The 58,355-nt window shown below is 37.7% G+C and overlaps 1 protein-coding gene across 1 annotated transcript; it reads right to left on the bottom strand.

Annotated features, from left to right (window-relative positions):
• Positions 1–13,797: 13,797 nt before the first annotated feature.
• LOC149793087 (proteasome subunit beta type-4-like) lies at positions 13,798–41,557 on the bottom strand. The gene is made up of 7 exons (XM_089966987.1): positions 41,413–41,557; positions 34,485–34,691; positions 31,878–32,024; positions 21,855–21,936; positions 19,626–19,742; positions 16,822–16,910; positions 13,798–14,134 (listed from the first exon to the last, which is right to left on the bottom strand). The coding sequence occupies exons 1-7, from the start codon at positions 41,529–41,531 to the stop codon at positions 14,122–14,124; spliced, it is 774 nt and encodes a 257-aa protein (XP_089823113.1). The 5' UTR covers positions 41,532–41,557; the 3' UTR covers positions 13,798–14,121.
• Positions 41,558–58,355: the final 16,798 nt, after the last annotated feature.

Raw genomic sequence — 58,355 nt, 5'->3', positions numbered from 1 at the left:
GTATCAACTTGAGGATAGGCATGACACGTCGTGCAGGGGTACGTAACGGACTAAATCGAGTCAGTTCTTGCTTGGACAAATCCAGTAAACTTTGTAACATGCCCGATCTTTCTTGGACTTTGATTTTGGGAGAAGGTACTTTGTGAGCAGCGGCCACTGCCACTAAATTGGAGGGTCCTGCCACTGGAGAAGTTTTTGGTGTGATCAACTTCTCCAAGTACTCTTCAGTTCTTGGTGACATCAACGGAGAAGTGAATGAACCTGAGTACCGGAGACGCAGTCACCGTCGTGGCAGGTCGTGGCTTGCGAGTGTAAGGTTGCGTTCTGGTCGAAGTGCCTCTCTTGCGACTAGTTTTCTTCTGTGGACTTTTCTTTTTCTGGGGGCCTTTTCTCTGTTTCCTTTTCTGGGGGCTTCTTTTCTTTTTCCGGGGTGGTGTCTGGTAAGAGGAGGGTTCCGCCACTAGAGAAGTTCTTGGAGACACGGGTCTCCTTGGGGACCTGTTCTTTTTCTTCTTCTTGGAACTTCGTTTGACTTTTTTCTTGGGGAGAACTTTGGGGGCATTAGGATCCCATCTTAAGAGAGAGCGAATGATGACCCCTCCTAGAGTACCGCTCCCTCCAGGTTTCAAAATGATTTGTTTTTTAGTTTGAGTGTCGATACGGGGATCGGCCAGTTGGGTCAAAGCGACTTTGTTTCGATCAAAAAAGCGTTTGGTTTGATGAGGAATCTGAATGATCCCTTGTAGTAATTGACGTGCTGTCACCGTGAACCATCGTAAGACTTCTTTGAGACTAGCTTCTAAGATACGAGCTCGTGTTTGTGGATTTTTTTTTCGACTGATGCCATACAAGGCACGGATTAATTTGACGGGAAGATGCGACTGAAGGGACGTCATGTTGACGTTGTGTGAGACAGACGAAAAGTGTCTGAGGTTTTTATAGATTTTTTGTGGAATGAAGTTAAGTCGAGGACGGAGACGTGTTCAGGATAGGCTGTCCGTCTTGGCACCAGTGGTGAAACAAGTGGGTACGAAATCGCAAATCATTGGGGGTCGTAGGTTTCAAATCGACGAGTAAATAGGCGTGTGGAATTTGAGTGGCATCGTCGTACGCCTGAGTCAGCCAAGGCGTTCCTAACTGTTTGGCTAAGACTTGCACTTACGATTTATCTCGAGGGCTTTTAAACAAGACCACGTAATGCGCATTGAGACTGATGGTGCGATGGGCTTTACTTTGTTGAAACAAATTTTGAGTGATGTAAACGACACTGGCATTACGATGATGCTCTTTGCGCGTGAACCACAGTTTAATTTCTTCTTCGTCTTCTCCTAACATGTCGTCTAAAATGACCAAATGGGTTTGACGGGAGTCAGAGACGATGCCGTCGTCTTCTTTAGGAATACCTTCCACAAACACGATGGAATCGCTTTGACTTTCTCGCAAGATGCTGTACGCCGATTGCCACTCTTTGTAACACCACACGATCCGCTGCTGTGGCCGATCGATCAAATGATGTTTATGTTCGATCAAACGTTTGACGAATTCGGTTTTGCCTGAACCGCTTGGTCCAGCAATGAGAATGTTAAAGGGATGGCGAAGATACAAAGCAACCCAACTGGCACGATCTAAGTGTTCGTCGATGACTTTGACAGCAGAGACAGCAGAGGTAGCCATAGTGTTAGGAATGTCACTTGTGACACGAAAACAGACAAGACAAGAGTTTATATACTTTTTCAGGACACGTTTACTGAATGTTTCAAATATGAACACGAAAGACAAAAATACATAAAAGCCAAAGGCTTAAGTACAACGATAAAAGGCACATGATAACCATCAACGTGGAATAAACACAAGTGTCTGTACAACTTGTTTTGGGTAATGTTCTGACCAGTTCTATATGGGGTAAGGTCACACAAGTGTCCTCCCGAAAGGGTCTTACAGGTATGTCCACGACAGTCCTGTCCTGGGTGACGGGTTCTTCTGGCACTGTCACTAACACAGGTTGAAAAGTAACTTTTTTCCTTGAACAACTCTCGTGCATACTGGGTCACTTCTTGGGTCCAAGCCTCAAAACCCCCTTTTTTCCAGTCACGGACATCTGTCCAATGGGGGTGTAAGTCACAAGCTACACACACATCGTCATACACGTCTTCCGTAGCTAAAGGTTGACGAATCTTTCTTTGCTGTTGAGGTCGAGAAGTATCCAGATGAAAACGCAAGGATTTGAGCAAAAGGAGTCTTTCGTGACCATTTAAGGCCATTGGGATGGTAAGTACTGTTCGTAAAGAGTCCACAAGGAATCGGCTGGTAAACGAAATCCCAGAAAACAAGTCACTAAGACACACACCACTTGTCGACCCAAATTGAATGGATTGTTCTTGTAATAATCGATGGTAATGATCCACGGGTTGAATATGGTCACTGAGTTCCTTCCACGGAATCTGTTCAATTACATGTGACATAAGCCGTGGTATGGATTCCTGATTTTATAGTCTCTTTGTTTCGGAAGCAATAAAGGTACTTTATAACTAGACATCTTCGTTCTCCAGTAGGGAATCTAAATCTTGCATACTGTAACCGAAACGTCAGAGTTTGTCTAGATGTTTCGTCTTCCGCTAAGCAGATTCCACGTAAAATATGTTGGTAATCCTTTATCTCGTCTTCCTCAATACGTTGCTCTAGGTGAATCTCGAAGTAACCAAAATTACGAACGTTTAGTTCATTCACTAACTGAAAGTGTTCAACAAGGTCTGACCACTGAAACAATTTCTGACGAATCAGTCCTCTTATACCATTCAGGTACCAGTGGTTAAAGATCTGGTGATCTGGTGACGTAACGGATGCAACTGTTCTTTACGTTTCACTTGTATTTTGACCAGCTCTCGGTAAATGTGTTCTCTCAACTCCACAGGCAAAGCACCAATGTTCTCTTGTAAAGTATCCATGAATAGGTCAGTCCGTACAATTCACAATCTTCTCCTAGAGCAAAAGTAATCCACATAGTGAGCAATTTCTGACCACTGCCATGCAGGGTAACGTCCAAGAATGTCACTGAACTCTTTTGATGTAAACGGTCTAGAGTAATACAATAGGACGACTGCACACTTGACCCAAAGAAATCTAACACACTGGTTGACTTTTTTCACTTTCCTCTTGTGAATTTCTCGGCACAAAAGTTCTACAGTCTCCCACTGAGATTTCACTCTGGCAAACCCCTGCCAAACTTCCTTGTAAATCTTCTCTTGCAGTTCTTTAGGTAATGATTCAATATCGTTTTTGAAATGAAGTTTAAATACCGGTCTCGGTGATGTCCAACATTTGATTCCTAGCCAATCTGGTTTCTTCTTCGTCAACGACATGGTAAGTTACTTCAATGTCTCGGTCCCATTAATGACAATTCGGTGACCAACGAGCATGTTCTAGGTAGGTCGAATCTTGCGGTTCCCAGTGGTGAAGTGACACACCGCAACTGAAGCACTTGACTTTATCTCCTTCGCCCAAGTAGAAAAATCCGGCTCTGGCTAATTCTTCGGGGGTCGGACCTCCCAGATACTTAGACCATTTTTCTTTGAACGATTGAAGACGATTTTCAAAGTCGCAGTATTCCGACAAACGCACAGGAAACGAATATTCGTCTTTCACAGGTTCGTTTCGATGAGGGTTGGGTGACATGGACAGGAGTTTGCTCAGAGCTGGATGACATCCGTAGGGGGGTAGACGTGAAAGTGAACATCCACCTTTAAAACGAAACCCAGTAAAGTGTCCAAGAGGACGAGCGGCATCGCTTTCGCATCCTTCAGGTTTGACACGCACAGCATCACTTTCCATGATAGGGGTAATGAGAACAAAGTTCCCATGATGCTTTACGGCATCGCTAAGGTCACAGCGAACAGCATCGTTCCCATCGCAAGGCTCACAATCGCATTCCACTTTAGAAGCCCCATACTTGAATTGTGCCTTTCTAAACTTGTTTTGTGTTTCTCTGAAAGTATTCATCTTGTTCGCTTGGTCTTGGTAGTCCCAATGAACTATCGATCTTGCCTAGGGTGCCTTTTTATATACAGACCAATACCGACGTGTCCATATGGTAAGGTGAAATGAATGGGAAGTCGTACTCGTTTCTGGTCCACGATTTGATAGACTTTTTCCAAGGGTCGACTGACGATGTGGTGAGTGGGTAAACGTACAATCTTGTTCGGTTGATAGGTGGTCACCTTAAAGTGTTCATCCTCTCCAGATCGCAAGGCTTCTTTCAATACCCCAAAGTTGACCACTCGACTGGTACGATAATTCAGAGTCAATCCTTTCACTTTACACTTCGTGTGCACTTCTCCTTGTGGGTCCCGGTATTCGTAGCCGTAATTTTTTGACCGCCACTGACGAAACTTAGAATCTTGTCGTCGGGATGCTCGTCTGACCAGGCTCCTAAACGGTCTCCTTCGATGTCAGGGTGCTGTTGACTCGGGTGATGGATGTAAATGCAACTGTCCGTGTCAAAGTACAGGACGCGTTCCCCTAACAGTTCTAAAGCTTCGTACAATTTTAAGCGAGCATGAGCTGTCACGTAAGCCGCAATGATGACATTTCCAAAAGGGTCGTCTTGTACAAAGTCCAGATCTTCTTCGTAATTGACCAAGATCAAATCCTCGCGAACGACGTCCACGTGTTTCATGAATTTGGTCTTGTCGTGAATCATCTGAAAGTAGCGGGAAGGTTCTGTCAAATACTCCGTCTTGGGTAAACACGGTCGTTGTGCCATTTTACCCCACAAGCAATTTAACATCACTTTGGCAAACGATCGCCTGCCTTCGTTTTTCTCGATGTGATCTAAAGTAATGCCTTCTTGTGCCCAGTATTTGTCTTTGAATGTCTTTCGGGAGTGTGACACCAGGAAGGATAGCCACTGGCTTCTTGTTTCAGTTTCAAAAAGGCATCCACGTCATCGGCGAGAATGCCTTTCTGTGTGGGGTCACCCTTGTGGTATTATTGTGTCTTGGGAAAGTGACAAATTTCGTACACTTCTAACAGTTGATATCCCATGTCCAGAGCTTTGAACAATTCTACGCTGACCCAGGTTCCCGTTAAAGCCCGTTCTTCCTGGGTGTGCTGACAAGGCTGATCTTGGTTGCACGTTTCGGCACAAGTACGGCACAAAGGAAACATCAGTTTGCCTTGGCAATGGTGAGGTAAGACGGGATGGTACAAGTCCTTCGGAGGCAAAACTTTGCACTTGATCAAGCCTTCGTATTGTCGAATGTTTTTCAGGTCGATGTGTTCCGTGAACAATTGCGGGTGCCCTACAGGAAAGCGACAATATTTGCACACGTAAGGATACAGCGAACACACGTCCAAGTATTTGATTTCTTCTCCTTTCTCTTCGTCGGCTTGGTATAGCAAACAGGTGGCATTGGTCCTTCCTCCGTACAAACTATCCCTCGGGTTCAGGGGGTCCATGAACTGGTAACTTTCCACGAGGCGTTTAAATTCGGGATCAGTTTTCAAACGGTGATCGTATTCGTGTTCCCACATTTCCACCACTTGGTATACTTCCTGTTCTAACTTTAGGCATCGCTGACAAGTGGCCTGGTACAAGTCTTCCGTGGTTCGTTGTAAAAACTGATTTTTAGTGCCACGGTCAGGGTAACAGACGGGACATCTGTGAAATAAGCAACCGTTAAACTCGTACACGATCTTGGGGTTTTCTAAGTCCCAGCCATCGACCGAATGCGTTCCAATGGTCTTTTCGCCCCCTCTGTTGCGGGCATGCTGAATCCATTTGTCTTCCTTTTCACAGAAGTAATGTAACCAGCGTAGGGCTTTGACTGAGTACTGACGTTTGACATAGTTGGTCGTTTGAGGACTGATGACAGCCACGGTGTTTTCAGGCATGAATCGTTGTCGGTACACTAAGGAACACGCTTTGGCAACGCCGTAAAATGTCCACGTCGGAACGACAATACTTTAACATTTCTTCCTGAAAGTCAAAAGGGTTCGAGGCATGGGTCTGGTACCAAGCGTAGAAAGCTTCTCGTTGTTCGGTACGCATGTTGTCGGGGTCGTAATAGTGAGCCTCAGGCAAATGGGGTAGAACGGTGTGTTGATTGGCTTCCGTATTGAAAAAGTGTGTAAAGTACCCTTTAGCCATTTCTGTCATTCCAAACGTTTTAGGCATTCGACTCAAAGGCATGATCAAGTAACTCATCGAATATTTAAACTGTACTTGTCCCACTTGCATGAAAATGATTTTGGCTCCGTTCAAAGTGACTTTAGACATTCGGTGCCATGTTCCGTATAGTATCTCAAAAGAAACTGTCCATCGTATCCGGAGAAATTGTGAGCCATCACCGTGGCATGACGATGACAATCTCCGTAACGTTCGATGTCCTCTTGCCTCCACGTCTTGTCGATGGGGTCCTAAGACCCATCGGGCGAAATCGGCTAGCGTGTTCGGTCCCCGAAAGATATTTTCACGCCCTCCAGGAATCTTGCTGCAGTAAGGGCAATGACTCACGATAGGGTCTTGAATGCACTTTTCCCACGCTCGATGAGCCACGCAGAAATTAGGAATGTGAATGCCGGTCTCTTGCATGCATTCGAAATCGAAAAAGATGAAATTGTCTTTCTTCTTGTGTCCATCCTCTTTCTCTGGTTGGGGTTGGTATTTTTGCACGTAGCATTGATGTTCCAAGTCCACGATGTGGTGACAAATGTGAAATTTTTTTTCCTGAACATACGTGTTCCTTGGCACTATTGGCACGTATGCCTTGTCCACACGCGGGGCACAATCTCAGCAGTTGACAAGCGCATTTCTTCTGTGAACTTTGCGCCTTCAAAAGTTGTTGGTAACAGGCAGGGCTGACAAACGTGCGCTGACAAGTTGAACAATGCACTGGTTCTTGCCCTTCGCTCAGACAGGGTGGAGAGGCCAAACATCTTGTGCATTTCGAGCCACAATGATTGTGTTGCTCTCGATTGTTATAGCCATAGTCACATTTCTCACAGTAATAACCGTATCCCAGGAATCCGGTGATTCTGGTAATGGTATAGAAATGGTCATCGTGATGATAGACATGAATGTATTTTCCATCCTTAAAGTCTTTCCCTCGAAACAACAGAGGCCCACGCATTTCTTGAGGGTGCACTTTCAAGGTGTAGCGTGGAGCTAAAATATCTTGCAATGTTTGCATCTCAGGAATGCCACAGGGTGTGTCTGTGCACAGGCCGGCTTGCTGCAACTGGAGTTCTGCTTCACTTCGTTGTTTGGCTCGGTCGGATCGTTGAATAGTTTTCCAGGTTCTTTTCCATTCTACCGTGTCGTTCTTGTTGGCATAGGTTCGTCCCACCACGATGGCACGGGCTAAACACTTCTGGTCTTGAGGGTTGTGAATTCGGACGAGACTCTTTTTGGTGCTGCGAAGGTCGTTCACCAATAAGACCTTTTTGCGGCCAGTCCCTTGAGGAGGAGAGACGTGGGTCATGTCCAGTGTGGCTTTTCTATCGGTGATGTCAAACTGGTCATTGGATTGTTGTACGTGTTTAATCTTGTCCATGACTTTGGAAGCAGTCAATTCTGCAGGGCTGCTAAACTCGATCCAAACAGGGGATTTCAAACCGTCGTGTTGTATGGAAAGTCTCAAGCGATCGTCTTCTTTGGGTTGACATTGTCGCTTGAGTGTGGTGAGCAAAGAATCCCACACCCCGGTGATGAACCCTTCTGCTTTCTCTAATGGTACTTCAGCCTTGAAATCTTTAAACTTCACCGTGTATTTGTAAGCCGTGGTTCTAAATTTTCTAGAGGAGCGCTTTTCCGTCTCTCGAATGGAATAGTACTTTTCAGGGTTGACTAAGGGTGGTGAACTTTGTTTAGAGGGTTTGGATTCTGGTTCACTCATGTCCTCTTCAAAATCACTGGCATGAATTTGTGCCAAGACTACAGCCCTGGTACGAGGCGATAGATCACGTTTCTGCCTCTTACTTTCTTCTTCTTTCTTCTCAAATGAATTGGATCGTTTCATCTTGAGTGCAAAACGTCAAATGACTAAAGTTTAAACACCATAGACTAATTTATAGTCATGGCAGACCAGCGTATATAAAAGGGTGTGTGTCTTGTCCTTTCACTATTCATTTCACTCTCAAACAGAGCACAACGATGGAAGAGACTACACAAATCGAACATTTCATCAGAGCTTTGCGAGGGGTCATTAGAAAATTCTCTTCAGACCAGCCGACGGACTACTCTCTTTCCTTGCGAGATAAAAGTCAAGATACTTGCTATATCTGTCAAAAGAAAGGGCATTGGTCTTCAGAGTGTCCAGTCCGTCAAAAAAGAAAAAAAGGGGCTAGAAAAGACAAAAGTCAAGATACCTGTTATTATTGTCAAGAAAAAGGACATTGGTCTCCAGATTGCCCAAAAAAGAAACAAGAGGAGTCAGAAGAAAAGAGGGATTCTTCAGAGGAAGAAAGCAGCCAGGTAAAGAAAAAGAAACAGGAGAAGAAAAGAAGAAGGGAAGAAAGTGAGGAGGAAAAGAATGTGACGGTGAAGAAATTTAAAAAACAGAGAGACTAAACAATGAGACAGAAGAAGTGTATGAACTTTTTAAAGTGCTCTGTTGTGAATTGTGAATTGGATTGTAAATATTTATAAAAGAATAAATTAGGTATAAAAGGTAAGTGTCTTTGGGTTTTGATTTTAAAATAAGAACGTACACTCACGCACTCATACACAGACACGTACTATCGGGGTAAAATAGTTTTTTGGTTTTTTTTTAGTTATTGGCAATTGAAAGTCTATCTCTTTTCGAGAAATGTGGGTGGCACTGAAAAGGGCCTTTTTTGGTGTAGGGGTGAGTTTAAGCAATCAACTTTAACTGCCTTAAGCCTTTGCCACGACCAAGGCCTACTTCTGGACTGCGTACTGTTGATGATGATGATGATGATTTGGTTGAAATCACTAAGGGTGGCACGGTAGGCTTAGTCACAGTGTTGGCGTGTTTATCTCGGGAAGTTCGTATTCTCTTCGGTCGTAATAAAGAAGTCTGATACATTTGTTTCAGACTCCTTAACTCCGCTAAAATGTCTAACAATACCGTGACCATTTGATTTTCACACCCTTGTTTCTTTGCTGCTTCTTGTTGTTGTTGTTTTTTTCTTACCTCTTCTTCTTGCTGTTGTTGCTGTAGGAGAAAAGCTTGTTCCGCTTCCTTTTGCTGTTGCATAAATTTCTCCAATTCTTTCTGTCTCTGTCTAAAATTCTCCACGTGCGGTAATGAAGAAGGAGACGAAGGTTCCGGAACAAATTCTTGCGAGGTAAGAAAATCCACAAAATCCCAATTCACCTCTTCTGAAAGTAAGTCCAGGTTCCCTTGGGTGGTCTCCACTGCTGGTGCACCCCAATTGATCGTTTTCTGAGTTTCCGTCATGTTGAATAACTGTCGCATAGATTGACTGCACGCAGGCGCTAGCGAATCTATATAGACCACGTGACGTCACAGACTGCTCTCTTCAGATTGGATGCGGGCTGACTGAATTTTGTAACGCGTGTTTGGTTTGGTCAACAAACTCAATCCGTTTCAATCCTACCTCTACCTATAAATAAACGCAGTTCACTGCATTGATTCACCTGTTCTCGGTGCCTCAACATGTGGACCGACGTACACTTTTCCACCCTTGTGTCAACGATGATGTTCCGGACGGACATACCCATGTATGTCCGATCCAACTGGACAGTTGTCCATAGGACAGACACCAGTCTGTGGATATGTAGGATCTACGTAGAAAGACAAGGATGCCTCAAAAGAGTCCTGATTTACGGTCCTACAGTGAGACACAGCCTAAGGACAAGAAGAAGACCAATGCGGTGCCCCTTATGTTAATGGATACATTAACATAAAACCAAAGGCCCTTTCAGGGCCACTCCAATCTCTCGAAAAGATATAGACTTTCAATTGTCTACCCCTTTTTTTATTTTTTTAAAATAGGGTCCCGACCCTGTCCCATTTTCCCTTGTCACTCAACAGTCCCAAACTCTATTCCCCATGTTCAATTCCCCTTGTCGCTCAACAGTCCCACGATTTATTCCCCATGTTAAATTCCCCTTGTCGCCAGGGTACAAACTTTTTTCTCTAATGTTAAATTTTCCATTGTCGCCAGGGTACAACCCCCCTATTTTAACATTAAAGTCCCATTGTCGCTAAAGTATCCCCATTAACTACTGGTCCATGTTATGGAATGTTGGTATTTCTCGGGGCCACATATTGTGCCGTAACGATGGGACCAAGAGAAAATCGCCTGTGCTTTGTTGTGATAACGAGCCGAGTAAAAGGTAGTATGGGAACGCCAAAATGCTACCTTCATGGTGTCCTCCAATGAGTGATTAAGGTAGGCCCATGAAGTAGCAATGGCATGAACCTCATAGGCTTTAAGTTTGATAAAGGAAGGTCTCGATCAGTAAGAGCCTGGAACATTCTTTTGATCGTGGTGACAATCCATCATGAAATAGTGGCAGCTGAAACGTCTACGGAACCTGCGGGGGGTGGGGAGGAGAGGAAAAGACGCTTTCTGTCCTTTCTGTTTCCTTTGGATGCCTTAAGATACAAACGGAGTATCCTCATGGGACATAAAATTCTACCTGCCTATTTCGCAGCACAGATTTCACAAGACGGAATTTCTATTGGTAGTGGAGCTATGGAAGGTAATGGATATTTGGCTAAAAATCCCCGTTGACAAAGGAGATGAACCGAAACATAATTCCCATTAAACCGGATACTGCCAGTGTCAATAGTTAAGGCATGAAACTCTCTTCCTCTTCAAGCAGAAGCGAGGGCAAGTACAAACAGTCTTGAAAGTGAGGTCCTGACAAGGACCCTCACTCAATGGTTCATAGAGGGGGTTTGGTTAATTACCATAAAACACAAGAAAGATTCCATCCAGGTGTAACAAAGCGCGGGACAGGTCTCTGTAGAGCGAAATACTTAATAAGATCGGCAAGATGCGAATCCGAACCAATTACCGTGTCTTGAAAGAATTTAAGTGTTTGGCAGCTCTATTGTCCTTGATAGTGGACACAGAGCATTTTTGTTCTCAAAGAAAAACAAGAAAATCAGCAACAGAACTTAAAGAGGGACATCTAGGATCAACACGTTTCCTACTGCACCAATCACAGAAGACTTTCTACCTGGCATCATAGACCTTGGATATAGAAGCTCTACAGGCCTGAATGATGCAACTTGCAACTCATCACGAATTTATTTTCTGGCAGAGATCGCTCAAGATGAGCCAAGCGTTGGGGTAAGAGGTGGCAGATTTCGTTTACTGCCTTGTCAAGAGACTATACCTCCTCTTCCTATCAAAAGGGATGAAGAAGCAGTCGTAAGAGCAGGCATCACTTGTGCTTTCTTCATGTCAAACTCTTTAGAGTCTACCAGAATGGACATAGTATCGTTGAGAACACTCTGACCTGGAAAGTGTGTAGGCATCACAAAGACCCAATGAAATGAAGAGGGTATAGGAACACTCTGTGCTTAGTCCCATACTGCAACACGGTGAGTGGCAGCTGAAGGTGTGGCATGAACTGGAGAAAGGTGAGAATGTCTGTCAGTCCTGGAAGAGGTGATGAGGTGATGGCAGGAAATGAGTCAATAACATCACCTCTGTTATAAAGGCAAAATCCAAAAGCCCAAGACCCCTGGGGTGAACGGCCTCACATCCCATTGGGATTCATCGGGATAATAGGAAAGGGGGCATACTAATCCAGTCCGCTAGCTACTCTGAGCCTGCTGGTTAGACTCCCAATGTTCATAATGAGGTGGTAGTGGAGAATGGGGGAAATTCAGTCCGAACCCTATCCCCATATTGTTAGGCCGCAGTGTGATCATCAGTGGATACAGTTTAGTTAACTGATTTATCACTAAAGAAGGTGTGATGTTGATCCCTCCCAGTGGGAGTGTGCAACACACTACCTCTGACAGAGTGGTGGGTGGTGGCGGGGCATCTCATTGATGGGAGGCAGTGACATGCTACATGAGCAGTGCATCTTCACCTACAAGGGAGGCAGCATCATGGCCACAAGATGAGTGGTGCATCTCTTCCTCTGTGAGAGGCTGTGACATGCTGCTACATGGTTGCTACATCTCCTTAACACTTGGAGGTAGCAGCAAGCCGGGAGGGGTGTTCTGGTCAGAAGACCCCTATTTTCAGTAAAAGAGAAGCTGGACAATTCTGATGAAGGAGAAAGAAGTTTCTTCCTTCTCTGATAAGTGCAACTGGAGTCTGCAAAATTCCAGCATTCTGCTGCAATTTTTTGTGTGTGTACATTTAAAACATATAATAATCTGTACAAGTGTCCCCAAAAGACTTCTTGTGGCCACACTTTTCCACAGACTATGTTTACGTGATTCCTATATACAGTAAATAAATTACATTATAATGTCAGGTAAAACTCACCTTCTTTGTATCTACTGCATATGGAGTGGACCCTTGTGTTCTCTTTAGAGAAAGTAAATAGTTATAAATTTACCAGTATCTTTCCATTAAGAAAAGAGAGTTCTCAGTGTTTTAGGCAACTTTAATTGAATAAAGGAAGTATACATATATACAATAGCAATGTGAAAAATTCAGTCAAATATCCAGTAGAAACACTGTATATGACATAGTTTCTGCAGTGTCAGTCTAGAGTCAAGAACACATAGCATCTAGTTAGCACACTTCCGTTATTTCTTGCATACAATGACATATTAGTACCTTGATATAAAATGATTCAGATAGTAAATCTATCCGACCCCTGCAGGTGTACATGAAGTAGCCCAAAGTCCCTAAAAAAACGAAAACCAGAGGAAAAAGGTTACCACATAAAAATTTGGAAAACAACAAATGGATAATGTAACGTGATTAGAGATAAATTATTGCAGAGGCCAGGCTGCAATTGCAGTTAAAAAACATATCTACAGGCATACTGTCTCTGGTGAATTTGCCACACATCTGATCACATCAACATCCTTGAAATAGATTAGCTATCTCTGCTTGTCAGCATACCAAGGAAAAGGCAAGTTGTATGCAGAACTGTATCATACTGACAATTCTTCACTCTAAGGGAGGATGAATGTACATCAAATGGATGGTGCATTTTTTCGGCATGAAAAATGCTAAACAAATAGCCATGGGTAAATTATTGCTGTTACTCAAAGGTAGCGCACAGCATATTTAAAGATCAACAACACTACTGCTTATGACAGTGTGTGTGTGTGTTGATGGATAGATGGATGAATGTAAAGGTTTAATGGCACATAACACAATCCTGGCAACACAGTACCAAGTATGCTTGGGTATCCTGAAAATGGACTATACAAAAAAAAAATATGTAAGTAAAGAACAATATCCTTAAAGTACAATTTTTTTAAAATGCAAACCACTATCATTTACAACGTACAAGACCTTCTCAACTGGAACTTCATTTTATGACATGCTGGTGTGGAACATTTTTATATGACACATTTAAGGGGAACATCTTTATGTGACACACTGAAGTGGAACATTGCTATATGACACATTTGTGTAGAACATTATTATGACACATTTGAGTGGAACATCATTATATGACACACTGGGGTGGAACATCTTTAGATGACACACTGGGGTGGAACAACTTTATACGAGACATTGGAGTGGTACAACATTATATGACACTGGAGTGGAACATCATTATATGACACATCTGAGGGGACAAGGATTGCCTCCATTAGTTAAGTCATACACCATGTAGTTATCTTGTAATGGGGAGATTACAGTTTATCAACTCATATAAAAGTGTGATGTCATTTTATTTCATAGGTACAATACAAAAGAATGACAAGCTGCTTCCATGCTAGTGAACTTAACGCACTAAGAAAATAACTTACATACAAGTAAAATTCACTTTTCTTGTGATGAATTATAAATGTCCTTGTTCACTCATTTTTACTGAATATTTCAAGTTATGGCCACAGATAGCATCATGAATCTTTTGAAAGGGAAAAAAGCATGCATGTGATATTTTAAGTCCTTAATCTTTAAGATATATATATAAACTTGATAACTCCACTTCTTCAATCATATGTTGATGAAAACTATATAAAAAAAAGACTGCCATCACTCATATCCCCTGAAATTAAAAAATAATTAAATTAAGTTGAGAGTAAATTTCACCAATATAAAAATAACAATATATACAAACTAGGCATTTATCACTGTAACAAAACTAAATATTCTTGGGCTATATAGTGCTAAATAAGTTTAGGGATTCATAAAAATGTATATAAAAAAAACAGACAAGTAGAAATAAAACTGTTAATACCTTCAAAACAAAAGCAAACATATTTATAAACTAAACAAACATTTGTTTTAAAAGTCCAAAGCATTCTCAAATGGAACTTCATCGCAGGCAGTAAGATTTCTTTCAGATTTTGTCATTTTATTGTTTGTTTAAGAATGGTACAATATTTGATGGAAGATCAAATGAAAGGCCTTCATGTCACATGCTTTCTACAAAAATACCCGATTCTGCTGATATTTTTTAAAAAGTTTTGTTTTAGAAATTGTTTGACAGTTTTTATTTTTATTTTTAGTATTAATGACACTATCTGATGGTCAAATTCAACTTTGTATTTTGAAAGGAAGTCATTTCAACTAGCATTTCTTGAGAATTTAATAACAGCAACCATATCTGATGAGGAACTGGCATTACATTTTTGAAATTGAAAAGCCTTTCTGTCAAAGTGAATTCTTTCAAAATTGGTAAAATTCTTATTAGCAGGTTTTGATAATAAGTTTGATTGTAAGATATTTAAATGTTTGTCAAGTTTTAGTATTTTGACCTTAACCAATGGTGGATTGGCATCATCGGTATAATCTAGAACACTTTCACGCCAGGCTGCATTGAGTTAAATTTGTTCAAATTCTGTTTAAAGACTTTTGAGAAGTTGTTTGAAGGTTTTCTTTTTGTAGAAACACCAGCCAGATTCGAAGGAACATCGTCATCATTTGTGTAAAACAGAAAGGTTTTCAAGCTATGATGCTTTCCATAAATTTGGTTCAAATTGGTTGTTTTTTTTGGTTTTTTTTCATAGGTATGGGTAGGTAACAAACAATGGTTGATACAATCCAGACACCAGGCCTTGCCATAAATAAACTCTCTTGTATTTACATCCTGGTGGGCTAACAAGGAATTCATGTAACTCTTCTTTTCATAGATGAAACCAGATCAACTTCAATGGCTTGTTATTGCTAATGCCCTCATAGTTTTTTCTTACACACCGTCTAGTTCGAAACAGCCTTGAGGAACATTTATCCCCCCCCAGCCCAAGAGTCTTTAAGGACTGTGTGAACCTTGTTCCAGAGCACCAGAAAAGTGACAAGGTCATAACCCAAGATCTGTTATTATGTGATTTCCTGCTATGACTGCATGTATGAAGTTGGATTTGTTTAAAAAGAATATTAGGAAATGTTACTGTAATTAAAATTTGTTTAAATTTGACCTCTGATGAAAGAAAGCCACAAATTATATGACTACTGCAAATGCCTGTAATCTGGACAACTAATATTCAAAGCATAGGGATAATAACAACTCCACTGCCTGACCTTACACACACAGAGTAGTCCCATCATCCTAATCCTGCCTTTTCTTTGAAAAACATACAGATAATAACTATTGAGGAAAACTAGCTCATGGGGGTGGGAGGGATGTAAAAGGTACCAGCAACTATAACATTTCACAATGTTTCAAAGGTAACAGTGTCAAAACAGAGCAATATGGATGCTGATGTTTTGTTGAAAATGTAATATGTTGACCAATTTGGAAGAGTCAATTATCTGTGGAGACATCTGAGAACTTCAACAAAGCTCTCATGCACAGCTGCAAAATTTTCCATCACCACAGCACTGCGATCCTAGGATTGGGTACTACTTTTGAAAGGATACAGACCCAGGATTAGGTACAAGTTTGTAAGGACACAGATCCCCGGACTGGGTGCTACTTTGTATAAATACAGATTCCAGGATTGGGTATGACTTGGTACGGATATAGATCCTAGGATTGGGTATGACTTTGTATGAATACAGATCCCAGGACTGGGTGTGACTTTGAATGGATACAGATCCCAGGACTGGGTATGGCTTTGTATGGATACAGATACCAGGAATGGGTATGACTTTGTATGACTACAGATCCTAGGATTGGGTATGACTTTGTATTGATACAGATCCCAGAATTGAGTACTACATTGTATGGATAAAGATCCCAGGATTGGGTATGACTTTGTATGACTACAGATCCTAGGATTGGGTATGACTTTATATTGATACAGATCCCAGAATTGAGTACTACATTATATGGATAAAGATCCCAGGATTAGGTACTGCTTTGTATGGATACAGATCAAAGGCTCAGATACAACTTTTGTATGGATACAGACCCCATGATTAGATACTACTTTGTATGGATACAGATCACAGGACTGTGTGCTATTTTGTATAGATATGTATCTTGGATTAGGTACTATTTTGTATGGAGAAAGATCCCAAGATTGAGTGCTACTTTTTCATGGATACAGACCCCAGGATTGAGTGCTACATTTTCATGGATACAGACCCCAGGATTGGGTGCTACTCTGCATGGATACAGATCCCAAGACTAAGTGCTACTTTTTCATGGATACAGACACCAGGATTGGGTGCTACACTGCATGGATACAGACCCCAGGATTGGGTGCTACGCTGCATGGATACAATCCCCAGGATGGGGTGCTACTCTGCATGGATACAGGTACAGCATTAAACATGAGCGAAACTTACTTGACAAAATCTGATATTTCCCAGTTGGTTTCAGATACTATGGAAGACTTTATTTCAACTCCATCCTTTGTCACAATGGCTAGATCATACTGAAAAGATAGTTATCAATTAATTATCTTATATTGCTCTAAAAGCAAAATCAAAAGAGAACAATTTAAAACTGATAAAATACGAATGTAACCTGAAATATGCTTAGCTCAGGATGAGAGTACAAAAAATGTTACTCAAACTACAAGCTTGATATGTATTATGAGAAACAAATTTTTGGAGAAAAATATACTTCTTCAATACTACTTACAAAATCAGTGCCTTTGAAGTACAACCACTACCTAACAATTCCAACTCTCACAAGATATATTGCAGAAAATATAAAACTTAAATCTTGTAAGCCCATATTGGTGGGAGTTAGAACAGAGTGATCTCCTCTTCTATACAGGGATCTGCACCATCTATACTTCAGCTACTACTTGTGTGGAAATGTATGTTCAGTCAGAAAGATGTAACTGCAGAGAGGCTGAGATGGAGTGTCAATATTACAATCAGGTAAGTATTAGTGAAGGAAAAAGTTTTATTCAAAAAATTTGTTTCTTCTTCAAATACCTTACCTGATCATAATACCTTAGCAGAATCAGTAAGCAGTGAAGAGAGTTACATTCACTTATGTTGGAGAAGGTCCCATCACCAGACCAATATGTGAAGCAGCTTCCAACTTAAGAGAAATATACAGAATGGAGTAGTGACTCCATATGACCCCATGACAAAGAGTCCAACAATGGCAGGTTTCAGCACAAATGACTGACTGCCCATGAACAGAAATGTATTCTTAGCAATGAAAGCTGGGGCTGTCATGAGTGAAACTGAACCATCACAACGGAATAATATATAGTTCGGATTGACTAACAAGGAATGTATTTCACTGATCAATCGGATGTAGCTAGAGTGACTTGAAAGGAGGTGTTAAAAGCAAGATGAGCCACTGATTAAAGGGTGCCTTATTCAACCATGTCAGATTCCATTACCCTCAAAATGAGGACTTGTTTGATACGACTCAGACATGCAGTTGAATAGATCTGTCTGGGTTGTTTGAGATGGTGAGGAAAGACCCCAATTTTTCCATGAATTTCACTGCAAGGTAACACATCATTTATACATGGTTTTACTAACTGTGGGAACAATCAGGATAAAACAGCACTTTACTTTGCCTTTTGCATGATCATTCAGACCAGAAGTGTTGCAGGATAAGTGTATGCATCCATACCTTTCAAATATAAGGAGATAGCGTTCAGTGCCCAGGCCTTCAGATCTGGGACTAGAGAGACAAAGGTTGGGAGTTTTACATTCCACCTTGCTACAAATAATCCATGAGAGGTCAACTCCAGCAGGAATAGAGTGGACTGAATACCAAGGGATGAATCAACCATTTTGTTTAGATTAGCTGATTCTGGTAGGATAATGAATCTGCCAATACACTGAATCTGCATGGGATGTGTGATGGACTTGAATGTGGCTTTGTCATTGATGATACCACTAGAGAAAATCCTAAATCAATAATAATAAGTAATATGTGCTTGGGGTCAGAAAGTTTTCAAAATAGGTGGTAGTAGACAATATTAGCAATCAACTAGTTTCATGCAAATGACAAATTAGTGGAAAACTCTATACTGAAAAATCTCTAGACTCTTTGATTAAAGTCAAAATTGGACCAGACATCTTGAAAGTCACATTAAAATACTCCTAAAATCTTTAATTAAGAGTTATTATTCAGTGTCAGATGTAAACTGTTGCCATTTATGATACAGTCCGACCCACTTATCTTTAGCAACAGCAGATGCAAAAATGTTCTGACATTTATTTTTGAAAGTTACATTTTTAATGTTCATTAAAAGTTGCTATATATTTTTTAACTTAGAACACTGGTATAATCGAATATGTACTGTCTCCTGTAAATTTATGTTAATGCAAAAAAAGGCCATTTAACAAGAATATCACACACTTTGTGCCCCCTCATGCAGACTGGCACCCTGCCTGATTCTAAATGGACCACTGCTTATACTAATGCTACAAACAGGGTAACTGTTTAAATTTAGAAGATGTCCACACAAATGTGTTTCAAACCTGTGTGATGGAAAGCACATTACTGACAAGAAGCATCACAAAAGATCATTGTTAAAATAACATGTCCAAATTATTAAAAAGTAAATTATTTCTGTTTTGTCTCAAAATGGATTCCTACACACCACAAGGTCAACACCAGTACATTGTTCTATTTGGTATTCTACAAGATGGATTTTTCTACTAATTAACAGCTGGTGGCCTAGAGTTAGAGCATCTGTCTCGGAACTGGGAGGTCATTGGTTTGAACCCCGGCCAAGTCATACCAAAGACTTAATAAATGGTACCTACAGCTGCCTTGCTAGGCACTCAGCATTTGGAGGTTCGTGTTAGGACTGGTTGGCCTGGTGTCATGATAATGTGAATGGGTGGGACATGATGCTACATGTCTGTGGCAAAATGCCTCAGTGCTAGACATCACTATAAACTGCCACACTGCAGACATTGTAGCGATAAGACTGAAAAATTGTTAAAGCTACGTTAAAAATCCCAATCACATACATAAACTCTACTAATTAACACTTTGTTTCACAATCTGTACCAGCAACTACATACATGTTGTTTGTTTCACAACCGGTACCATGAAAAACATGAATGTTGTTTTCCTGCATACATACTGTCAAAGTAGTATATCTCATTGAGTGACATGGTGTCTCTGCTGAACACGATTAAATATTGTCAAAGTAGTATACCTTGTTGAGTGACCTGGCATCTCTATAGAACAAGATCTTCATACATCTGTCAATTGTTTTGGCTGCCTCCTCTAGACTCATGTTGGGGTTGTTCTCAAAGGCTTCCCTCAGTAGTGGCTGAAAAATTCAAACCAGATAATTAATTCAGTTATCAACTTATGTCGTACTTACAAAGATTCTGGGTCATTACTCAGTTAAATATGAATCTGGTTTTTTGTGATACAATGCTGGTAGATCAAGGGTCTATGCTGTTAACTGCTGAGAACACTTTATTCAAGTAGAATTATTGTGTTCAAGTCCAGCATGCTCATGCCAAGTAAAGTCTATTATTATTATTAATGTGTTTGCTGCTCTCAGTATTAATTTCTATTCAAAAGTAAATCTGCAATCTTTATACTTATAGGTTACTGCATTTGTTTGGGAAAATATGAACAAGTTTATTGGATGGAAATACTGCATGACCTTGGGAGTATAGTATATCCACCCGACAAAATGAGTTCATATTTTCCTATATAAATGCAGTAACATTTTTATTACATACTCATTTTTTTATTCTACCTAAGGCTTAATTATATAAACAAAAATATACCACAAGAAACAAAGTAACTGAATGTATGCTGTATTCCAAACTTAATACACAAGCACTGATTCATTATTACACAACATTATTAATACACACATAACTCCACCCTGATAAATTTGAACTTAGTCACGCACTAGACATAACTTTTTAAAGAAAATGACGCTTTGGTCTACTTAAAATTGAAATTTGGAGTCATGTGAATGAATGCGCATTGCAACAACTTTTCTATTTATATGGAATGAATAGATTTTGGTATTTTTGTCGATTTTATGAAATTTCGTGATTATGGACTGGATTTATCTGTGCCAATTCAGCAGCGAGGGAGCAGCATGTTCACCTCTGCAAGTACGTTTCTGTTCTGTCACTGAATGTTTGAAATCATAATGTGGGAAAAATATGAAGTCTTTCAATTGCAATTATCAAAAAGAAGCTATGGAATATAATGTTTATTTCATTTTGAGTGCAGTAATTGCACTTGGAATATAGTTGAAATTACAGTATAATTTTGAAATGTGTAATCAAGCTTGAGAACCCATGACATGGCTGATGTAATCTGGATTTGCAGAACTAAGAAAGTACATTTTGAGGAAATTCAGGATGTAAAACTTTAAGTATATTTTTTTGCCATTCTTATTAACAGCTAAAGAAGACAGTTTATGCCTTGTCACTTGCATGTTATTTGTAGGGACCCAGCAATTTTATGAAATCTGGCATCCACTGCTAGCCTAAATCCGAAACATTGTATCAAGAAAGTTAACGCGGAATGTGGCAAAGCAGCGGGTATGTGGCAGTCCACGAAACATCTGCTTTAGTTCATTCAGAAACAAATTGAATCAACCAAAACATAAAACACCTACTACATGAGTATACATGATTTGTTTACAAGTAGTTCCTAATACACTAATGGGCACATGTGAGTGCAATATGAAGTGCACATGAGTGCAATATGGTAAAATACTGCATGATCGATTATGACAATATCAAGTTAACGGAGAGAAAAAAATGAACATACAATAACAATAATTTAAAGAGTTGTATTTTCAGAAGAGGTTTTTTTCTAATTGAATTTATTTGTTGAGTCTGTGTGTTGCATGTATACTGGCTCTCTCTGATATATTTCTTCCCATCCCACTCAAAATTTCTCTGCGTATTGTATCAATAGGATAGATAGTAAACTGCATGCTTCATTGTCAATATTTTCTATTTTTATCAGCCTCTCCAATGTCAGTGCAATTACTCTTAATGAGTGTCAGCTTTAGTGCAAACTTAATCATCCCACTTGAGTTAACGTTTAGATGACAACTTATAAAACAATTAACATACACAAAAAAGCACTTACCATTTAATTCTGGGGATAGCAGCTGCTGCAATTTTCTTTCTAGCCAAGATATTTTATTTTATTTTATTTAAAAATAACTCTTTTTAACTAATAATATGGATATTTTTTTGCGTTATTTTGCTATAAATTAGAACAAGATATTTTACCAACTATTTGACAGCCAGAATGTGAATAAAAAAAAGTTCTCTGGTCCTTGCACAATTTGTTTTTGGCCAATCAGGAGGTCTACTGTAATGTGATAACCTGTGAAATAAAAAAATGAACAAGGATGCATATTACTGCTACAAAAATGGTTGACATTATTTACCTGAGCTATGTAAGCTCCATACCCACTTGCAACTGTTGGGGCCTGGTATGCTGTGCCAATTTTGTCCACATACCCAAGAAACCTGAAAAGCACAAAAATATAAACTGCTTGGGCAGCAAATATCACACACACTCACACAATATATATATATATATATATATATATATATATATATATATATACACACACACACACACACTCGCTTATAAATCAAGGCCAACTACAAAACAACAAAAATCCAGATCTGCCATAGCATAATGCACCTGCAGTTCAGGATCTATGCTATTTGTTCTACTGATTACAGGAGTAATCAGTAAACAATCTTCACAGACCCAAATCTCTTGGCGCATTATGTGACAGCAGATCTGGGTCTGTGCAGTTTGCAGTTGGAATCTACTTATAACATAGGATATACATCTATATCTATAACCAAATATAACATATACCCAATTCAAAAGTACAGACTCTGATCTACTGGTATATATTGTACCAGCAAACCAGGTTCTACAGATCGATGTGGTTTGCTTCATATCATAAGAACTAATGTGGGTATAGAGTAGATCAGTAGCAGATGCAGGTCTTACCTACATCAGACAGAGTAAATACTCAAATTTAAAAATCAGACAAAGTAAATACTCAAATTTAAAAATCAGACAAAGTAAATACTCAAATTTAAAAATCAGACAAAGTAAATACTCAAATTTAAAAATCAGACAAAGTAAAATACTCAAATTTAAAAATCAGACAAAGTAAATACTCAAATTTAAAAATCAGACAAAGTAAATACTCAAATTTAAAAATCTTTATGGTTAAGATGATATCGAATAAATTGTGAATTACCATAAACAGGTGAGTATAACATGCAAGTTTTTACCTACCTCTCACCTCCCTTGCAGGTATATATTTGTTCATTGTAGTAATATTTTAAAAGACATGTTTCCTATTTCAAACGCACCAAGTTTAAAATAGTAAACAAATATATGTCTATGTGTTACACTTCAACTAAATTTTTGAAGTTTAAATACGATATAATAACAAGAAGACAAAATCAACATAATCAAATCAGCATCTTCAATTTAATAACTTATTCATTTATGATGAGTGTCAATGTTGTTGTGTTTACTAAAATCTTAAACTGCCATGGATTGGTCTCATTCACTGCCGTAGTCAGATTCAGAACTACTGTAGCCGAGTCTTCTTCTAGAAGAATTTCACATTTTTGGAATACATTCTGAGTAGTGGCTGGTGTTGTTATTGTTTATTGTAAAACCGTAAGGTGTGAAGTTCTTGCAGTCTGGTGATTAATGATGGTTAGGTGGCTATTTTTGTTGATTTTGAATAACCAGTAATGGGTAGGCATGGCTTCGGTCTTGCATTTAACAAAGTCAGTAAGTGCCATCATCAAGGAAATGTTGGAGATGGCCAAGGTGAGGAAACTAATTATGAACTGACCCAGTTTGGTTGAAATGGCTCTACTGCAGTAAACAGGAAGGACTATTCACCATACTCTAGTATTTTATACTATTTTTATAAAAAAAGATGCCAACACACAGATTTTGGATGTTCATTATTCTTTATGAAAACCCGTGGGTTACATACATGTGAAGATAATCTATTATAATTTTCACACATAACCAAAAACTGAAGGCAATACATGAATGTGTTATACATGGACATGTATTATATTTGGTAATTTATTCAGCATCTAGTTTATGCTTTGTCAATTTTAGAAATGAAATTATCGATCTCAACCAATTCTGATTTGGTTATGACTCTATCAAAACCCATTCTAATTGACTCTAAATCTTTCCCAACCGCACTGAAGTCACAGCCTTCTGTAGGATTTTGAATACAAAAGTCCAGGGCCACATTTTTCCAAGAAGTCCAGTCAAGGAAAACTAGAGACAAAAAGTTGAAAGCTAAGTCAAGCACAAGAAGCTTAAAGTCCAAAAAGCAAGGAGACCTAATTTTATATTCCTGAAAGGAACATTTGATATCCTTGTTATCTGTGCATTACTTTATTTTAATATTTAAGATATATATAAAAAAAGTCCAAGTACTAGAAGAAATTATTCCATTTGTTAAAGTTCATTTTATTAAATTAAATTAAAATTAAGCATAAATAATAAACTTAATTTTCCCATTTCCATGTTTTCAATGGTTAAAACTGTACACGTTTTTCCCTAATCAGGATCCAAATTGTAATACACAGTTAATTTCTTTTACAAACTTACGTTCTGTTCACAACATATGTTATGAGTCTTCTGTCTTTTTTTTTTTTAAAGCAACTTGTGCACAGTAATAAACAAATCCTAGAAAGATGATCGGCATTGGATGGATGGATGGATTTGATCAGAACATCAGCATAACACTGGCCATATAGTGGTGAGTTTAGGCATCCCACATAAAGGCATGCAAAACAAAATGACAAGCAAAAAATTAAAATATCCATAAAATAGTCAAATTGCTTTTATAAAATGGCACCCATTTGAAGAAGTCTAAGACCTTTTCAACTGGAACATTATTATGGAGTCCATCAAAGGGAAAATGGAACATCATCATGGAGCCCATCCAAAAGGGCAAATTGAACATCATCATAGGGCCCATCCAAAAGGGAAAATGGAACATCATCATGGAGCCCATCCAGATGGGGAAATGGAACATCATCATGGAGCCCATCCAAAAGGGGAAATGGAACATCATTATCGAGCCCATCCAAAGCGGGAAATGGAACATCATGGAGCCCATCCAAAAGGGAAAATGGAACATCATCATGGAGCCCATCCAAAAGGGGAAATGGAACATCATTATGGAGCCCATCCAAAGCGGGAAATGGAACATCATGGAGCCCATCCAAAAGGGGAAATGGAACATCATCATGGGGCCCATCCAAGATGGCAAATGGAACCTCATCATGGGGCCCATCCAAAAGGGCAAATGGAACAACATCATTGGGCCCATCCAAAAAGGAAAATGGAACATCATCATGGAGCCCATCCAAAAGGGGAAATGGAACATCATCATGGGGCCCATCCAAAACGGGAAATGGAACATCATCATGGGGCCCATCCAAAACGGAAAATGGAACATCATTTTGGGGCCTATCCAAAAGGGCAAATGGAATATCATCAAGTAAATCCCACGAAGAAAAGGAACATCATATGGACTCCATCCCAGGGCAAATGGAGCATCATCATGAAGCTCATCCTAGGTAAATGACATTAGTCTGACGTATTTATTGTTGAAATATGTTGGGATTTTTAAAAACATTTGGAGAGAGGAAGAGAGAGGTGCAGAACACAATTCTTAAAATATAGTTAATTTTTACCATGCCTGCTAGTGTTTCTCCCAGGTTGTGCAACTGTGCAGATCCCCAATAAATGCAATTACCTCCCAACCAATAAGCATACATGCAACAATTGCAGTCAATCTGCCATGAGCATAACAAAAGTGTCTGTGCTAATGTGCTGTCCTTTCCCTGTGGTAGAGGTAAGAAGGGGTGTGATTGCCCTTGTTGCAACAGCTTGATCCTTGTTAACTACCATTTCAGAGCTTGCACTGGGTCCTGCAACTGACTTTGAGATGAAGTGTCAAGAGTAGACAGGTATTTCATTACAAATATCTATTTTCCATGAATTGTTCTTAGCAATGAAAGCAGGGGCCTTCATGAGTTAATCTAATCCATCTTGTAAGAAATGCATGAAGTATGGATCCACTGACAAAGCATGTATTTTGCTGATTCCACCTGCCATTCGCTAATGCATTGAGTATGCAGGTCTTACATGAGAGGTGAACCAATGAGGCTCATTAAAGAAGTTCAAATGGTGTTCGGGTCTGCTGGGTTAGTATCCATGCTAATTCCACTTTTAGGCAAAGAGCCAATGTCTTTGGATGCGTGTAATCAAAATTGGATGTGTGTAATCAAAATTGGACAGATAATCAGATAGGTCACTGTTTTGTGTGTGTGTGTGTGTGTGATTTGGATTTTTAATGAAGCTTTAACAATTTTTCAGTCATATCACTACCATGTCTGCAGTGTGGCAGTTTATAGTGATGTTTAGCATTGGGGCATCATATCGCAGACATGTAGCATGATGTCCCCCCACCCAGTCACATTATCCTGACATCAGGCCGACCAGTCCCAACACTAACCTCTTAATGCTAAGCGCCAAGCGAGGCAGCTGCTAGTACCATTTTTATACGTTTTTGGTATGACTCGGTCGGGGATTGAACCCACGACCTCCTGCATCTGAGGTGGACACTCTAACCCCTAGGCCACTGGAGTGGTCCATTGTTTTGTCTGATAACCTCTCTTTCATGATGATGCATGGCATCAGTGACCATGGAATGGTAGCCTTTGATTGTGATGGATGCTAAACGTTTCTCATCAAATAGCCATAGTAGGAAGTTAGCTGTTTGAGGTATTGATGCCTACAGTGGTATAATGTATTCTTGGGCACACCACTGTGTGAAGATTTTCCACTGCCTTTGTATGCTTTGAAAGTGGAGGTCCAGCTCACCTAAGCAATTTCTCCACCACTGGTTGTGAAAACTGTTTGTTCCTGACAGCTCATTTAAAATAGATCCAGACATGTGGGTTCAGCAACTCTGGGTTTGGGGCAAAACACCGGCTGTCATGGTGCCTTGAATGTTGATTTGTTGATGAAGAAACCACTTTAGAAAAACCCAAACATAAAAACAAAGGTCTGGGGACTTGGTTCCACCTTGGCAATTGTGATAATTCCTTGAATCAGTTCGGTGCACTTAGGTTGACAAAATTGAGAAAAATATTGCATTTGTAGCTGAGGGAATCATGGATAAAGGAGAAGATGCACTAAAAATGACAATGTGTTCTTGGAAACTAATTGTTGTATCCATAGGTCATCACAACATATCTTGCCCCTTTCGGCAGCAAAGAATTAGACATCTTTCCCCAACAAGGACTGGTTTTAAGGGTGACATTAAGACATTTTTTAAGATAGGGAGGCTTTTGTGGAGAAAAATACTAGTAAAAATGATTGCCCTCTCTCTGCCTGTTGTCTGCTCTTGTTTGGGAGAACTGGGGTAGGATCTAGTGGGACTGCTATCCTAGAGGCATCCCAGCAATCTTTTTGTTGATTGCCTTGAAAGTCCATCCACTGTAGCAGAGACGTAAGGGAGGCAGCTTGGTCTCCTTAATGGATTGTTTGTTGATTTTCATCAGACAGGCCAATGAACAGGAGATTACATGATAAAGGGTGAAAGCGTAGTTTGGCCTTGTGATGGAGCACTGCATTTCATTCTGCCAGTTCTATGTTCACAGCAGCTGTCAGGCGCTGGCCAGAGTATGTCAAGCAGCTCTGGTAAGACACAGGCCATTCTGGAAACAGACATCCACCAATGGCTGCCAATCCTCCAGACTTGCAATTAGTGAAATGTGGGATAAAAATTTGTGAATTTTGAACACAATTAGTGATACCATGACACTATCTCCATCCACTTTGATGGTAAGTACTGCATTATATGAAAATCCCAAACTAAAACTAAAACATTATTTACAATGATGCAAAACAAATCAAGGATTCATGCCGCATGCAAAATCCAAGTACAAATTTACTGATATACACAAACTTCTTGCTATTTGTCATGATATGATGCTGTAGCAGTCTTGAACTTCCTCAATTAGGCCATGGTAAATTTGTTTTCAAAACAGTTCAGGATTCCTGCCTGCTGGTTAATCTTGGTGACTAAAACTGTAACAGTTGCAAATTTTCAGCACCTAAGGAGGCACTAAAGTTTGTCTTATTTATCCTTACAATAGGAAATATTCTTTGACTGCCACTGTTGCTGATCTCAACCAAGAAAGGCAGGTTATGTTAAACAAGAAAACTCACAAACAAATGCTTCGGCATTGGTAGCTTGCAGGACTTGAGTAGGTGGCTGAAATCTGCTGGGTGATCTTCATTTGTCCAATATCTATGTGCTTTTTGCAAGCTCTGTGCTTTTTCGCATTGTTCTGCCACATGACCACAGGAGCTCGTAATGTTGCTTACAATTATCTGTTATATGTGTATGATATATAATATTATTATATAGTACATATATGATAGGAAAATTGTAAGCAACGATATGAGCCTCTGTGCATATTCCCAGTTCTAAAATTCGCAGCATACTACTGTACAAAAAGTATAATGTACATCTATGTTTGATGGCTGAATAAAAGGCCAATTTTTGGTGTGCTCCAATCTATATTTCACTTTTTGTGGAATACATATCTTTTTCTGTGGAGGTGAAAACAGTTTAACTGTTGTGTAGCTTAATTACCAAATGGTATTAATCCATAAGATGAAATGTCGAACAATTACTGATTAGTGGTGTTGGTACATGAATGGAAAAATATGAATTCGAGCAAATTATGATATAAGCTAATCTTTCAATATCTAAAAAATTCCTACATTCAAAAAAGCTGTCTTCATTTGGTGTTTGTTTAAACAACAATTACAGTTGCTACGAGTATGTAAATGTGCCATTTTTATATAAAAAATCAGTTGGGCCCTGGTTTTTTTCTTGAGTATTGTAAAACTTCTTTTCTAAATATAGATTATATCCTTTACAATGCTTGCTACAGGGCAAACTATAACAACTGGATATAGTTCTACTAACATCACTACTAGCAATACAAGACCATTATGGGTATCAGCGACCACTGCTGCTATTTTGTCAAGCACTTAAAGGGATAAAATTAATTTTATTAAAGATTTATGCAGATCAAAAAATAGGTAAGTGATTATTTTTTTGCATGTGGTGTGAATCCTTGAATCGCTACTGAGAGTCATGAAATTCATGTCAAAATCGCAAGGGTTGACAGGTCTGTACAAATATACTGTGGGAATCGGGGTGAGGCAAGGTACATCTGTTGAAAGACTGCCATAGATACCAGATCCAACATAAAGACTACTGCCACAATGTTCTGCACCAACTGTGATGTGTCATTAAAAGACTTCCAATCCATGTTTACAGAGGATGGTTTTGTCATCCCCAAAGCTGTGATATCTGTCAACTGCTAAGATATCTAAATCAAAAAGTAGCATGTAGGACTTACAGAACCACTGGCTAAAGTTCAAGGTAATGCATCTTTATGAGAAAAAATGTCAGTTGATGCTTGGGTCTTGCAATTCATGATATATGCAGCCTGGAATGCATCAAGTAATATTTAATGCAAACAAGTTTCATCATCTTTGGATAAAGGTTTTGAAGCCAATGTCTCCTGTGTTAGTGACAAAGAGCTTTAGACGAATATCAAGAATATTGGCTCACTAACTCACAGAACATCTGATTTAAGTAAATCAACTGTCACTAAGTACCAACTCCTTTTGAGTGGCAAAGGCTTGAGAACAAAGTGAAGCAACCTCACTTGGATACTGAGGCACTAAGCTGGGCATCATATGCAGGGAGTGCCTAGTGGCACTATGTGGATTAGACTGATCCATGATAGCACTTATATAACCTGGGTTCATCAAACAGGACAAACCTTGCTTTTCTGGTGGCTGATATTGTATGCATACATGCCAACCCCTGGCGAGGAAAAAGTGTAATCCAAGTGGACAAAAAGAGTAATCCGAGCAGAAAAAACGTATATTCCAAATACATTTATGCATAAGGCGTAATTTAGTGGAAAAAAGCGTAATGATTACACCAAAAGCGTAATGGTTGGCATGTATATGATCAATTGTGGTTGTGATCTACTATGATCAGAGGCATAAGGCAAAATCCAGTTGTGATGGAATGGGGCAATTGTGGTCGGCATGGCATTGTTCAGTTCTTGACATTGGAAAGGGCTACAGGAGTATTGATCCTGTCCATAATTCTGAAATGCAAGATGGTAACTGAAACTATTTTGTTGGTTTGTTTTTGTTGGTGTCGAACCCTAGAATGCAAACTGATAATGTCCTCATCCCACTTCTGTGCCTTCCCCTTTTCTACCCAGTACTGTCTCCCATAGACTTCTATTCATATTATGCAAGACTGACAACCAGATTAAGCTATACATGTAGAGTGGTTGTCAGTCTAGTTTTTCCATGGTATAAATCTATAAGACAAAATACAAGTACAGTGAGGCAGGCATAACGCTTTATGAATTCAGTATGTATGCACAGAACTATACACGATGACAATTAATTTTAAAAGGGTGCATGTGGCTGTCAGTAAAGGTGGAGTACTGGATCATCGCTATTAATACTCATGAAGTGGATGCTAAAATAAAAATTTCCTGTAGGAAAGATGAATTGACTGCCCAAACAAGTAAAATCACTGACACGTTACTCGTCTCTTGTAGTAACTATGAAGTGGAAGCTAGGACTAATCTATACATAGAAAACTACCTGTGCATATCCGACCCTGATGGAAAATATGCAGCAAAATAATTGAGTTTTCTATAGTTCACATAAAAATGCAATGAAGTGTCATCATCAATGCTTATGAAGTAGATGCTAAAGTATAATAGACAATGTTATCTGAAGGAAGGGTCAAATGATGACCTATACAGGTAAAATCAATAGTGTCAAACTACAAAGTGGATTCTAAGACTAGATTAATACAGAAAACTTAACTGTATGTATCTGACCATAGCAGAGTTTTTCATAACAAACACCAGACCTGCACCTATTTATAGACAGATATAGCAATGTGAGGGAACAAAATCACAACTCATGCAGGTACTTAAGTGTGTGAGGACAGCAAAGTAATGACACTGAAAATACATTATCAAAAATCGAATGAACATTTATTGATAAAGCATATTTTCCTTAAAAAAAACAACAATCTTCCAACTTGCTTTAAGGTAGAAAACTTTCAAAATGCATGCATGTATAGTACAAGTCTCATGGGTCATGTATGTGCATTTACTCATTTTTAAATTAAATACAAATTGTTCTTTTTAAATCTAACACCAATTTTCTTTAACCAAAGTCTATTCAATCCTAATATTTTAATGATCTGCACCTTAACTGTCATCAAGACACTTCCAGATGAAAATTATTGATCTCTATGGTCTTTTACAATAGTGGCCATGCACTAAACTTGGGTCTAGAAAAGAGCACTTTGAGTGGAATTGTCACAATATAGGGTTGTATTAATTTGTTTATCAATATGCGTAGCATTCATTGTGACATCAAAGCCTGCAACATTCAATCTGGCTTGTACTGGATCATACCTTAATGTTCATTTCATCCAAAAATGTCTACGTACTTTAACATTGATTTTGCCACATTTACTTTTCAGGGCATGTAAATAATGACCTTCCAAAAGAATGTGGATGTATAAGAATCCACATGAAGTGAATACATGCCACTTAAAGGTATGTAGAATCAAATTCTAAAAATGACACCCATTACTGAAATAATCAGTGTTTAATGCATACATGACCTGTGTGACTTTCACTATAGATTGCAAGGCCTCTCTGTAGAGTGTGCAAGACATAATGAGCAGAATTAGTAACTGGAGTATTAATGGGATTTGGCACCAATCCATTGTCAAGGGGAGATTACTTTATTTAATTGCCACCTAGGTGGGCAGATAACCTACAGCTATATAGCTTAAAAAAAAAATTAGCCTGGGATGGCTGGATTTGTGAGGTAGCAATGGTTCTCTTAAGGTATTATGATCGGGTAGCATATTTAAAGAAGAAATACATACCTATTTTATTTGATTCAAATGTGAAGAACAAATTTTCAATTTATTTAGACTTTGTTATCCTAAAGATAGTAACTCAGCATATACATGGTTCACATAATCATTGGTTGAACACGCATGCAATGTTACTTGATTGTGAGTGTTACTGCACTGTGCAAGATAAACACCTCTTTTCTTATGCATCATAAAGGACACTGAAATGGATTCATGTAATAAAATTACGCAAAACAAAGCACTCACTGACTGATGACCCTTTCAACGTCTATTTGAAATGCAATCAGATGATGTTCAATATAGAATAAAACATTAAATAAAACTCCATTAAGCCTTTATATAAATGATTATGATTCTTACGGTTCACCATCCTGTAGGCCTCCAACAATATACGTATTCCAAAGTGGGTTGAAATTGGATCTACGGTTGTACAAGACCCTGGTTAGCCATGAAAATAACCTTAGTGGGGTGTACCCAAATCCATCGTTTAGGCATTCTTCTTCAATCCTGCAACAATTAATTACATCAATTATTACCACAAGTCATGCATAAGAGCAAAAATAAGCTACCATTGAACAGGGGTTATGCTACCAGGCGAAGTGGGCGACTAAGTCGCAATAAAAATGTATACTTTGCCTTCTTCTGTTAAGAAAGCAAAAACGACTTTGCCCTCTGATTTTTCAGATGTAAAATGACTGGCTGTAGCTTGTGACTTTTGAGATGCCCCCTTGCTGTAGCCAGGACGTTCTGGCAGTGTTGTAACACAAGGCCAAATGTATTTATGCAGTGTTGATGCCAATGAGCATACGCTGACAAACAAACTCTTGCACATTCACAGGTTGTTTTAATAGCTAACTGACCATTAACCCTTTCCAGAGCAAGATATCACTGCTCGATTTTATGAAATTGGGCCTGCCATACTATAAAAAAAAAAATCTGTTTCAAAATATAAAAATCAGTATGTAAAAAGTAATTTGTTTTTAAAAAATATAATCGGTGAAGAGCATTTTCAAATTTATTTCTTTATTAAGTGAACCTGTAATGGCAGACATTGCTGTGTCAGGAAAATATATAACATAATGAAAGCAAACTTTAATTATTATGTGATAGAAGATTTAGCCTACACATATAATCATGTAGGTCAGAAACAAGGGACAATATTATGTTGTGGAATTCGAAAAAATGCTGTAAAGTCAAGGTTGTTTTCTGACAATTCATTTTCGTGAAAATACTAGTGAATCAAATACTATTTAACCAATAAACATCGTAAGCGCAACAAGTGTTCATGGATGTGTTCAGCTGGAAAAAAAAAAGGGTCCAGTTCATTTATATATTGACTTTAATGCTTCAGTATGTCTACAAATAGTTACAGTAATGCTTTATTGGGAACAATGAAATCAGGACGAAGATTATGGTTTGAGGTCACTCGTGCATTTACTCCAATGTACATGTTGTAGTGTTTGCTTCAAAGTATGCTAGAAATTTTTTGACTGCAATTTTACACAAAACTTTTAGAAAATAAAATTAAATAATTAAGTGGTAGTTTATTAAGCACTTTTACCGACTTGCAATTACAAGACTTTAATCTTGTTACTCTGGTCAGTTAAAATTACAATGTATAGTTTCTTTTGTGCTTTCCCAACTCATATGGTTAAAATACACTGCATTTACCTCAATCCATGCATACATATAAGACTACAAGTATAAATATAATGGGCATGAATATAATAATTTTTATACACATACAAAATGTGTTGATAATAAACATATAACACAGATTTTTCAACTTGAAAATAAGATATTGCTTAAAACTGTTAAATGCATACTGAGAAATAGAGGACATAATTATAATAAGAAAACACAGCTTATATATATATACATGGTTCACACAGCAACGTGAACAAGGTGTTCCCATCTCTGGAACAATTCTCAAGGCCCAAGCAGAGAAAATGGCAAAAATTCTGGACAATGAATCTCATTTTAAGGCAAAGATTCCAGCACTGACATGGCATTAAACAAAATTCGTTGTCGGGAGAGATACGTTCAGTGAATCAGGAAGCCGCATGTAATTATCCAAACCAGCTCAGACAGATAATCATCATGTGAACAATACACTGAAGACCAAATCTTTTAATATTGCCATACGGTGGCTGGAGACCCAAAATGTTAACTATGTAAAGATCATACAGTTGAGAAATCTGTGGAATTTTGCTCGGCAACAGAGAAATCAAGGAGTAACACAAAAAAAAATTCATAGGTTTTTTAAAAATGTAAAGTTATATTTGTCAAACGTGTCATAAACAGCATATATTATCATGTTCAAATTTGTAGTGCGGTCAATGTTTTTGGACCCGGATGTGCGCAAGTTATCGAGGGAGAGGTGTAAATATATACCTGACATTATTGATGACATAAACCAACTTTCAGATCTCCACCTGCCATACTTCAAAAACTCATTTAAGATTTTCAATAAGACATCCCTAGCACATAAGCCTCATTATCAAGGACATGTCATATCAAAATTTTAAAACTTTTGTGCATATCTACAAACTAAAAACTACCAATCCTCCAGTTTTATTTATAGGAGGAGAGATATGACATTACTAACTGATGGACAGAAGGATGGAAACAAGTACCAAATAAGCAGCAGGTCACAATCCTCTTTTATTTTTCAAAAAGCATGGAGATTTAAAAACACAGCTAATTATGTATCATCAGAGACTGGATATTAGGGTGTTATATGCTTTAACAAACCAAACATGATCAGATCTTCTCTTATGCATCAGTGTCACTAGAAATGTTTGTTCATACATTTTATTTGCAATTAGTCCGTGATATATTACTAAGAGTACTATAATCATACCATTTCCATCGTGTCACAAAAAAGGACCATTCTCAAATTTTAAATTTAATGAATGTAGACAGACAGAAAGGTGGCAAGACAAGGAATGTTTTTTATATGCTTACACTCTTTCTTGAATAAGATTTGTAAGAAACTGAAAGTCTGCATAGTCCCCGCTACTGCCCAGAATGGTGGTGTCATTTATTTTCATCACACGTGTCAGATCCCTGTAACGGGCCAATGAACCATAAGATCCTAATTTATCAGCTGAAATCACCACTCCATCTTTGAACTTTAATCCCAGTACTGATGTACCTGTCACAGTGGGGTTCCTGAAAAAGAGATTTCACACAGAATTAAAAAATGACCCAATGTTATACCTTAATTAGTTTCAGAAACAGCTAGAGCTACTTACTTCAAGGCAAGTCCTCATGTCATTTATCAGATGTCTCTACAACCCAACAATCTGATGCTAAACAAGATTCCATAAGCACAAATATATAATGTTCCCTCTTGTTATCACTGCACATGGATAATACAGCCATCATGATATCAGTGTCAGCACATTTACTGTATATCCAGCCATGTATATAATACAACCATCATGATCTCAAAATGAGCATCTTTACAGTATCTCCAGCCATGAAGATAATACAGGCATCATCATCTCAACATCAGCACCTTTATAGTATATACAGCCAAGTGGATAATACAGGCATCATGATCTTCATATAAGCATCTTTTCAGTATCACCAGTGATTCCTAGTCTTCTATAGTTTACCTCAGTATTGGCCAGTGCTCAGAGGCTTTCAAAATGTTATTAACATTCATTATGCAAAGCAACATTTCAAAAGCTTTGTTACATTTTGTTGACTTTACTAAAAGAATTAACTGGTGCCTTATTTGTTTTTAAGTAGAGAAATGTACACCAAATCTGGACAACTTTTCTCACACATTTAAATTTTATCACAGTAATATAATCCAGACTGTCTTTTAAGGAATTTGCTATAATCCGAAAGTAGTGTTTTCATCCAAAAGAGACTGCTCTAGTGGCCTAGTAGTTAAGAGCATCAGCCTCAGCTGTGGGAGGTCGTGGGTTTGAACCCCAGCCGAGTCATAATAAAGACTTATAAAAATGGTAATAACAGCTGCCTCACTTGGTGCTCAGCATTAAGAGGTTAGTGTTAGGACGGGTCAGCCTGTTGTCAGGATAATGTGACTAGGTGGGACATCATGCTATATGTCTGCAGCATGATACCCCAATGGCAGACATCACTATAAACTGCCACATTGCAGACATCGTAGCAATGTTAAAAATCGAAAACATGCAAACACATCCAAAAAGAAAACGAGCAATTTGTAATTCCCATGAATTATTTAGACATCTGTCTGAATAAATTAAATAAATGATTCCTCTCAAAAAATATCTGAACACAAAAGTAAATTATTCCACAAAATGAATTCAATAAAGGAATGATGATGTTAGTTACAAAACCTATATGTATCATTTTACCCAAACACAATAACATTTCTGGAAAATAAAAATTTCCAATGGAATTTTCCACAAAAGTTTTAAAGGAGATAACTTCCAGAACACTCTAAGTTCATAAATAATGTTTGGATCAGAACTCAAATCAAAGTAAACATCTTTTTTTAAAAAAAGACAAAAACAAGGCATGCCAAACCGCCACCCTCAATCAGTGACAAAAGTCAAGCACACAAATATACAAAACAAATGCAAAGCACATGATTTATGAATGGATAAAAATATCATCTGTTCTCCATGCCTTAGCTGATAACTGTATCATTGTACGGAGAAAAGAACATAAACTATTTTCAATTTAATCTATTAGACTACATTAAAAATTAATGAAATTATTTGTCTAAAATGAAAAAAACATAGGATTTGTTTATGGCTAAAATTAATGGTACATGTAATAAAGTTAACTGAATTATATATATTTTTTCAACGAAAAATGAAGGCAGTGCAATAAAACATTTTTAGTTATGCAAGAACTCTTGGAAACAACTATCAAGTAAATTGGGTATTAGCTGTATTTTACTGGTTACTTATAATTAGCATCAGTTGTTCTTCATTAATAATACTGAACTGCTGGGGTGCATCAGTGTAGTAAATTAGTGGTTCAATAAATCTACCAGTTCTATTGAGATTGTGTGACAGTTAAACTAACTGAGGATTGAGTTAAAATAAATCAGATAGCCAGATACACCTCCACCTTCTCTTGCCAGGGTTCTGATGCGATATCCCTATCTACACAGTGCCGTATTGAGCAGATATTTTTGTGCTTCATGTCTGTGAATTTCATTGGATGTGGTGGCAAGTCACCGCATCCAATCAAAATTAAGTTGTTTACATCTGAACACTGTTCCTACATGATCTAGACAAGGGGAGCACACAACTTCAATTGAGTAATAAATAAGCACTTTTCCAATGTGGTCTGTGTTTGCACAAATAACTTTCACTCAAATACAGCAGTAATGGTTTCTCTCTGGTACATAGTCAAACTTTTGATGGTAAACTTCCAAAGTATCAGTTTTACATAAATTGCCCCTGCCATTTTTTTTGCAGATGTATGATGCAACACAATATTGGTTAATTGGCATCACATACTATGGGAGGCAACTCATGAAATCCAACAGATGTCGCTAGGACAAAGTACCTATTTATCCATTCTATCTGCCAAGGTGTAGATTATGTTATAAAGTCGAAACTTTTAGCTTGCAAAGATGGATACACCTCTAAATCTAGATCTAACTTCTATAATTTGCATGAAAAGAATCATAAGCCACATCTGAAATGCTCCGTTTTTATTTTGAAGTTCTTAAAAGACACTGGCAAATTATTAATACTCTGCTATCTGCTGGGACCCATCTGTAAATCCCTTCACAATATGAAGATATCTGCTTACCTGCATCAAATGCTATAAACTTTGTTGACAAAGCAAATCATCTGACCAATCAATGGGGAATATTATTATTTCTATTATCTGCATTTCATAGGTTACTTATAATTAGCATTCATTTGTTCAGCATGAATAATATTAAGCTCATACATTGCTTGCTAAATATAAAGAGCAGTACCTATGTGATTGGGGGCCCTGAGTGGCCTAGTGGTGTAAAAGCACTCACCATTACGGATCACTGCCATCTCACCTGTCTGCGTGGGTTTGAGTCTCTGGTTTGGCCTATGTGGGTATGTGAGAAAGCTTGCCAGTAGCTTCTCGTGGGTCGGTGGTTCTTTCCGAGTTTTCCTGGGTTCTTCCTCTACCATTAATACTGGCTGCCATGAATAGCCTATTTTGTGCTGAAAAATGGCGTTAAACCCAACAACAACCTATGTGATTATTTGTCAGCAAAGCTAAACTAGGTTGTCAGTGACTTATTAAAGCCCCCGTTACATTGTTTTATCATTATAATATATTTAAATCCATTTAGTTCAGAGAGATACTACCTGCTGTTTTTATTGATAATAGAGTGAGTGGTTTCTGTAATTTTAACAAATCCACTGCACCATCACACAAACTAATTATGAATCTGAAGCTACTGCTTTTACTGATCAATATTTAAAAATATAGCAATGCAGCTGTGATTTCATTTCTTTCTATTTTATGCAAAAAAGATAAAAAAAACATGGAGATTTTTTAAGCATTCAGAAAATTAAATTACTTCTGGGCCCCTGAATACTTATCCCTACATACACAGGGATCATCCTGGGCTTCGCCAATGTCGCAAATTGCGATTTTTTTCCTTATTGGCGAAAAAAATATCCCATCTGGCGATGTTTTGGCGACAGACTTTTTGGTTATTTAATTTGTACATACAATCATAGATTTGGACTGGATAAATTAAAAGGGAGAACGAAAGGAAGCCACAAACTTGACTAAGCAATGCACTGGAATCAATCTGTTACACAAACAATCCTTTGTTCGTATTGACAACCCCATCTTTACAGTGCATTGTTACATCATAATCTGCTTATGCTGACATCTGGGCTGAGTATGCTGTGATACAGTCAATCATGCTACCGAACTATACCTACAACTGACCGACTTCTGAAGACGCGAATAGAACAGATACAATTAATTGAATGGCTAAATCTTCTGTTGTTTTTTTTACATATACCAGTACAATAGTTTTGCTGAACCTTCATAGAAAACTGATAACCTTTGAAGTACCGACTACTGTGTATAAATACAAAGCAAATGGAAAAAATCTCAATCACAATTATGTCTGTCGCCAGTGCAGCATTTTACTCATTGATCTTTTCCTTTTGCCATCAATCCGTGTTACGGCTGCTGAGACTTAAACTCCGAAACAAGAAATAGCACCAAAAAAATCCCAACCAGTTTTGCATAATTAATAATAATTATTTATTTCTCAAAATACAAGAGTGAAAGAATCTCTAAATTGGGTGTGAATTTATGCTTATATATACGGTCCAATACTGCCAGGTGTTGACTCGTGTAAGTTTCATTCGTGGGAATGGAGATCCTATTTTGTTTGTCGAGAAAATTTATACAGCATTCAGTGACCATTCTTGGGATTTAGGAAGCAATTCACTACAAGCTTTGTGAAGCTAGCCATAAGGGGGGGGGGGGCTGCTGATAGACTACTGGTGTCACCTGTCAGTGCTATGGACTGTGAATGTGGATTCAGTAAGATGAACCTCATAAAAACTGACATCAGAAATAAACTCTGCATCTCATCTCTCGAGAATTTCATGAGAATCAGCATGTACAGATGTGAAAAATTAGACTTTGAAACTGCATTCAACAAGTGGACAGCCCTAAAATTGCAACGGATCTTCATGTAACACTTTGTAACAATTTGTTAATGTTTGTTGTAATTAAAGAATTAACTAACCCATCTTTTGTAATTTTCATTGCCTGTTACATTAATAGACTAAATTAACACTTGGAAAAATGTACACTACTTGTTCTGGCGACACTTTTTGAAAATTGGCAACAAAATATTGAGGTTGGCGATTTTTTTGGCGACAGCTTTTTAAAAGCCAGGACCATCCCTGCATACATACCATGATGAAATACAGACTGTACATCAACTGGAAGGCACAGAGTCAGAAATCACAAGAGCAGAATTGTATGCCATAATCATTCAGATTTACCACATGTGCATGCAGAAAATGTGAAATTATTGGATACCTCATTGGTTGTGAGCCCATCTTCTGCAGACTGAACATGGGTTTAGTAACTAATATTACATTCAAGCATATAGGACCTAACATTTAATTTTTCAGGAGTTGTATCGATTAATAGTTACATAGTTGGTTAAATAGTTAGTTAAATAGTTAGTCAGATCTTAAGTCAGGGCAAGTTATTTTTCTGAAGAGACTGGGCTAGTATCTGAAAAATGATTTGAGCACTGGGACAGTATCTGAAAAATGATTTGAGCACTGATCTGAGCATTGAAGCAACATAACAATAGATGACATCATCAACTGCTGTGCTTACAGTATTAAAAGAAATGAACTAAATTCGTATTAATTCACTGTTTACTTGCCTCTCAAAATATTTCATATAAAGCAAAGGAATGCCAAACTTGGTTAAAGGGATAAGTATCTTTAGCAAAACTGAGCTATCTATTGCTGTCATCAATACTAATATATTTTTATTTGTTTTGTTATAAACATACTTCAATTTAAACTGTCTATGGCATTCCTCTGCTCCCATTGCATTTCAACAAACTGAAATATGTCACTGGGAACTTGACAATTTTTCCTTTTACATTTGTGTCAGAATTTAAATCCATTAGGAAAAAGACATGCGAGTGTGTATAGTCAGCCTAAAGCCATCAGATTTTAATTTGTGGAAAAGTGTCTATATGAGTTGCCAAGTTTGAGATATTCCTGATTTGGCTGCTCATTCCCTAGCAGTCGACCAGGGAAAACACTAACAAATGCTGTTTAATTAGGCAGTGAGATGTTGACTTAAAGAATATAAATATCAGGGTAAACGTCTTTCATTTTAGCCTAGGACTTTTGTATATTGGCATGGACCAGTTCCCACTGTGCCAATTGTCGCCATAGCTAATATCTTGCAAACAGAAGTGAATCTTTATTTAATATACATATCTTTAAAAAAAACATTTTATGAGGTACTTTAGTGGGTGTGCACAAATAGTAAAGAATGCATAATTTTGCAATATATTAGTGCAAGGGCTATAATGCAAGTTACATGGATCATGTAGGCATTCAACAATGACTATTTCAGTAATGGGTGTCATTTTGTAGAATTTGATTCTACATACCTTTAAGTGGCAAGTATTCACTTCATTTAGATTCATATACATCCACATTCCTTTGGAAGGTCATTATTTAGACACCCCGAGAGGTGCATATGGCAAAAGCAATGTTAAAGTACACAGACATTTTTGGATGAAATTAACCTAAAGGTGTGATCCAGTACAATTCGGATTGAATGTCGCACGCTGTGTCACAATGAAAGCTAAGCATACTGATAAACAAACGAATACTACCCTCAAATGTGACAATTCCACTCGATGCGCTCTTATTTTAACCCAAGTTTAGTACATGGTCATCACTGTAAAAGTCCATAGTGATAGATAATTTTCGTCTGGAAGTTTCTTGGTGACAGTTAAGGTGTAGAACATTCAATAATCAGGACTGAATAGAATTTGGTGAAGGAAAATTAGTGTTAAATGTTAAAAAGAAAACAATTTATATTTAATTTAAAATGAGTAAATGCGCATACATGACCCATGTGACTTGTACTTTAAAATTCGTATGCGGCGAAAACTGCTTTCGAGTAGGAGAGCGATGACTGCAAAGAAAAATATATATCGAAAGTCTAGTAAAATTTACAAAGTAAAAAATAAGCAATGATCAAGTAAAATAAAATATTAACATAAGAACGAGGTTTAGACAAAATAAGGGAAGGTTAAGTGTAGCATCATTGTTGGGGGGGGGGGCAAAAATTGTTTTGCTTCGTCATACCACATCAACCATCAAGGTAGTTAGCAAAAAAAGTATATACATGTCAGATTGCAACATACATTGTTCGCTTCATGGGATTTAAGTCTGGTTCCGTCTTTCCTCCCGGAAAATTGTAAATAGACCCTGGTTGTGGACCATTTCTCCAAAATTCAGTGCGAAAGAGTGGTGCGCTCGCCATTGCTGTGGAGTCTTTAGAGATATTCCAACTGCGATACCAATATGCGTTTCAACCAATATACTATCTTATTGAAACGGAAGATTTGTCAATTTGAAATCTTTGCTGAAACTAGGACAGAGATGTTTCTTTTATTTCTTTTTTGGCACATAATTATATAATATTAAATTAAACAAAATTAAAAGCTTAAAATTCCTTAGACACTAGGAAGAATGATAGTGTGGTCCAGTGTATTACTATAAACTTTACCAGTGTTTTTTTATATATACAATTTTACAAGTATCTTTAGAAACTATATTTACGTCTTTCACATGACCCATTCTGGGACAACAGCGAATTAATCATAAGAAAATAAAAGTAAAAATGTACAAAATGAGGCAGCCAGAATTGTAACTGGTACAAATCAAACTTAGTTTCCATCTGAGTGCTACACAGAGATATATGATGGAACTGTCTTGAAATCCCCCCCCCCCCCCAACTTATACTCTTGTATCAAATGACAACTGGTTCAAGCCCTACACATCTCATATCTCTGATATCACCAGATTTTACTGATATTACTCGATATAACTTACGTTATGTAAAAATTTCCCATTAGTACACGCTAGAACAAGTATTTATTACCACTCGTTTCTTCGTTCGATCATTCTGGAATGGAATATACTATCAATTGAGGCTTGTCAAATAGATTCCATTAACAAATTCAAAGACACATTAACTAATTACGACACTTATGTTCCTAGACACTTTTATTAGGGTAGAAGCTAATTTCAAATTTGTCATGCCTGACTAAGAACAAATTGCAAATCACTTAATAAACATTGATTTGCAAAGAGCAGCAGAGAGGGTGAACAGACCATAGAATTCCGACAAAACAAATAAAAAAAACCAAACAAAATCATCTCGTAGAAAGGTCCAGATTTTTACAAATTAACGTTTCCTTGAGATGTTTTATTTCTGTAATGACCGATTATACTAATGAAACCCCAGTTCGAAATAGTAGCTGAAAAATAAAGTACTCTACGTGTTTATTTATTCTTGTTTATTTTTTTGACGACCAACGTTGGTAGGTACCCTCTCTGCTGCTATTAATTTACCACCATACCAAGTTTGATGAATATTTTTCAACGCGTTCTCGCTGTCGTTTCTCCTCATCTGTTTCATCTTTATTTGCTCTATGTTTCAAGTAATATTCAAGTTCTGATGGTGGTTTTTCTATTTTTGGATTTATGTTCTTTCTTTTTCTGTAATAGTTCATCAAACTTCTGTATCGATCTCCACCGCAATTTTTGCAAATCTGATATAATCCTCTAACGCCGTTGTTACATCCAACACAACTTCGTGGACCAGCATGAGGATTTTTCTTTATAAGATAATTATGTTTTTTACAATATTCTCCACGGCATTTTTTATCAGGTTCCTTGACGCAGCCACGCACAGTTGAACGATATCTTTTTAATTAAATTTACCCAAATATTTTATCAAGACCCACACGATATCTTGTTCTTGGATCATGTAAATTTATTGTTATAAATCCATGTGGAGTAGCTTGCGCTCGTGAGAAGAAATTTTTGAATTTAATTATATCCATGTCACCACCACACCAAGTTTGATGAATATTTCTAAGTGTGTGTGTGTCTACGCCATTAAACACAACTACAATGTTGCAGTTGTCTCTGATCACTTTCGGAATTTGTGTATATAGTTGAGTAACATAGATCACGTCTGTATTTTTATGTCTCCCTCGGGAAAATATTCTGGCTGGATTTGATTGTTTATCTAGCATCACATCGTCGTACACAACAAAATTATTAATAAATCCGTCTATGGAATCTACGGATGGTGCTTCATCAATATCGGTTATAAACTCTATAACATCATTACCTTCATCCAGTAATCGCGCGTTTTCATTGAAATCTTTAAGTACATCATAACATCGTTGATCATCAGCGGATGGTGCTACTAAATACAATTTATCCCATTTCAACCGTCTCATTATCAGATTAAGTAATAACTGCGTCTTACCCGATCCAGATGGTCCTATGATAATCATTCTGATGGAATTCGGTAGCGCAGGATGGTGTTTAACTGGCTCTCGTTTTCTTGTTGCTGAGATATCAATTATATCAATATATATATTATGTCATGAATTTATATTGCTTCCGTTGTAGAGTTAAAACTCCAACTACTGATTTAGCTACGGTTACAACATAAAATAAAAAAATAGCGTATGGTGGAAAATGTTCTATATGCGGTAGAAAGAAATTTTCGTTTACCTAATAGGCGCGGTGGTGATATTGCTAATTTGATGTCAAAGTTTCCAGGTGCTCCATGGGCTAAATACAGCGGAGAAAAACATCTACCGGGATATAATTATTGCGGTCCTGGTACTCGACTTGATATCAGGCTCGATAATCAAGATCAACCAAAACCAGGCGAGGAACCAATAAACGCTATTGATCGAGCTTGTCATGCTCATGATGTAGCTTATAAAAGTCAAAATCTACAAGATAGACATATTGCAGATGTGAAATTAATTCATGCATTAAATTCTATAAAAAATAAAAATATTAGAGAATCATTAGATAATTGGTTAGTAAGATCCGCAATGAAAGGTAAATTAGCGCTTGGGGCTGGTAATTAATAATGGAATCGATTTATTATTCACCAAGAGGATACTGGAGAGGCAAAGTAGCAATTGGTAAACTTGCTGATGCAGCAGCGGTTAAACATTCTACTGCTAAAACGTGGTTATCCAAACAAGCAATATGGCAAATTTATCTACCACGTCCTAAACGAATTCAGTACGCGTATTTCGATGCCAGTGTTCCTAATGAAGTTCATCAAGCTGATATTCTGTTTTTACCGCATGATACTGTGCGTAGAAAAACATACAAATACGCGTTAACCGTAGTTGATGTTGCAAGTAGATATAAAGATGCAGAACCTCTATCAACGAAAACATCGTCTGAAGTAGCCGATGCGTTTGAACGAATTTATCAACGAGGTGGTGGACCACAAGGTGGTCTGCGATGGCCACAGCTATTACAGGTTGATCCTGGTAAGGAATTTCTTGGTCCAGTATCATCGTTGATGAAACAACATAATACCAAAATACGACGAGGTCATACTGCAATTCATCGTGATCAGGCAATTGTTGAGCGATTTAATCGAACACTTGCTGAGCGGTTATTTGGATATCAATACGCGAGGGAATTTATTCAAGATAAAAGATTTCGCGAATGGGTTGCAAGATTACCAAGCGTGATAGCTGCATTAAATAATGAGATTACACGAACAACCAACATGAAACCCATTAATGCAATTACAAAAAAAAATATACCAACACAACGAAAAGATGTTGAAAAACAAAAAATATTGGGTGATGTTACAGTTAGATATTTATATGAGCCTGGTGAACTTGAAGGTGATAAAGCGAGAGCGACTGATCCTATTTGGAGTGTTACCACACACAAAATATCTACCGTGACAAGATCCTCAGGTAGACCTGCAATCTACAGATTAGATTCTGCTGCTCCTCAAGGTGGATTTACACGTGAACAACTACAAATAATCCCCGAGGATACACAACTACCGCCAAAATCACTTCAGTGATTTCAATCACTTAACTAGCACTAGCGCCTCTACGTCGATTACACTCAAGACAGGTCAACATTACATTTTCTCGTGTATGACCGCGACTATTATCTTTTCTATCCACGGTAAATTGTCTTGAATCATTACTCGAATACCTCCACAGCATTATACAATTACAACTGGCACAATGATTATTCTGCTGCTGTTTTAACTCAATAATAAATTCAACATCAAGATCAAAGTCACGTTTATTTTTTTTATCAGATTGTTTGTATCCGATTAATTTTTTTTTTATTATATCATCATCGATGATGTTAAATTTATCAACGATTTCAGGAATTATAATTCCACGTAATTGAGATATTTTTCTGACCCTCGATACCGCTAAATAGACTAAATTTGACCACTCGATACGATCGTCTACAATCCAGACTCGTGTGTCAGAAATAGCTAATCCCTGAGACGAGTTGATCGTCATAGCGTATCCCAACACCCATGGAGATTTGTCAGCGTGTATTGCATCTTCGACCACACTGATATCAACGGCAACAATATCATTTAATACGAGATTCTGTTTCCTTGACTCTGTCAAGGGTCCTGGAATATCAACATTAATATTCTGTTTTCGTGTATCTGATGGTCTATAACACAACGGTACGGGTAATTCTGAGTATTTTTCTTTATGTAGTTGAAATAACTGCTGTTGTAAATCATCTCTGATTATTTTTCTACTTGCTACGATCAAATCGGTGGGTCTCCATAAATTTAAAAAATCACCCATTTTGATGTCTCTGAGATCACTCCACGTATTATTTCACACTGAATTTTGTTTGATTGTAATCTGATTAATTTTTTAAACTCCTTTAAATTTGCATCAAGAGCTCTATGATCATCATCTATTTCTTCATAATAATCAACGAAATTTTTTAACCAATCATGTGGAGATGGTCCAACAAAAGGCGGCGGTTGACCATGATCGCCACACATTATTATAGCGGTATTTTTCGTCAACAACCAATCAAGAAACGTTTTTAATGTATCCAATGACACCGTACATATCTCATCCCAAATAATTATTTTAGGTATATATTTTTCTCCCATTCGTTCAGGAGTCCATGTATCCCCGCGCCATCGAAAGAAACTATGATACGTGCACGATTGTACTTGCCGCTGTTTCATCTCGCGTGCGAGTCTATATGTGGGTGTCAGCACGATAATATCTGAATTTCTAAAAACATTAATCGCTCGAGTCGTTTTGCCGCATCCACCAGGTCCATTGAGATATACTGTCTTATATCTGGTTATTGGATCACTCAACGATGGTGCTTTCGACATTTCTGATATTTTATTACCCTTACGATAAAAATCTCTCATTGGAACATCTGCTGATTCTGCATAATTGTGTAATAGTTCTTTTTTTATTCTCCACGAACCCCATCGTTCATCATTACTTGTAAATTTCATAACAGATTCTAAATATTTACTTGAAATATAAAACGAGTCTGTTGCGACTCTGACTGCGGTCTCAGAAAATCTATTAATCATCGATAATAAATTTATAGAAACATAAGCCAACATGGAAGATCTTAGATGAGTATACTGTGGGGAGACATCATTTATGTAACTAACGATCGTACCTAATTTTGTTCCGTCGGATAAATAAACACTTTCTCGATTTACAAATATATTTCTCGCTGTTGTATCAGCGATTATAAAATCGTACTCGGCATCATCTAGAATTAATCGTGCGTGATGTCTTTTATAATCATATGCACCACCTTGAGTAAATTTACCTATAATTTTTCTACCGAGATCTTTTGCGGTTTTGAGTTTATTAGGAATATCATCCTTAAATTCGCTAATAACTTCAGAATCTGACACGGGCAACCAAACTTTGGTCTGTGCATGATATGATATAATTGCCTCACTAACCACCAACGATGTCAGTATCGCACAATCTAGCAAATATCGTAATAAAACTATAGGTGCCCAACGTTTTTCACAAAAATGTCTACCAAACCAAACATAACAAATCTTGTGAAGATTTTCGTTAAACTCGAATGATTCAATACAGGCGAATCCAGTCAGATCAAAATCAGGTAATGGTCCATTAATTGCCACTCGCGTCATCTCGTTTGTTGGGTGACCGAATCTTTTAAAGTATACAGAACAATCTCCGTATCCTAGAAAACTTCCTGGATAACATGCAACCATATCAACCGAAATAACATCATTGTAATTGTATTTGGTATTCCATAATCCGCCATGTCCGTATTCGACGCAACTTGCGCGTACGTCCTCGAGTAAATCAAATCGTGTTGGTTTCCATGAATTTTTTTCTCTAGCGAAATGAGCCGCAACAGATGGAACGGTAAAACAATTAGTTAGTAATTTGTCAGTATTTTCCGCGTGCTTGCACTCTAAAAACGTCTCCGCAAGATTTTTCATCTCGTCATGGAGGGATTCTGTTCGATATATTTCACCGTTTGGTCTGACAAACTGATCAAATTCACCTTCCTCATTACTTTTAAATAACCATACCGATACAGGATCGGTTTTACTTATTTCTTTAATAAAATCAAACATGCTCATACCTCCGGGGTAAAATCTAACAATTCGATCACGTGGAAATATTGTTACTGCGTTAGTCCATGCATGCGCGTTATGATCAATAATATTTATTGGAGCTCCTTTCGATTTATATTTCGATTCGTACAGTACCTCTCCCGTTATTGTCGCTACGGTTATTGGAAATTTTAATAGTTTTCCTAGTTCAGCAACATTTTTTATTGTAGCACCGGTATCCTTAACTGAATCAGCCCACGAGTTTATTTTTTCACGCCTTAAATCAGTTAATCCATTTCCACGCATCGCGTTTGTAAAGTGTTCTATTACTCGTTCGGCTACACAATTTAACCTTGAAAATTTCATCGGCGCTAGTTTATCAACGTTGGGTTTTTTATTTATCTCATAGATTCCATAAATAACCGCTGTTACAGGATACGCTCGCTCACAATACGGTTTGTCAATACCCGTCAGTAGACCCGGTCTGGAATTTTTACTTAATATGACAGTTTTATTATTGCCAAGGACAGGATCATATTTGTCACGGATAATCCAACTACCTGTTTCTGTTAATACAATAAATTTTACTCTGAAGAAATATTTTTGATTGCCCTCGTATTCAACAATGTAGTTAATGATAGTTGCCGCTCGCTTGTCATTCATTGTGGCGTCCGTGACAAAGTCAGTGTTGCGTATAATCTTGAACGTTGACCATGTATGAGATGCACCATCCGTGTAAAATTCCTTCTTGGCGTCGTGAATTTTCGAGATCAAACTTTTATTTTTCGGATCAACCAAATCTCGTACTGGCAAGTCTGGAGATAATCTGTCGAGGTTGAATTTATATTTAACAGGCCTAGTTTGGGATAATCTCTCAAACTCGTTCATATAATTAAAACAAATATTTAAAATAAAAAATATTATATATACAATGTCTCAATGCAGATGGTTGATGATCGGCTCAGTAAATCGATGCAACAAATCCTGCAGAAAGGAATTTTGTTGGATGCACTCACAAAACATACGACGAGGAAGTCCAGGACCAATACCATGTCTGCGGTGTGGTATTGGAGTGCGAGGAAAAACAAGATTATGTGGAAAGTGCGGTGGAAAACGGTTCAGGGAACTTAAAAGATATTATGACCAAAAAAATAATAACGGTGAAAACGCTATAAAATCCGTGGAGGATTATATATCAAGATTTCAGACAAACAATGATTTAAACAAATAATATTATTATAATGGAGCAAAATAAATTTGTCCCACATCCTGTCATTAAGAATTACGAATCAAATATTAATGGTATCATCAGACACTGTAAGTTAAAAAAACCAGTTGGTTATATTAATAATTTTGGTTATCTCATATTTACTGTTGGGAAGAAACATTATCGCTGTCATAGATTTACGTATGAGTGTCACAAGGGTTTGATCAAAGACGGTCTTGTTATTGATCATATTGATGGGAATCCTCAAAACAATAATTTATCCAACCTTCGTATTGTCACGCAAAGCGTGAACTCTGCATGTGGTAATACAGGAAGATGTAAGACAGTTTCTAGAAGGGCGGTAAATTCCACAAACACAGAAACTGGTGAAGAAATAATATTTCGTTCAATATCTTCTGCTGCTAAATATTTTGATATTCACCCGCAATCAGTACAAAGAGTGGCAGAAATATATATAAAACCGCTTTCTCGAAAAAATACAAACAGAAAATCACCTTTCAGCATCAATAATTATCATCACCACATTGAATTATATCATTATTTGAGGGGACCCAGTACTGTCTGATCGTATACTACTGAATTTTTGATTATATAAAAGGGAGATTACTTTGTAATATATAGTTTTCTTCGTAAATTTTTGATTTTTTATGATCGTAATTAGTCAGTTTAACTAATTACGTCGTAATTAATTACTCGTAGAAGTATTATTTATGGTTTTTAAATATTTCCCATCATACAACATTACGAGAAATCATGATAATGTTATTGATCCGCAAGGAAGCTGTAATATAGGTACAGAACAGAAACCGTTGTTATGGTATAAATCGATCTGCAGGTGTGTTCATGCCGCTTAGGACCGCTGTCATTATTGATTCGCAGTCTGCTTAGGAAAAACGCTGTTTTATATTCAGAAACTGTTGTTATAAATACAGAAACTATTGTTATAATACAGAAACCGTTATTATTCAGAAACCGCTGTTTTAGTGTAAATATTGGTTCCTTAGCTATATATTAACTTCCGAAACATATGTTCGTAACAAGGTTCGATAGCTCAATCAGTATGGTATTGGACTGTGACGCTCGCGGTCCAGGATCGAATCCCCATGGCTGACAATTTGTCGGTGGTGCGCATAATTGCGATTTTTATAATAATGGGGGAACCGTAAAACCCCCCGCTCAGCAAAATTCAACCATCATATTGACTGGTGGTTGATACATATTTTCGTATCACCCACTGGATTAATTATTGTGGGTGGGATTTTGCTGAGCGTATATGTTTGCACTGTCCTTCATTCATTGAATGTTATGTGTATATCCTCTAAACTTGGTAGATTGCAGTGGCAAGCTACGAGTTTAATGAGGATTGTGCCGTCCTCCCTCTTGGGCCTTCCATACCGTTGTTTGGCGGGTTAGGGGCTCTCGTAGAGGGAATATTTGCCTAATGAACTTGGTAGATTGCGGTGGCAAGCTACGAGTTCTTGGTTGTGCTGTCCTTGAAACATCCCGACGAACTCGCTAAAGACTCGATAGGGGTTCTATAGGGATAATTTTTTTTATTTTAAAGATTTATATATTACATAATGAACCATGAAAATATCAATGATGTAATTGTTGCTATTAAAAAATTGAAAAAAGATGGAGTTAATATATCCGATGAACTAAATCCTGAAAAAATAGTTTCTGATTTTGAGATTTTACAAGAACGTAAAAACCAGGGAACACACACACGATCATCTGAATACAAGCTCATGAAACGGATTCAGGCGGCAATGTTTCAGACGCTAGCTACCGTAGAAGATAATCAGGTGAAGGAATTCATTCCTCTCTCTGCCGCCGTAGAAAGAATTAAATCGCTATTATCCCACGAGTACGAGGCAAAGAAAACGATTAGTACTCGTATAAGACAATTAAGAAAAATTATGTCAGCGAGTAACTTCGTTACTGATGAAACGATCCAAAGTAATAATGAAAATGAAAGTTTTGGTAACTGGGGTCCCTGTCAACGCTGACCCCGTGTAGTGTAAAATGATCAACTTAAAAAAAAATAAATAAAAAATATTTTTTTTTTGCAAGGTCGATTAATTTGTACCAAACACACAATCTGATTAATTTGTACTAGTAATAAAAAAATATTTTTTTTTTTTAAGTTGATCGAATTTGAGTCTGAAATCCTCGTGTGTAAAAACCCTCCATTACATAATATTTAAGATTTCACATACATATTTATCACAAGTTCTTCTCCACGTATGTCAATTAAGCGATTAAAGTGGTCTGTGAGTTTAAAATTTATTCGTGTTAACATATTATTGTGACACCGTAGATACACAGGATTAGTTGGTTCTTGCACGATTAAACTTCCAGGGGAAACTTGTGGTGTGAACGTGTACAGGATGTATCCTTGTTGAGCCTGATTTGATCTTCCGAGATCTATTTGATAGCTGCCATCGATTACGTCACAAACTAGATTGACCGCGACCGTCGGCGTTATATTAACGATTCCCGGAGATACGTGTCTTCCGCCGCCATGTGGATCATTATCATATCTAAGAACAGTTGAAGGTGGTGCTATTTTTCTCCATGCATCATGTATTTTAGGAACGTTCTCATTAATGACATCACTGACAGATTTTTTTAGTTTGTCTACGTTATATCCTGGAAATTTAAAATTCACCAGGTCAGCTTGTTTTATGTTGTATGCGGTTAAAAATCTTTCTTTATCTTTATTGTCGCCGTCGGTATAATTTATTGTTGCATCAATTACTCGCTGGTGAAAATATTCCATGTCGGATACAAGCTGATTTAATATTTCTTGTTGTTTGATAATTTCATCCAGGAAAACTTTGCCTGATGACAAATTAAGTTGATACTCTTGAAGAGCTAGTTGTAGTTTTTCTAGCTGTATCTTATGTTCTCGATTAATGATCTCAAAATATGTTTTTAGTTCAATCAGGTGAATAACATAAGATTCGGTTCTTATTACTCCAGGTTTTTGTTCATAAATAAAACTCCACCGCATGCGGTCCTTATCAACAAATAAAAAACTATAACCCAACAACGTTGCTTTTTTATATTAAGTAGATGTTGTTTGTATGATGGATTAATTTCATGATATGATTGTATATCTGTGACATAATCAGATTTTTTCGGTTCTAGTGGTCCATGATACACCGGGGGGGGGGGCATCCGGCCAGCCTAGCACGGATCTTATCGTGGACTGATAAATATCAACGGCATAATCGGGAGAATGTATTTCAACCGTCGAGGACAGGGTCGGTTCATGAACATTAATTGATATTTTTGCTTCTTTTCCCGTTATTGATTTTATTCTACGCTGAATTTCCTCATGGATCTCTTCAATCTCGTAACTGCCAGTTGGTATTCCAACAACAACCCAGTCGGGTGTTCCATCTGGTTTGTTCTTGTTAGCAAATACATGCGAATTATTTGCTGGTGTACCATTAAATGATTTTGATCTGATATTTGGCCAGCTGTAATATACTCGTAATTGCGCTAGTGCTATTTCTTTTACTGGAATTGCAGTAGGAAAATTAACACTAAATTCAGGATTAGACGAACTTACCGAGATCATCGTTATCTTTGGCGGAGTTGTGTTGGTCACGATCTGCTGGAGTAATTCTGTCATTATTAATACTTGTATCTTTAATACCGATACCTTCGTTGTATATTTTAGTCATCATTGAAAACTCGAAATCAGATATAATTCCATCACTGAGACTCGCTGATAACAACGAGGATAATTTCGAGTATGCTACTGTCGCTGTATGTAATTTTATTTTGTAATCGGATAATTTTTCGTTCGTGCAAGTACATATTTTTTTGCGATGATATTAAGCACACCTGCAATAGTTGTTGCTGCTGAAATACAAATAGTTACAGCTGCTGGTGCCATCATTGTCACCGCTGATAATATTACACCGGTTCCAGCAGCAACAGCGGATACTGAATAAACAATCACATCAACGATAACTAATCGTCGTCGGTATTTTTTTACTTTTACTGCATATTGATCAACTTGATCTTTTAGCGCCGCCTGCCATTCACGTGCTTGATTGTACCTGTATTGTGCACCGTCCATATATATTTTTATGCAGTAACCAATTGAGGTGTTTCAGCTACAAATTCCAAACACCACCAGTAAGATGTTGCGGTTAATTTCTTATCAGCTGCTTCCAGAATAAAAATTTCTTCGGTTCCGCTATTTAATATAACAGATACAACCCCGGAAAACCTGTCGGTGGAATGACGCCATGGAAACGTTGTAAATATTTCAAATTTTGCAGCACTAAACACAGACAGCCTGTACACGCCAGTGACTGTTGCGGTATATTTGATAGTATTATTTTGTTTGGACCATGTTGCAAATCCCGATGATACCGTGCATACGATGTTTGTGATATGCCCGGGAGTTATTCCAGCTGAAATTTTAATCAGACTAGTTTTGTTGACAATCTCAGGAATTCCCGCTACGATGTTTTGCTGTGTTTGTTTGATCGTGTCTAGGTTAGTTTTGATATCAGAAAGTTTTATGTCGATGACGGGAGGAGTTCCAAAGAATTTATTTATGGATTCGTCGGTTTTTTGAAAATTTCTTCGAAGTCTTGTAAAAGCGCCCACGTGAACATCATACTCGGCCCGCAGCGTGGATAGTTTACTGTCTACGTCGTCGACGTATAGTTTGTTTGCGACGTCGTTGTCAGATTTTGGAGTTGTTACAGCTACTATTTTGTTCCCGTTCATGTTAAGTTCACCTGTCATTGTGTCACCGGTGTTTCTCACGCGATTAGCAACACTTTTTGCAATTTCATCTCTAATTGTTGCAAACGATATACTTGAATCTCTGATTTTGCCGCTATCAGTAAACACGGGAATATTATCCGTAACTGCACCAAGTACTCGTCGAACTATATCATTCCATTTGATATTGCTCGTTTTTAGTTTACCATATCGATCTTGAAAAATAACAACCTCATCTGGGTCAACTCCAGCCAGGTTCATAATATCAGCGAGTTCATCTTTAGTCGCATACTTCGACAGATCAACGTCGGATTTTATTTTCTTACTAGTAGAAGATCTTCCGTAAATATCAACCATTATAATAAGACCTGTTGTTTAAAACGCTTTACGCGCAACGAATCGGTTACTTGTATAATCATGCACAACTTTATGCGGTGGTTTGGATGATTTTGATATAGCGTCGAGTACATTAATTACTTCACGGCCGTATATTGGCGGATCTGTCATTGTTTGTGTGGGTAGCGTTGAATACCAAACTCTGGTTGTTGCGTGAAGTGGTGCAACATACTTGATAAATTCAACAGGTGGAGCTAACCCGTACGAATCAAAATAAACGATTCCACGTGGATCAACCGCGTATGATACTCAATGAGTACCGGGTCCGGAACGTTCGTCAAGATTAATAATACCTGTTTCGAGTTTGTTTGGTTGATTCGGTAATTGATCTCGCATAAAAACACCTCTAAATGCTTTTATTTTTAATTTTTTAGCAGCATCAAGTAAATCAAAATTTGATGCTGGAACGTCTAACGAAGTGATCCTGGAAGCCTTAGACCTCTCCCCCAACGAGATCCTGGCAATCTTAGACCGCGTCCTTTTTTTTTGTATCCATTTCCAGTTGCTTTCTTTAGTGCCATTTCAGCAGCTGTTCCAACAGCACCTAACGCGGCTGCTTTTGCTACCGCTGGAGCAGCAGCAGCTATTAACGCTGGAATAGCCGCAAGAAGTGGAAAAATACCACCTGTTTTAACCATGTCTTTGATGGCGCTCGGAGAGAGATGAAATTGAACTCCGGTTTTTGATTCTAGGGCTTTATTGAAATGTTTAATCTGATTATTTGTCAGCGATAATTTGTTTGGACCACCACTAATCTGATCTTGTTTTAGTGATATTTTAGTTCCGCATTTGTTGGCGGTTTTTGATTGAAGCTTTTTTACCTGACCGGGAGTCAGAGTAACATTAACATGACTATACGACATTTTTATATAAATAATATTTTTCTGAATAATTAAAGATTTTCCACTGGTCCATCAACGACTCTCATTCGACCACTACCACCTTCAAGTAACATGGCTTTATCGCTAAGTATGACCGCGATTGCTCTGTAATCAACACCACCGGTATTTAATGTTGCTTTGAGATGTATATCAACGACAGATTGTTTTGATAGATCAAGATGTTCTAATGAAAAATAATAAATCGGGTACAAGTTTTTAAAATCTAGTTGTGATATTTGCAACCCAGTATCAACATTTTGATCACGTCCCATAAATGACATCAAACGATGATATGCACGTACTATATGATTTTGTGCATAATTTAGTTGTATATTCTCTGTTGGTTCTTGTTGTCCGTTTATCCGTAAGGAAATATTTGTGAGACCTAGTTGGTCAAATATCATATGAGAGTGAGTTTGTGAGTTTAAACGATTAGTTTCCTGAAAAGCAATAAAAATATGTCGTGGTGCAGAAACACCCTGTTGTGATGCTATATGCCATGTAAACTGACCGTTGACGTTAGTTTGCATACTATCCGTGCTTGTTGTTAACCATGACAAGAAGGATTTACCACCTGCATCCATGAAAGAAATCAATTTTTGTTCTTCTGCGATCGTTGGAGTCATTACCGGCATCCACAGTGAAAGTTTCGATAATACTACTTTACCAGCATCACCAGCGGGTCTCCACAGAGCATCGTTATCATCATTCTTTCTTACAAGAACAACCGTGTGTCTAGCTCCAAAAATAACCTTTTTAACATTCCTGCAAAATCCAAAAATATGCGATAGTGGAATTGTACATGAAAAACCTCTATTGCCTCCTAGCAACATATTTCTACGTGCTGCAAATCCCAAGTTGAAATTTTCGTTAGAACCATGAACCACTGGCCACACAGCAGCATCAGCGGTATTGGTATCGTTTCTTGGTCGTCTTATATTATACGGATCGCTTTCAGGGTGATTGGAGTTATCTTTCACAAACATCATTGTGGGACCTGCTGATCTTGTATAATCATCAGAATATCTTGCCAACCCTATTATTGTTGTAGCAACGTCGACATCATTCTGAATTGATTCAATATTTTTTCCATCAATCATATATGTGGCGCTACTAAATAATGCCATGATCCCGTTGTTGACAAAACCAATTTTTACTGGATCTAAGTAATTAGTATTATCCGTTTTTATAATTGTACCTTCTACCTCAAGAAAAGCATCAACGGGTAAAAAGTATCTACTTGTGTCATGAACTTGTAGTTCAATTCTTCCACGTTGATCTGGTTGTTTTGCGTCATAAGAATAAAACTGATAATCACGTACCGATTCATCCTTAAGGACGGGTGCTTCCATGTCAAATGCTGTGTCGGATACGCGCTTGAACATTTTATTATAATTATTTTCGTCTAACACGTTGATTACCGCGTTCGGGAAATTCCACCTCGGGAAGTTCCACTTCCTGATATTAAACTTGAGATATTATTTCCAGATTCACCGAGTCCTTGATCTGCTAACGCTGCTAGTTTTTGACTTGCAGCTTGATTTATTATTTTACTGACATCTGCAGGCATCACCTCAGTACTTGGTAATTTTACCGGTTGTTGTTTTCGTCGCAATAATCGTGCTAGTCTTTCTTTGATCGCCGAGAACGCCTTACCAGCAACATTGACAATTGCACCAGGAGCTTTATCACGAACAATATCAATGGCCTTCATCGATAATTGTTTTGCAACAGGTGCTACTTTTGGAGCTATCCTTGTAAATAATCCCTGAATAACATCACCAAGTCCATCTCCGTAAGTAGCTCTATAGATTGGTAATCGTGAGTTTACCGCTCTGACCTGTACAGGTTTGCGATGATTATTATGTATTATCATCTTATTTTTATTTACCATTTATCTAACAACTAGTCATCAGCTAGTTCATCGATAAGTTCTCGGTAAACGCCAATATCCATGATACCACCTTGAAATAATCGCTGGCAAATATCAGCTGCTTCATTAATTATTTCTGGTGAATTATTTCCGGCACGTTTTCCTCCTATGAGAACTTCTAACCGTGACACGTCATTGATAATATTATCAGGACAAACAAAATTGTTTTCTTCCGATGTAGTCAGAAAACCACTTCCAACAGCGCTCGGAGGATCATCATCATCCCTTTCTGCCAACATCTGTTCTCTTTTTTCTGTTGTTTTCTTAAATAGTCTTAAGGGTGATCTTTCTGCTGATTTTTTAAGTAGCTCTTCAGCCTTTTTAAGTTCCGACTTCAACATTTGCTGCGGCGAAGAAGATTGCTGTTGTTCTATTTGTTGCAGAGGTGGAGGAAGCTGATACTGGAAGAATTCTTCTTGTTCTAGTTGTTTCAGTCTCTCCATATAAAGTTTTACTTCTTCATTAAGACTTTCGTATTCTGGACCTCTAGCTTGTTTTTTGTTGTAATATACGCGATATATCCATTTAATGAAATTATCATCATTTATTTTTTCATGACGGGTTTTTAAAATACTAGATTTATCAGATATATTATTTAATATCATCTCAGGTAATTTCTCTCTTTCAGTATTTCTAATAACATCAACAACCCCATCGTTAAATCTTGCAATCAATTCTGCGTTTACTTCTACTGGTTTGAATTTAGATGCAAGTTCTTTTCTCACGCCGGCGACTTCAGTACGAAGTTTTCCAACGCCTTCAAGTATTTCCTTACCAACAGGTGGAGGATGAGCCGCAGCTATATCAGTTGGAAGATCTCGTAAAATCTTCTTTGCCTGTTTAGTTCTTCTTGCTATTTTTTCTGATACCGGAAGAAGATCTTCTTTGATGACAGTTGTAACTTTCTCAGTAGCTGCAGTGATGGGCTTAAATAGTTTTTTAGTTTCTTTTTCGTACTCAACTTGTGCTTCTTGCTGCGCTTGCAGATTTTTTCTGAATGAGTCTCTGACAGGAAGAAATTTTTTAATTGCTTCTAATCGTTCTCGAGCTATTCTTGCAGTATGAGATTCCAAATGTACCATTATTTTTTTAATATAATATATCAATCTTTTAATTAATATCAGCAGAAGAGGTGTAAATTTAATTAAAAAGATATCGTTCATATAATGAACAACTGTGCGTGGTTAATTCAAAGAACAATAAATAAATGCAACAAAAGGTGCCGTGGAGAATATTGTAAAAAACATAATTATCTTATAAAGAAAAATCCTCATGCTGGTCCACGAAGTTGTGTTGGATGTAACAACGGCGTTAGAGGATTATATCAGATTTGCAAAAATTGCGGTGGAGATCGATACAGAAGTTTGATGAACTATTACAGAAAAAGTAAGAACATAAATCCAAAAATAGAAAAACCACCATCAGAACTTGAATATTACTTGAAACATAGAGCAAATAAAGATGAAACAGAT

This window comes from Sinohyriopsis cumingii, chromosome 8 (genome assembly GCF_028554795.1).
Source record: "Sinohyriopsis cumingii isolate HCF-2022 chromosome 8, ASM2855479v2, whole genome shotgun sequence".
In the NCBI taxonomy this organism is placed as follows: Eukaryota; Metazoa; Mollusca; class Bivalvia; order Unionida; family Unionidae; genus Sinohyriopsis; species Sinohyriopsis cumingii.
The sequence above is the reverse complement of the archived record's forward strand: the minus strand, read 5'-3'. Positions and strand labels throughout refer to the sequence as shown.

What these genes read in the sequence shown, in the direction of transcription:
- LOC149793087 (XM_089966987.1), bottom strand. Translation starts at nt 41,531, where the DNA reads ATGGCGAGCGCACCACTCTTTCGCACTGAATTTTGGAGAAATGGTCCA. An exon ending in AATCTTATTCAAGAAAGAGT is followed by an intron (nt 32,025 to 34,484) that starts GTAAGCATATAA and finishes TAATTGTTGCAG; the next exon opens with GATTGAAGAAGAATGCCTAA. An exon ending in ATGGAGCTTACATAGCTCAG is followed by an intron (nt 19,743 to 21,854) that starts GTAAATAATGTC and finishes TGAATTTTTCAG; the next exon opens with CCACTACTGAGGGAAGCCTT.